Genomic DNA, 72089 nt, shown 5'->3' with positions numbered 1-72089 from the left:
TCGGAATTCGGACTTTTGGTAAATTTCAAATTGTAGCCCTTCAAGTTACCTTTCAAGCCCAACTTGAATCATCTTGATTGGACATCTGAGCCGAAAGTTATGCCCAAAATACTAATTAGTGCGCAAGATGGAATCCTAATCCGAATTGGACTTGGATTTGGTGCAAATTTCTTTTGATTATTTGCTCCAATTGGACTTAAATTTCATTGGGTTGGCCTAATTTGACTTCATTATAGCTCTTGTAAATATAAAGTCCATTGGCCTTCTTCTTTGCACAAATCCCCTCATTTAATTCCATTCTCCTACAAAAGGCAAATTCACGCATTAAAATTCAATTAAGCACAAAATTAATTATTCAACATTATTCCAAAACCAAATATAAGATGTATGAATTAACTCAAAATAAGTATAATAATGCTTTCTAATAATGATATAAATATGCAAAGTAAGCTATTATCAACTCATCTCCTTAAACATGGCTTTCACCTAAGAAGAAATTTGGCATACTAGAAATGAGACCCTTTTTAACAAAAGCACTTCTGATCTCCACCTTTCCATCCTACGCATTCACCACAAGCTCAATGAAGCCTCCCATGTCCTTGTTGAACCCTCACCTCTTGTCTCTTGTGCAACCCAACTTCTTTGGACTCCTCCAAACTGGATTAAAGTGAATGTAGATGTAGCCCTGTCATCCTCAAAAGCCTCTCTAGCTATCATTGTGGGAGACCACAATGGTGTCGTCATCAAAATTTGGGTTGGAATAACTAAGAGACTCACCCCCCCCCTCCAAGCTAAGGTTGAGTCTCTGCTTTGGGTTGTGAAGATCGCAAAAAGAGAGCTCTAGTGTCATGTATCTTCGACGGTGATGCAAAGTGCTACATTGACCCCTTCACGGACAAAAGGATTGCCCCTAACTGGCCCATAAGTGCTACTATCTCCAATATTCTTTCTCTTTCCAAGTGTTAGAAACTAAGAGGAATATAGAAGGACATCCAAAGTGGGTATGTCCCTCTGCATACCTCACAATGAGTAACATTCAGGAATTATGGAGTAATGGCTTGAATTGTTACTCTACCCCACTATGCCCACTATCACACTCAATATTAATGGAGTAGTGTGTATATAAACACTAAGAGTGGTACCCATTGTATGGAGAATGAATCCTGTATTTCTCTCATAGTGTTTATAGAGTGTTGTGAGGCTCTTAGGTTGTGGATTATGTTTGCATCACTCTAGTAGTGTGCAACACCGTCAGAGAAACGTTTTTGATTTGTAGTTTATACAAATTGGAATTCAGAACGTGTTTGAATAGCTGGTCTACGTTGAGGCTGGCTCTGGACAACGTAGAACAATCTCAAAACTCCTGTGTGATCATTGGTTTAGGCCAAGAGAAATATGCCAAAAAACTGATTGTTTATATTCCGCTACAAAGTCTTTGTTTCTTATATTGGTATCAGAGTGTTTATATCAGAGTGTTTCTTACATTGTTCTCGATGTCATATGCATATATGATTAGTTATAAATGTGTTTTATGCTTCTATAATATGCTATGAAATTTTATGCACCTCATATGGCCTTCAATGGCAAATTTTGATTTTGAGCATTTTGTGCCTTAAAATTAATATATGTTGTTTCTACTACATGTATTAATATCTACCTTAAGTTTCGTAGCAAATCTCTAAGTGTGCCGTGAGATATAATTTGATAAAACTTAGAACACCAAAACTTTAAGGACAAAACTGCTCTTATATGATTTCTATTTGCAAATTATGATTTCATATTATGAATCTACATGTTATAAGTTTTAAATCGGTATTTGGTATGTCAAAAACATATTTGAAATGAAAAAGATATAAGCACTTGAAGTTTCCTTTTTAAACTCGTTTTTTGCTAGAGAATTTTGAAGGTTGGAGGTCGAAGACAACCAATTCCAGCAAAACCCACTCTCTCTAGCACATCGTAGGTTTGTCCTCTACATAAAGCACTACATAGAGTCCCACTCACCTAGTACAGTTTACACAGACTGATAGTATTACAGTTAAACACAAAAAGTGCCCGTTTAGGTTGGACGTTTTCCTGCGTTCAGAGTTTGCGTTTTGGGCATGGGACCCATGCTACAGTAAACGTGTCCTTCTTCCACTTTTTTTTTTCCACGCGTTTCAAAGTGATACGGCTACTGTTCATGCACTGTTGCATGAACAGTAACCGTAAATGTTGACTTTCCACTGTGAATAGTGATCCGTACACTGTTCATGGACTCACAAATTCCACTTTTCAGCAACTTTTTCATTAAAAGTTTTTTTTGTTTGTTTGTTTTGGAGTTGCTCTTAAACTTGTAGCATGACACGTGAATAGTGTTTCTAATTTAAATATCATGAAGATTCATTATTCTTAGATTTAAAGGGCTGCTGCAATTGACTAATGATGATGCGGCCCTGTATTGGAGGTGTATATATTTTTAAGAAATATTTAATGATATGGAATTGATTGATTCTTTAAATTATGGTATTAAAAATATTTACACAATGTTAAATATTATATTTAACAGGACAAAGCAATAATTATTTCTTATTGAAATAATGACATACCTATATGATTTGTTCTCATGAGTTTAAATTGTGATAACATGTTTGGCTTAATAGTTAATTGATGAAATTGGTGAATTATTATTCAATGCATATTTTTTGTAAATATGTTTAGAATTGAAATATGGAATAATGGGAACTTGTTTGAGTTGTGTTATCTCCTATACATTATTTTGCACGAATAAATTAAAATCAAGCTTAATAATAAACATTGGTGGCGAAAGAGATGATTAAGAAGCTTAGCGAATTTTTGATCTTGCAACATGTGATGATTATCTAAGTTTATTTTAGATTGAATGTCAAAATTTTTGAAATGCGTGTGTAATATAGTGAAATGGCTTCCAAAGGTATAATTGCTGACCTTAACAAAGAAGAGAAACTGGATGGTGAAAATTATAATATTTGGCACTGCAAAATCAAGTATATGCTAAATGAGCAAGAAGTCTTGGAGACTTTAACTCATTCGTTGAGTAAATCCGATGAGGGAAGCATTGAGCAACACCAACGTGATCTTGCTACCTATGAAAGTTGGCGCAAGAAATATTTGTGTGCGTGCTTTACAATGTTGAGTAGCATGCACAATGATCTGATTGGTGAATTTGAGTAGTATACAACTGCGCAAGTCATGTGGAAAGCTCTTAAGCTAAGATATGGAGGGACATCAGCCACTAGACTGCGTGGCTCAACAATAAAATTTGATTCATATAAGATGCGCTCTAAACATAAAATGAAGCGATATCTTAGGGTGATATCCTCCATGATTCGAGAGCTTAAATTAGCTGGAAACAATCTTACTGATGAACAACAAATCCAAGCAGTGATTTGTTCACTACCAAGTTCATGGGAAACGATGTGTCAAAACTTGACACATAATGAGAACATCAAAACATTTGATGATGTTGTTCGTCACTTGGAACTTGAAGCTGAGCACCTTGAAGCGGCCAAGCCGATTAGTTCTATGCACGTGGTTGAGACTAGCACGCGTAAAGCATCTAGGCCTAATGTGAGAGACCGCGCCCCCAGCCCGTTTTTATGGAATGTTAGGCCAAACCCATGTGAATGGGTGGAGTCGTGTTATTGCCTCTCAAAATGGAGGTTCGATTAGTTATATTTTTCCCTTTAGATTAAGGGTTTTACAATGGAGTCGCCACTTATTTAATTATTAGAATAAATAAGAAAACCAAAATTGAAAAATTCCTCATTTTATTAATTTATAATTGAATTTACATTGATCATAGGAAAATTACATGGTTTTGGTTTTAGATACAATCTAAGATAAAGTACATGGTTTTGTTTCCTAGTTACAATCTAAAAATCGAAAATTATATGGATAAGTATTGGTCTATCAACCCTTGATCTAAGTTCGGAGGCTATATTACAAGGTGGGAAGGTAATAGGCACCCACCTTGTCTAGTGAAACCGGTCTTCTAGACTATGATGGCCAACATTCATATCACATCATCCAATATGTTATCAATCAATTTGCATGTTGAATTTGATGTGTGTGCATGTGATAAACCCTAATTCAATTTATTAAGCATTGCATTTGGATTAAAAAAAATAAATTCTAGTGAATGTGTGTGGATGGTGATAACTTAGATTCAAGGATTTGAAAGAATTATTAAACAAACATGTTTTTCATATTTTTGATGTGGATTTAAGATTAAATCTAGTGATATGCATGAACATGTGATGAACAACTAAGAACATGTGAAGAACACATAAGAACAATTAAAAACATTCAAATATATTCAAGAGAATTATCATGCTTTAATCTTAAATTCTCATCATGGCAACATAAACAAACAGTTAGGGAAGGGGATTATACTTTCATGCAAGATCCATATGGTGGAGTAGGAGACTCTTGATGGAGGTCCTAAGGGTGGAGGAAAAGAAGAGCTAGAAGAAGAAGAGTAAGTCTCACTCAATACCTTGAGTCTCAGGAAGACCAAGATATGACAAGACTACTCAACTTCACTAGAACTCAAGAGAAGAGAAGAGAGAGGGGGTTTTTTGTGTGCTTTGGAATGAATGAGAGTGGGGGTTTATATAGTAGTGGGGGAGGAAATATGAATGGAAGGCCATTTAATGAGGGTTGACAAATGATCATGAACCTAGACTTCATTTTAGCATTTGGGGAAATCTGGTGCATTAAATGTGGAGATTGATGAGAGTGAAGAGCAAGCAAAGTTCGGTTTTCCCGTAGCTGCTGTAATAGCTTGTAGAGCCAACTTTGAAAAATCATATCTGCCTTAATTCTGATCGGAATTGTCTCATTCTTATACTCAAATTGAAGCCCCGGATGTCTAGTTTTTGGGAAAATTAACCTCATTCACAAATTCAAAATATGCTGAGAGATATCGATGAAATGGTGAGCAGAGGTCATTTGTTAGAAAATGGTTTCAGCACAATTAACATTAATAGGTCCCAAATTAGCTCCCAATTAACATTAAATGGATCCAATTACTCCCATTTTAGACTTAATTGATTCCAAATTTACTCTAATTAAAAGATAATTGCACAAATTACTCATTGAATAATTAATATTTAGGGATAATTACAGTAAACCCACCTGAGGTTAGGCCCGATAACACTATGCCTACCCGTGGTTCAAAACTTATCACTTTGCCCACCTGAGGTGCCTTCCGTTAGGACTCTGTTACCCACCTCTCCGTTTGCCGTTAGAAAAACACATTTTTAAAGAAAAACAAACATAACAAAGATCAAAAAGTTAGGACTTTTTATTTCTTAAGAATTTCTTTGAGAACAAAACACAGGAATAGCACAGATCAAATGCTATTCCTGATTAAAAGTGATATCATTGAGCATTTGTTTTTTTATTTTTGTTTTTTTTATAGATCTCTCCAACTTTTATTCAAACCAAACCAAACCCAAAAAAAAAAAAAAAAATTCCAAATCCCAAAAAACACAAGCCACAAATCCAGAAAAAATTCATATCTCACCGGCGCGATCTCGCGACGGCGCGATCTCGCCTTCGCGACATCGCGCCGGATCGAGATCGCGATCGAAGGCGAGATCGCACCGGATCGAGATCGCGATCGACGGCGCGATTGAAGGCGAGATCGCGATCGACGGCGTGATCGAAGGCGAGATCACGATCGACGGTGCGAGATCGCGAAGCGTCGATTGCGATCTCGCGAAGGCGAGATCGCGATCGACGTCGCGATCTCGCGAAGGCGAGATCGCGCCTGCAAGATCGCGACGTTAGGCGAGATCGCGCCGGCGAGATATGATTTTTTTTCTGGATTTGTGGTTTGTGTTTTCTGGGATTTGGAATTTTTTTTTTTTTTTTGGGTTTGGTTTGGTTTGAATAAAAGTTGGAGAGATCTATAAAAAAAAACAAAAATAAAAAAACAAATGCGCAATGATATCACTTTTAATCAGGAATAGCATTTGATCTATGCTATTCCTGTGTTTTGTTCTCAAAGAAGTTCTTAAGGAATAAAAAGTCCTAACTTTTTGATCTTTGTTATGTTTGTTTTTCTTTAAAAATGTGTTTTTCTAACGGCAAACGGAGAGGTGGGTAACAGATCCCTAACGGAAGGCACCTCAGGTGGGCAAAGTGATAAGTTTTGAACCACGGGTAGGCATAGTGTTATCGGGCCTAACCTCAGGTGGGTTTACTGTAATTATCCCTAATATTTAACTATCTAGTTAATTAGGTGTGTGCAACTTTACCATAAAATGTAGTCCTAACCAATCAAATCATGACGCATCATCGATTTCAAACTGATTATACTTATAACCAATTGAAATCAATTGTTCATAATCACATATAGTCGAACTCAATTTGTGATAGTGCATCTCAGCCATTAAAACTTGATTTGATGATAACTTTCAATCTAATGGTCCAATTAGGGCTCATGACCAGTCGATTTGATCGTTACAATATCAAGATCATTTTGGTAAAATGAGATTAAGGATCTAATGACCAGAATCAAGATGCATATTTCCAATGTGAAATTACCTTTTTACCCTCCATGTGAGGTTAAATACGTGTTGCAAAATAGGGTGTCAACACCTAAACGCAAGCAACTTGATTATGCTCTTAGACAAGAGAGACCTACTGGACCACTGCCTAAGAAGACAAAGTTTGTCAAGTGCAATACTAGATGAAAGCACGCAAAGAATGACGAGTCTAAGTTTACTTGTTATAATTGCGGAAAGAAATGACATTTTGCTTGTGATTGCATTGAGCCAAAAAAGGTAATACCTATTCCTCCATTTCACCATGTTTTTGTAACTAGTCATGTCCTTATTGCTAATTTTGCTCCTATGTGGATTGTGGACTGTAGACTTAGCAACAACAGGATATGTAGTGAGAGATAAAGTAGGATTTGTGGAGTATTGCCGAATTCTTGTTGGGAGTAGAGACATCAAGATAGGAAACGGAGCTAGCGTGGAGGTACTTGGAATTGGTACCTACAAGCTAGAGTTGTGAGGTGGTCGCACTTTGTTACTCCACGACATGTTATATGCTCTAGAGATTTGGAAAAACTTACTTTCCGTAATTACTTTGTTAAGACTAGGTTTTTGGTTTATTTTTTAGAAAAAATTATGCTTGATTGCATTTAGGAACAATTTATTATGGCTGTGATTAGGGCTGTCCATGGGTCGGGCGGGTCGGGTTTTTGCCCAACCCGCAACCGACCCGTACAAGATCGGGTGGTCGTTTTTCAACCCGCAACCGACCCATAGCAGTAACGGGTTCGTCGGTTCGGATTGCCGGCGGGTAGTCGTCGGTTTCGGGTGAACCCGATTATCACTGGAATCCTTCGAAACGCGGCGAGCCATCCAAGATTCGGTGAGATCCAGTTGGTTTCGGCGAGATTTCTGCCAAATCGTGATGAGAAATCACTGATTCGGCCAGATCCGATGTTTATTGTGCCAGAAATCGACGGATTTAAGTGAAAACGTTGCCGGAATCTGAAAAAAGTGGTCGAAATCTGGGAAAAAATTGTCGGAATCCGGGAAAAGGTGGTCGGATCTGGAAAAAGTGGTCGGAATCTGGAAATCGAAATCTGGAAAAGTGGTCGGAATCTGGGAAAAATGGTCGGAATCTGGAAAAAGTGGTCGGAATCTGTGAAAAACTGGTCGAAATCTGGGAAAACTGGTCGGAATCTGGAAAAAAATGGCCGGATTTTAATGGACGTCGGGCGGGTCGGGTTTCACGGGTTTTAGAGGAAGAGATCCGACACGCGACCCGCCGGCGTCGGGTTTTTGAAGTCGGGACTCGAGTCCGACCACCGGAGCCGTCGGATCGGGTGATTCCGGGTCGGGTCCGGTCGGGTGGGGCGGGTTGGGCGGGTGGGCGGTTTATTTGGACAGCCCTAGCTGTGATTTTATTTCAAATGGTTTTTTAATTTTGGGTATTGAATATTGTAATAATGATAGTTCAGTTTATTTGACTTTATCTGATAATGCTTCTTATAATTCAATTGTATGGCATGCTAGGCTTGGCCATATAGGGCAAGAGAGGATGACTAGGTTAGCTGGAGAAGGCCTTATGGGCAGTCTCGTTAAGGTCACTTTGTCCACATGTGAACATTATCCAGTGGGAAAATAAAAAAGAAAACCATTTGGAAAAGCCACAAGGGCATCTTTTCCAATGCAACTAATCCACTCTGATATATGTGGCCTAATGAATGTGAGGGGAAGGCATGAAGGTTTCTACTTCATCACATTTATAGATGACTATACATGTTACGGTCATGTCTACTTGATTTCTCACAAGTCTGATGCTTTAGATTGCTTTAGACGATACAAGAGATTGGTTGAGAATCAATTAGACAAGAGCATTAAGGCTCTTAGAACTGATCGTGGGTGTAAGTATCTATCTGAGCAATTTAAGGAGCTCTGTGATGAAAGGGGAATTGCAAGGCAGTTAATGATGCCTTATACACCGCAACAAAATGGTGTGGCAGAAAGGAGAAATCGAACATTGCTAGAGATGGTTAGGTTAATGATAGCACAAGCAAACCTACTAATTTCGTATTGGGGAGATGTACTTTTGACTGCAGCCTATATACTTAACTAAGTGTCCTTTAAATCAGTATCTTCCACATCTTATGAATTATGGACTGGCAAGAAACTTGACTTGAATAACTTGCGGGGGTTCAATAGGTTATGTTCACAATACTTCTCATAAATATGGGAAGTTAAGGCATAAAGGAAAGAAGTGTATCTTTATAAGATATTCTGAGCATTCCAAAGGCTATGTGTTGATAGGTGAATAATCTGATGGAAGTGTGACTGAATTGGAGTCACGTGATGTTGATTTCATTGAAAGTGAATTCCTTAACAAAGGTAAGGTTGAAAAGAATTTGACTCTTTATGAAATGATGGATCAAGAGGGAGGCGCCCCAAGTAAACTAGTAGAGGATAAGAAAGAAATTCCTAAAACTCCTCGAGATAGTAGGAGTAACTCACAACCTAGTGGGAGCACAAGAAGATGATCCACAACAACCTCAACCACGTACAAGCAATTGTCGTCGTCATTTTGAGATTGAGGGGGAAGCTTTTATGATTGCTTCACAAGATGATGATTATCTAAGAACTGTGCAAGAGGCTTTCTCACCTGCTGTTAGTGATGAGTGGATGAAAGTAATGAATGATGAAATGAAGTCTATGAGGACTAATCACGTCTGGGATCTGGTAGACCACTGTTAGGGAGAAAAGTAATTAGGAACAAATGGGTTCTTAAAAATAAATGTAAGGCAAATGAGTCAATAGAGAGGTATAAAGCTTGATTAGTGGCAAAATGATACACTCGAAAGGAGGGTGTTGACTATGAGGAAATATTTTCTCCAGTTGTGAGGTTTGCCTTTATTCAGCTCATTCTGGCCATTGTTACAAACTTGAATTTGGAATTTATAAAGTTGTAATTTACAACTAGTTTATGTTGGCTTTAATTTCGTGTCAAATTTGATTGTAATTTTGTTCAATCTTTTGTACCTTGTATTTTATGTGGGATTTCTTATAAAGGTTGTGAGAGAGAAAGAGTGTGTGAAGACTCAAGGCAATTGAAGACTAAAGCAGTTTTCGCGGGTAGCTCGCGAGTAGGCTTCCTGCGAAGTGAAGCATGTGCCCAGCACATGTCTGGAATGCAAAGAGTCAGGATAGGATGTAGACAGTTGGTTTTCGCGAGTGTCTGGATAAGGTCTTCCTGCAAGATACCTGCGAAACATTCTGTTTTGCTGAATTGTTATATTTGATACACACTTTCTTTACCCACATTATATATACCCACATTACCCACAGATGTTGAGGAGTGCTTCTAAGAGAAAACCCCAGCCACTATCCTTAAGAGTTAGAGATTGTTATACCCACATTTCTCTACACAATCCATTGTGGTTTTTCCTCAACTCCTACCTCTCCTTTTTCATATCCTTGAGAGGTTGATAGCCCAAACACTTACCACACCCTTTCAGAGTGTCAAGTGAGGTTTTGGTACTGTTGGGAAGCATTGGAAGAAGCCAAGTTTTGGTGGATGCAATCGGGCGTATTACAGGATCCGGAGAGCTAGACAAGACATGGTTCTGAGAAGCCTTGTTGGAGTAGGAGCTTGAAGGGCTTAGGTGCGTTGGGTAGATTAGGCTTGGAAGGTCTCTTGCTACTCGTATATCCCAAATGATTGTCTAGTGAATCGATTTACTACTTAGAGGGCAGCGGAGAGGTTTTATGCCGAGTACTTCGATTTCCTCTTCAATAACACATCAGCGTGTTATCTTGTGTTTGCATTCTTCTTCCCTACTCTTTTAGCTTTCATTTTACTGCTGTGTTTTATTGAATATGGTTTGGAGTAGTTATATTGTTTATCTGCTCGCATTTACTCTATTTTACACTTAGTATAAGTTAGAGTAAAATCAATTGAGCCATAATCTTTAATTTGGAGGTCTAAATAGCTCTTGTGTTTTATCACAAATCCGAACTTTCAGAATTATACCAAATGGATGTTAAGACAGCATTTCTCAATGGAGAACTAGATAAGGAAATCTATGTGGATCAACCTATTGGTTTTGTGACCAAAGGTCAAGAGCACAAAGTTTGCAGACTCAAGCGATCCATATATGGTTTAAAGCAATCATCTAGATAGTGGTATTTGAGATTTCATCAAGCTGTTTTATCGAATGGGTTTACGATGATCGAAGAAGATCACTGTGTCTATGTAAAACGATCCAAGGGAAGTTTCATTATTTTGTCACTGTATGTCGATGACATATTATTGGCCGGTAATGTCATAAAGATGATTAGCGCCACAAAAGGGTGGTTGTCCTCTAACTTTGAAATGAAGGACATGGGTGAGGTAGATTATATTATGGGAATTAAAATCCTCAAGGATCACTCAAAGAAACGTTTAGGTTTATCACAACAAACCTACATTAAGAAAGTTATTGAGTGTTTCCAAATGCATAATTGCAAACCCATAAATACTCCAGTTGCCAAAAATGAGAGCTTAAGCCTGGATATATGTCCTAAGACTTGAGATGAAAAAGAAAAAATGGCTCATGTTCCTTATACTAATGCAGTTGGAAGCTTGATGTATGCAAAGATGTGTACTTGGTCTGATATATGTTATGTTGTTCGATTAGTCAACAGATTTCAATCTAATCTAAGACTTGCTCATTGGAAAGCTGTCAAGAGGATATTAAAATATCTTAAATGGACAATGGATTATGTCCTTTATTATCAGGGTTCAAATTTGCGTATGATTGGCTATAGTGATGCTGTTTGGGGTAGTGACCTAGATGAACGCAAATCTACATCTAGATATGTTTTTTTGCTAAATAATGGCGCCATCACTTGGAGTAGTAAGAAACAACCCTATATAGCATTATCAACTATGGAAGTTAAGTTTGTAGCATGTTCAGCAGCTGCTCAGGAAGTAGTTTGGTTGAGGAGGTTCTTTCAAAATCTTGAGGTTGTCAAGGATGCCTCAGATCCCGTTATGGTACATTGTGATAGCATGACAATACTTGCCTATGCTAAAGACTCTGAATATCATGGTAAAACCAAACACATTGATATATGATATCACTACATTTGAGACACAGTTGCTCACAATGAAGTGGTTCTAAAACACATTTCTACAAGTCGCATGATTGTTGATCCTCTAACAAAGCCTATAGGAAGGGATGTCTTTCAGGCTCACGTTAGGAGTTTAGGGCTACGTAGAATTTAATGTTATGTTGTTTTTCGTTACCATTTATTGTGCTCTTTTGGGATATTTGTTTTAATGCATATGGTGTTATTTATTTAATAATATGTACGTTACCCATACATATACCAGATGATGAGTTCTGTGGTATGAAAGGTATGTCAGCAGGCTTAGGTTAGCTCACTCACACAAGCAATCGCCTCTGGCGATTGAGTAGCAAGCAGAGATGAGACATTGGATTAGGAGAGCTTGAAACTTTGTAGCACATGATGTTGCCATATTTGCTTTAGATTCAGGTTTGTCTTGTTTTTTTTTTTTATGAGGATAATCTTCCCCTGGTCCTTTCAGCCATCTGTAAGGTTGATTATCCCCCTTTCCTTTTCTTAGCTTTCAATGAATTTTAGATTATCAACAACAACAAAAAAAGATATGTTGCCGCTTCTGGAGTTGACTCATTTATTAGACATGGACATAGCAAACAATTAATTAAGAAGAACAAATGGAATTTTGTGCAAACTATGAAAATTCAACAGCAATGTCATTTAATGGTTATTGATGCCCACTTTTCACAGAAGGCCCAGTGGCAGAAGAAGCTCAACAATAAAGGAAATGAGAGAAAATGAGGTAGCAGGCCCAGTGGGCTAACATGGTAGGAATGATGGCCAACGAGCCCATAAGAGTGATAAAAAGAGGTAAAGATGTACTAAATGGGCTGAGGAAACCCAAGGAATAAGGCAAAACTCATGTGAGCAATAAGAGGTAAATAAGAAGTAAATGAGCTAATGAAGCACAAATGAGAGAGGTAATAGGCCAATGGGCTGACACGGCAAGAACACCAACCAACAAGCCTACGGAGGTAATAAGAAGAAAAAGCAAGGCAGGGCAGTCATGGAGGCCCAAACAGAGAGCTAGCAAACACAATGAAGTAATGTGGCAGGATTAATGGCTAAAAGATCGACGACCATGAAGAAGAAAGACAAATAACGCTGGTCCAGTGGGCTATAGAGGCAAAGGCCCCTGCTTGGATAATGCCCAGCCCAAGAAGGGATAAAAGGAAGAAAATACAAGCTCAAAAGCCCACGCATCTTTCACGCCACAAAGGATAAGCACAAACCAGTACACGTAGCAAAACCAGACAATGCAAGTGCAACAAAAATGGCATGAAGAGCAGAAGGAGACAAATACAGACGGAGTGGAACTTGTACAAAGGACCAGGTACCACCTACTTGTACCCAGCCAATACATGGGAAGTGGGTCATGGGTCAAGGTATTCAGAATGTGTGGTTTGGCAATGGGAAAAAGGGGGGGTCTATTTTGGGATTCCCTATAGACACTGCATTTTGTACCCCTTACGACTCGAGCCCTCATTCCCCAATGATGCTGAATTCTAAGACTCAATGTTGGTTTAGGGCCCAATCAGAAGTTAAATTGACTTAAGAAGTATTAAAATTAGAAATATAACTTTAATGAGCAAATAAATCAACTTTTGAAAAATAAGGCGAAGGAAACCCTCGCTATGCGTACGCATGAATCAGCCTACGTATGCGGCTTTCTGCATTCGTACATAGGCTTGATCTTGCTCACGCATAGTGATTTCCAAAAAGTTATACAAAGCAAGTTTTTTTGCATTTATGTTGAGGTTTGGAATGAATCTCACATTATTTAGGAATCATTCCAAACCCTTTTTTCACTCTATAAGAAGTCTTATATGGTATATTTTCAAAACATATAGAAATCTCACAGGAAAACACTGAGATTCACTAGAAATAGTGAATCAAAAGAGAGTTTTTCACAAAACAACCTTAAGTAAATTTTCTTTTGATTAAGGTCTTTTCTGGACTTGATCTTTGGGTTTAATATTTACTAATCACTTTTTATTGAATTGTGAATAGATTTGACTGAGGGGAACGGTCAAAAATCAAGCTTAAAGAGCTTTTATTTGACGTATTAGTTTTAAACCTTTCCTTTTCTTTTCTTTCTTTTTTTGCACTTTAATCTTCTGTTTGCTTTATTTTCTTGTTATAATATACTTTAACATGTTTATCTAGCTTAGGTTTATATGTTTGTGTGTTTTAAATGCATGTTAGATTGTTAGAATTTCTGTTTTAAGGTTCTGCCCTGTTTTTGTGTTTTTAGGGTTTTTGGGCAAGAACCTGTGTACGCATAATCTTGCCTGCATACGCAGGCTTGTTCTTGCATGCACAAGCCGCTGCCCAGAAACCTTAATTTTTTTTTTCCAATTTGTTTTCATTTCTACGTTCACATGTTTGTGTGTTTAGCTTCCTTTGTCATGTTTTTATGCTCTTAATGTTTATGTTTCACATATTTAATTGCTTGGTTTGCTATCATATGTTAGAATTAGGGGTTATCTTGTGTTTTATTGCTTTGATGCCGTGATCATGCATTCACATGCTCATATATAATGTCATAGGTGCTCAGTCGTTGCAAGGTAAGTAAAGGTAAGTCATGCATTGGGAATGTTCATGCATTATGATATGTTCTTACTTAGGTTTCATGCTTATGTTGGTGATAGTGATGCCTTGAATGATGATATGCTATGTTTTGCTTTGTTTCTTCTTTTGATCTTTAATGCTTACATGTTTCTACCTTGGTTTGATATACGTGTTGCTGCCTTGAATATGATATGATGCCATGCTAGATGAATGCTAGGATGATGTGATGAGATGTATGTAAGGGTATGCTATGATGTAATGTGATGAAGCATGTTTAGATGTATGGAACTAGGGTTTATGTTAATACTTTGATGCCATGATTAAATTAATGCTAGGGTCTGTGATGAAGTGATAAGCATGATTAGATGTATGGTAGGTTTTGTCTGTAAGCATGATAGATGCATGGTTAAGGATGTTTGATGCCATGTTGGTTGTTAGATGTATGATTAGTGTGTGTGTGAGTTAGATGACAATGTTGAGTATGCCTTTAATAGGGTTAAGACATAAGACACAATGATGGGAAGCCAACCTTAAGGTTGGGCGATTTTGGGAGCCTAGCACCTTCTTAAGACCGTACCTTAACTCTGAACTCATATCTTTGGTAATAAAATCAAAAGGTCCTTCCTCGAAATGACGCTATATATATGGTTCCTAGACCATTGCAAAAAACTAGGTGGCGACTCCATTTCAATCCCTCCTTACATCCACATTCCTGCCAAAACTTCTTTGGCGGAAAGTCTTGCTGGGCTAACATCTCACCCAAAAGAGGTAAGTATGGGCTAGGACCACTTGATGTATGCCATAGGAGTAAGTGTAGAGAAAGCTTCAAAATCCACTGAGGTAAAACAGAAACGAAGAAAGGTAAGAAACAAGACAAGTAATTTTGTCTGGAAATGGAGAGCGGTGCAACCAGCACACTCTGGGCAGAAGTAATGGCTGGATAACCAACAGATTAGTGGGCATTCTTGGAGAGATGCCCACAAGAAGCCAAAAACGGTTGAGGGACAAAATGGGTAAATCTCATAGTGGCAGATGGTATAAAAGGGGGTAGCCATGAATAGTAGGAGGGGAGGAAAAATGAAAGAGAGGTAGAAAAGAATAGGGAGGAGAAAACACGGAAGGGAAAAGAAAAGATAAAAAAGACTAAGTGGTAAGAAGAAAACCAAAGAGAAAGTAATGTGGTAGAAATAGAGGCATGCACCAATAAACCATCTTTTCTTTCCTTCTCGACATTCCCACTCTCTAAAGGTTGTAAATTGAACCTCAAACCATTTAGGCACTTTCTCCAGAACTAGTAACTTTTATAGTAGAAGCCTTTGTTGAGGTTACCCGCGTTGGAGATTGGTTTCCTTCTTGGGTTCATTTATGCTGAATAGCTTAACACATAATCCAGAAAACGAGTTATTTTCATTATACTTACTAGGGCGATTTCTTACTATTTGATTAGAAGCTACCAAGTCATTTACCTTTTCCTATTGTAGTGCTATTTCTACTTGCTGCATTACTTTGCTGTAACTCTATTAATTTTGTTTACGATGTTAACTTTATTTAGCACATTTTATTATTAATAGTTATCCTGTTGTAGTATATTCTTGCTATAATATTTGCAACAGTTACTCCTGCCATGACTACACCTTGTGTCCAGCCCACAACACTCACATGATCACATCAGGATGCATCTACATCAAGTGAGCCTGAATTGTGTACAAGCTGGCCTGAAGCGCAGCCCTAGCAAGGCCAATCCTAACTCTCTTACTCCAAATTAACGGGCCACTATGCAGTAGAAGGGGTTAAGGCCCAACTATACAAAAAGGCCCCCACAATGGTATACTTGTATAAACTTCACAACTTCGAAATTGGAGAAACCAGACATTAAAACCAGTTTTATTAATCTTTTTTCCACCATCAGCATTAGAACCATCAAACCTACTTGTTTGTATTTTCTTTATCCTTTTGTATATTTTATTCCAGCAATCAAATGGTGTGAATCCCCTAAACTGTAATGGTTTGTTTGGATGGAGGGGGAGGGAGAGGAAGTAGAGTAGAATTGGCTGAAAAGGAACTGAGCTTGCAACGAATTGTGATTTAGATCTTATATATGCAAATCTCATTCTCATACCTAAATTACATGCAATACATCTATTGGATTATAATACATTATGTCCAAGATTTATACACACAATCTCATAAAATAAAAAATACCTTTATTGGAAAGATGAAGTATACAATTGGGGGAATTCAGGGCCAAAATCCCACAATCTCCATGGTGACATTCATAGTGTTATATGTTGATGACGTTCCACTCATTGTGAATGATGTGGGGATATCATCAATTAATCAAGATTTGGTTGTCAAACCAATTTGATATGAAGGACATGGAGTGGTAGTAGTCTGGACAAAGAGACTTTCCTCAACTAGCTTGATGTAGGTAATCAAATCAAACCCAAAAAAGATTGAGGATGTGTTCGCGAGATGTCAGCAATGCTATGTTTCCTGAGATGAAAATACACTTAATTAATCACTCGTCTTAAAAAAAAAAATTTCTTTTGACCCATAATTTTCCGAGAGCATCCCCCTGGGCCAATTTCTTCTCCTTAAGCTCATCACATATGAATATGATTTTGATTCATATGAATATGAATACACAATCTCCATGGGCCTAACGTTTTAAAAATTGAGGACCTTTTGAACAATCATCAAGCCTGAGCCTAAAATAGATCATGAGTCATGACATCATCGGGCTCACAACTGCCACCCCATTTTTCTGGATTTATCTTTTTTCTCTTTCATTTTCTTTTTTATTATTTATTTTTCACATTTTTTTTAAAGAAGATAAAGAAAATGATGTTGAGCAAGACACCGTCCCATTTTGGATGGTTGAGATTATTCTCCAGAGGATTTTAGAAGTTTCAGGCTAGGTAAATTTCTGAAAAATGGGCTTGAGCCAATTTAAAAAAATAAATCTCGTAACTTCTTGGGTTGCATAGTATGATTAACTTATAAAAATCATATACCACTTGTTTCTTGTTCAAAATGGAACAAATTGGTACTCATTTTAAAGACCTAGATATCTACTTTCAAATAAATTAATTTTAGTCCAAATTCCTTGTATTCTGTGAGATATAAACCAAAGAATGATGAAATGCCCTTTTTTAGCATCAAAACCCGGGATAGTTTTGAGCAATTTTTGAGTTGTGTCCACTTTTGAATCATAAGGGAGATTATATGTTTCTTCTTGAATCATCATGTTGGGAGATCAAGGATTTCAAATATTTTTCGGTATAAAATGGGATGTCTACACTACTTACCTTGTTCCTATTTTCATCTTTCATACTAGCAACCAAAAAATAATAAAAGTTGCAACTTACAATTTACCTTGATGAGGGGTTTTTAAAGCAACATGAAACCTAAAAACTTTACAACTATAAGTTGTTAATATTTTTTAATTCAATAATAGATTTGTACATATTAGCCATATGACCTAGTATACCAACATTGAAGACACCTCATAAATAGTTTTATAGTATTATAATACATTTCTTATGTTCCTTACTCATAATTTTGAGGAAAAACAGTCAAACATAACTATTATCTAAAAAATAGAAAGAAAATTACAACAAAAATTTAGTCTTATAGCATATAAAAAATAAAGGAAATGACCAAAAATATCGAAGAAGAAAGAAGAGTGCAAAAGGATGTTAAGAAATTGAGTAAGAAATTGATGCATATATGGAGAGCAACTTACACTACATTGGGTCAAATGATGAATGAATGGGTGTCAACAGGGTCCTTGCATACATGACTCTAGAAACTGAATTCTCAAGCTACAAATTTGTGTATACCATATTTGGTGGTCCCATACATGTATTTGTGTATACCATATTTAGTTCCTAGTACATAAAACCAAGTGAAAAATCCTTTATCATGTCATAATCCATGAGGTTAAAGGCTAAAGACAAAATTCTAGGCCAATGTTTGGATGAGTTAAATATAAGTGACTTGGACTTACAAAAAGGCACAGACTTATTGCTCATGCATATGTGCATTAAAGGACAAAGAGAGAGAAAGAGATTTACCAAATCTAAAAGTTCTTATGCCATCTGTAACATACTAGTAAGCAAATTCCATAATTAGAGGGCTTTATTTCTTCTTTGTGGCAATTATGCAGACATAGTTGAGCAGCCTTGTATTCTGGGTCATAAGGATGTACTTGTTCATTCATGCATTGATAAAAACTTTGTAAAACACACTCTCCAAATAACTCCATCTCAAATTTCATTATATGATGTTGGCAATGGCTAACATACTCTGTAAAGCAAATATGAAATGTGTTAAGGTCAGTAGATTGAACTTCAATGACTATAACGATAACCAACATCATCATTCCCACTAACATTTTTCTATTAATTATATATCCATTGATCTATTCCCACCCTGTAAAATTTCTTATTTTTAAGCTAAATTTAGAATGATTATTAATACTTCAACTCTTATCTTTTATATACAATGGAATGATTTGACACATTTGAAAAAAACACTATTTAATCTAAAAACTATAATATATGTGTGTATTGTGTCTAATAATAGTGACCTTTCAGAAGTATGAGCAATTTTATGTTAAGTACCTTTTAGGTGGGGTCATAAGATTTCAAAATAATTAAGGATGTGTATGTTTTTTAAAAGAAGAGTTAGGGACATGTATTTAACTCCTAGTTGAACCTTTACCATACATATAGGTTATTAAAGGGTTGTTATTACAAACTCAGGAAATATGCTCCCTCCTTGGAGCCCACCCCTCTGTAAGAGGGAGGAAGTATACTCCTGGAGTATACAATAATTTTCCATTATCAAATGGGACACCGAACTAAATTAAATTATTAATTTAATCTTACATTCTCTGATTTGATTCATATGATAACTTACGTCAAGGTTTAACAAGGCTAACATTAAGCGCCACTACATATCTTATCTTACTTTAATTAGTCATCATAATAATATAATTAAACAAAACATCAAAGTCTTAGACAAACAACAATATCCAAACAAGATAATAATCACATACGTCCCTAATTTACGACATATGCACCCATAGATTGGAGAAAGTTAGTCAAATAGTTACAATTTAAAGAGTAGACTAAACCATTCATGGTAGGAATCAAAGTAGCATAATCACAAAATCATAGCAATATTCATGTAAAGAACATGTCAATCAAGTATTAGAAGCAATAAAAAATTATAATTGTAGAAGAAAGTGTGAGTGATTACCCATGAAGACCTTAATTAGGAAGAGGGGTGGGATTTATGGAGCATTCTAGATTGTTTGGAATTCTTCTAGTGGACTTTTGGTGCTTAAGGACGAGAGGGAGGAGTGCTGGCCTAGATCAAGTACGGGAGTAGAGTGCCAGGCCCAGGCTTAGTCTGGGCCTAGCGGGTTTTGCTCTTTTCTAGCACATTTCGACACTTTCCAACCTAGATTTGATCCAATTTTTCCAGTTTTGTTGTACCAACTTTATGCACTTTGTTAGAGGCTTTAACAAATTTTGTTTTTGTGTTCTTATTGTTGTTAGAAAGATCTCGTAGTGTACATTCCAATGAATCCGGCCTTGCATTATTTGGAGTTATGTGATGAAAGTAATGAGCTTTTGAAGTTAGCTAGCGTTGAGGTAAAATTTTTCGCACATGCCACATGCCCTACTCCTATTTGATCTTATTTACCAACTGACCAAAAAAATTTTAAAAAAAAAAACCCAAATATCCTTCACAAATTATTTTGGGCCTCTACAATTATTTCTCATCTCATTACCTAATTTCTGCCACAAATATATAAATCATCACAAAAAAGCCCAAAGCCTCAAATTCTAACTAATTTTATATCGCTATTTGGAAAAGTCCAAAATTGGCCCTATGAGCCCAGCACATACACTTCATTTTATTCAAACCCTTGTCCAATGAATCATGACAAAAATATTTACCATTAGCTCACTACCAAAGGATTTTGGGACACGCCTAGTGTCAAAATACCAAGATGATCCATGCTTGGCAATATTAATATAAAAAAACCAAAACAATCCATGCTTGGCAATATTCATATCAAAATACCAGGACTATCCATGCTTGACAAATTATAACAAAGCCCAAGACAACTATTGTTTGGCAAACATTTAATTCAAAGCCGATAACCGAGTGGGTTCCAGTTAGATCAATTGGTAAAGTCTCTGATGGTTGTATAAGAAATCTGGGGTTTGATCCCCGCCTACACCAAAAACTGATTGGTGTCTTGGTCTGATGATAAAGAGCTATCATCATGAGCGGATGCCATAGGTTGAAACTTTCTCTAAAAAAAAAGCCGATAACCGATGATACTTGGCGAGTTACCTCAATCACTATTTACCTCACTATTATTCAAAACCCATGACAATCATTTATTAAAAATAAGACCCATGGGAAATTATATTACTTCACAGTAATTATTTATCTTATGTTACATATTTATCTCACTGACATTTGAAGCCTATGGATATTATCTCTATTAAAAGGGCATAAGAAACTATCTAAAGGTCCAAGCCCAAGTAGGAGAGCCGAGGAAGCAAAGCCCATCCAAAATGTCTAGCTCATTCATTAATCATCTGCGATACAACCAATTCACTTTCCCAGACTTTCTCAACAATACAGCCCACTTGTGACATGACATGCTTATTTATTTTATGACATCCATGTGCATGTATGTGCAATTTGATGTTATCTTCCATGTTTTGTTTAGACAAATGGGATTTAAATGTCCATTTTTTTTTTTTTTTTGCTAAACTGGGATTTAACATGTTTAGGATGATGTATTATTTGATTGATTATTTAGTTTCTTAAGCATCCCCCGTGAGTAGGATCTCATGATTGGGTTTAGGCACATTTGATTACGAGAGCTTTTTTTTTTTTAGAATCAATTACATGAGAGCTAGGGACCTACCTAAGGGGTTTTGTTTGTTTATTTCTTTATGGTAAATGTTAATGGCACCGTAAGGTGCTCTTTAAAGATGAGTTATTAAAGGGTCCAGTTAATATAAAAGTTGTAATAAATTGATGAGAAATACAACTAAAGAGATAAGGGGAACCCAAAAATTGGATCCACTAGCTCCACACCCTATAAAGCCAGTAAAAAAATTGACATAAAAAAAAAAAAAATATATATATATATATATATATGACATAAAACAATTTTTTAACAAGCACCATATAGTGTCTGTTAACACATCCCTTTGTTTATTCATGTCCAAAATCCAATCCAATAGATCTATGAATACCACTCAAGCCTACATCGGTCCCGCTAATGGCTCGCCCATTTGTTGTTTTCTTGGGTGTTTTTGCTAATTGTGTATGCATTCTATGGATAGAGCACACAATAGGCTTCCAAGAGGCAAGCATGACATATGATCTGAACATTTAAGTTTTTCCTTTCCATGAGGTCCACCCTTTATATGAAGCATTTTTCCATTAGAATTCATGCCTACTAGCTTTCTTAATTTGTACATGCTATTATATATACTTGCATGTTTATATGTTTTGTGATGAATGTTAAAATACAAAGGTGAAATTGTGCACTTTTTATGATTGATGTTTGTGATTAAGAGTAAGGACAGAACCAAATTTCAAACTTAAGGGGGCCGAAGTTCTTTGTTCAAAGATTTTAAAAAATTGGAATATCAATACTAAAGGTTGACAACGATGCACTATTAGCATTAATTTTTTTAATTATTTGTATTTCTTATTTTGAAAAAAATCAATAATAACAATTTATAATCAAGAGTTTTGTAAGTTAATTGGCATGTCCTAATATTTTCAAGGTTTGACCAAGGTTAGATTGATTATATTCTATCGTCATTATAAATGAAAAAAAAATTATTCTTTTCACATAATTCTATAACTAATAACTTCATAATGCTATTTAAATAGTTAAAAGATTCTTAAAAAAAAAAACAAAAAACAAAAAACAAAAACTATAGTTAAAGGTTCAAATCCATGTCAAGCATAATATTAATAAAACAGCTAAAATAATGATTAATAAATATCATGCATTAATATTTAGCGAAAGAAAAGGGTGAGGCAATTATTGGTATCCTAGTAAGGTTGAGATATTTTTCCATTGAAAAATTGCAAGTTTGAAAACATAGTAAAAATAAAAAACAAAACAAGAGAGATCTTTTAAACAATCACATTATAATGGATGGTAATTTTTAGTCTATAAGTAAGTAAATAATAAAGTTTTTCCCGCCGTTACATTAATTTAGTTAAGGCACAAAGTTTATTACCAATAGACTAATCATTCACATGTTTTGGTGGTAGTTTAGGTAAGGCACAAAACAATAGATTGTTGTTGTTTCACACTTGCATTACCATTTATGCATGCATGCCAAGTGTGTCACAAAGCTAAAAAAACATTTTAAAAAAAGGAAGAAAATTCTATCATTCAAAAAATAGATTAATTTTTTTTACGGGTTAAGTTAAAGACACCAACTGATCTAAGTCGTTGGTGATTAACTTGTGTGTGGATGGAGCGATCAATAGCATAGGAGTTGTCTTTGTGGCTATGGGGTGGAGTCATTTGAGAGGGGCATAGAGCTCTCAAATGAGAAGGAGAAATTGGGTAAAGGTTATTGGGTTTTTGTGATTTGTTTTACTAGAATTTGTAATTGATTTGTTGTTATTGTTTTTGCTTAAACCGGATTTATGATTTATCCAAATATTTTTCTTATTATCTAGATATTTGCTTTTTAAAAATATATAATAAAAAAATAAAAATAAAATTTCTTGTTATCCATTTTTGAGATTTCATGGGTCAGCTTGTCAATTTTTTGGGGGAGGGGGGGCCAAGTATATAAATTTTAAAGCCAAAAAAATGTTAATATATATATATATATACTATGCCTTTAGATAAGGGTCATTGCAAACCTTTGAACATAAGTTGAATATCAAAGAGGCTACCCTTTGTAAGAAAAGGGAGAACTTTTAGTTGTTGAGCAAAACACTTCATATCTCTTTTTCATTTCTTTCAATCCTTAATTGAGATTTGTAGTCCTTTCATCTCACCTATGCACATACCCTTGTGAGTAGTGAGCGAAGGTTCTTGGAAACTTAAGAAGCTATCATCAAAATCCAATCTATTTGGTGGGTTGTTAGCTGGAGCTTAGAGAGCTCAAGTACACTTAGACTTATGAGCTTGGAGGGTTCATAGTGTTCTATATTGCAACTATCTTGTCTAGTGGTGATTTTCAATGATGTGGTTGGGGGAGAGGTTTTTTGCCCAGGCTTTGGGCTTTCCTCTTCCTAAACATTTATTGGTGTTTAGTAGTGGTTTTCATGCTGTGAGAGACCACCAAAATTAGGGTGCCCTCAAAAAAAAGATTTGGGTGCTTTTAAGGGCATCTCTCTTTTTTGATAAGTGGTATGGAGTCGCCACTTTTTTTTTATACAAAAAAATAAGAAAAAATAAAATACAAAAAATACGTCATTGTCATTGATTGAATAATGATAAATACAATCTTGGTAAATTAAACCTTACAATACTTTGAGTCCTAGTTACAATCTATGTAAAAGAATACAAAACTTTTTGTCCTAATTACAATCTACCCAAAAATAAAAAGAAAGACAAAGCACAGATCTACCTATCCAAAATAACTAAGTTCAGGGCTAGGTTATGGAATAGGAAGGTGTTAGGCACCCATTCTGCCCAAATAGAGTCTGATCTTCTAAACTCTAATGACCAATATACCCTTTTTTGCATGATATGAATGATATGTTGAACGTACATGACAGACATTGACTGAAATTAATTTAGGTATATTTATCTTATGAATGTATCCTTTTTTTTTAGAAACAATTCAGATCTGTTTTTTGTAAAAAAAAAATAAAAAAAATAAAAAACCAGATCTATTTTTGTGTAGATAAAAAAAAATAGTTTTGTAAAGAAAATCATATATGTTTTTATATAAAGAGAGAACAAGGTTTTTGCTTTGGAGCAAAGTTAAAAATGGTGATTTTTATTAAGAAAAATCAAATCTGTTTTGTGAATAAGAAAATCTAGATTTGTAGAGAAAAAAATCAAATATGTTTTTTATGAATAAAATAAGAAAAATACTTTTTTAGAAGAGGAACTGCACTCATGAGATAAATCCATGTTACATGCATCACATATAAAAAAAAAACTACAGCCTAACTTTCAATCCTTTCTTTTAAATTTCAAAATTTGCAACTTTATAAAAAAGAAAACTTTTCCATAAAAAATTTTAGACTAGTTTTATGACCGGAAAAATACAGAGGAAGATACAAATCAGTTTTCGTGTTTGAAAAAAAGTCAAATTTGCATCTAAGAAAGATATGGATCAGTTTTGTGTTTGAAAAAAATTCAAATCTATATCTAAGGAAAATACAGATCTGTTTTGTGTTTAAAAAAATTCAGATCTGTATTTAAAGAAGATAGAGATCTGTTTTGTGTTTGAAAAAAACTCAGATTTGCATCTAAGGAAGATAGAGATTTGTTTTGTATTTGAAAAAAAAAAAATCAAATCTGTATCTAAAGAAGATACTGATCTGTTTTGTGTTTGAAAAAAAAGTCAGATTTATATCTAAGGAAGATACAGATCTGTTTTGTGTCTATTTTGATAGTCATTACAATTTTTGAAGTCAAAGAGAAAGAATTGAAATAAACAATTATCTAAATCATCTAATCATGGCAATCATATATTAAGAACAAGTTATAATAAAACATTTTAATCATTTTCATGCATCAAACATAAAAACATGCTAACTAACGGAAAAAGAAAAGAAAGAAAAACATAATACTCTTGCATAAGCGTGCTCTTCTAATGAATTAATATTTTAGGACTCAAAGAAATTTATTCAATTCTCTTTAAATTTTGCTTACAGAAAAGAAATTCCTAAGGCAAGAGTAAGGGAACAGAGAAGAAGAGCCAGAAAGAGGGGGGTCAAAAAGCGTGAAAAAGTGTGCTGAATTTTGTGAGGCATCCTCTATTTATAGATGTTGGAATACTGAAAAAAATAAGCAAAAAAAGTATGGGGAAAATCCTAAAAAAAAAGGAGATTTGGATAAGAGTAAGTTGATTTTGCAGATCTAAACAAACTTCATTATTTTGATCATATATTTTTACTCAAAATTCGAATTAAGCTGAAATTTTGTTAGATGAAGGGAAATTCGATTCTCTACAACTTTTCCAGAAATAGCCCAGTCCGAATTTTGAGTTATACTATGCCAAAAGTCCCTTGGAACGTGAATCTGAAATTTGCTACTTGCTTAGCACGTTTTTGAAGTGTTTTGACTGTTTTCTAACTCTAAAACTGTATTTGGACGGATTTTAGAGTTATTTTCATAATAAACCTCATTCCAAAGTGATAATTAGGATTTTTTTAAATAATTATTTTGAATATAATTATCCTAAAAGCCTAATTATCTACAGCCTTTAAATATTATCAGCTTCTTTAAGAAAAATACTCCACAAATCACATAAATTCATTTAATTAATTTTAATCATTAACCAATCAAAATTAATTTCAATTAATCACACGTGATTGGCTTCACCCCATACAATGCATGCAGACCCTGAAAACTTGATCTCATGATATCTTTCAATCTGATGGTCTGATTTGGAAATCCGGCATACCGTCATGACCGTTAGAATCTCAATATTATTTTTATGATATGTAATGAATGAATTAATTCATGTAATGCAATCATGAATTTTGGGTATTTGATTGATCATTCTAGTTATCTTCCTTGATTAAATTATGGGTGCAAAATCGAGTGTCTACACATGCTTTTATCTTTTTTCTATATTGATGTCTTTTTTTAAAATATATTTTGTGTAGATTAGTTCTTGCTTTATGGAAATTGGCTAATCACTTAGACTTGGACTACTTCATTAGTTTAACTTAAAAGTAATTTAGCTGTAAAAAAGCATGGTTTAGGATTCTAAAGTTTTCCTAGGGTTGCTTTAGCATCTTTCAAGGTGCTTAGTACCATCCCATCCTTGCACTTTAATTCCAGACCTAGATTCTAGATATAAAAGGCCCTCTGCAAATGGCTTAAGTTTGATTCCTTGACCTAAACCAAATGGTGACTCTCACTAAACCATCCACCTCTAGTCCACTCAACTTAGGTGTATTCCCTAGAGTACAACGACGTGCACAATAGGGGGAATTGAAAACCCACACACGGGCGCTTGCCTCCACATGTATAAATTATTACATTCCTATAAATAGACAATATAAGATTACCATCATTTAATAAGGTAATGAGATTACCATAATTTATGATAATGTGAACTTTTGGTAATCTTATATTATAGTAATGTTATGTTACAAATAATCGAACCTAATACTGTACTATTCACATTACAATAATGTGGTTGCAATGTTCACCACATTTAGAGCATTAGCATCAATATGTGCAAAAGTTTCCTTCTATTTTACCAAAAAAAAAAAAACTCACTTTTTCTATTTTACACGATCAATTTGCAAAAACATCCAATCTGCATCAAATTATCTATAATATACCCTATTTTATTAAAATAATATTTTTTCACATTTTTTTATTATTATTTCCCTTATCCATACACGGCCCCACCACCGTACCTCACTTCTCTGAAACACTCTCTCTCTTTCTTTTTCTCCTTCTTCTTTCTACTTGCTTCTTTCTCCTTCTCCTTCTTTCTTCTTATACGCTTTTCTTCTTCAGCATCTTCTGTCTTTCTTCTTCTTCTTCTTTTTCTTTTGTTATTCTTTCTTTCTTCTTCTTATTTTTCATTTCTTAAAAAAAAAAAAAAAAAAAAAAAAAAAAAACTCTTTCTCCCCAAATCAAATCAGTGCTCTCTTCAAAAAAAAAAAAAAAAAAAAAAAAAAAAAAAAAAAAAAAAAAAAAAAAAAAAAATCTCTCTACCAAGCTTCCATGGCTCAATGCACTCTCACTCTCTCTCTCTCTCTCTCTCATGGCAGCGGCAAGCTTGGGTTTTGGGTTGACTTGTATTTTGCCAAATGGGTTTTCTGTTGTGTTTTATTTTGAGTTGATTTTAAGTTGGGTTTGTGATGATTTTCATTAATTTTGGGTTGATTTTATTTGGATTAAATTGATGTTGTAATGGGTTGGTTGTGGTGGTGGTTGGTTAGTTGTGATGGTCGGCTTCTTCTTCTTCTTCTTGGCCTTGAAGAGTGGGCGAGAGAGAGTCTGACAAGGCAAGGGAGTGGAGAGAGAAAAAAAAATAGATAGAAGAGTTACAGTAACCGTGCATATATACACAGTTACTGTAGCAATTGTATATAAATGCACAATTTTACACCCACTGATGTTGATGTTTTTTTGCTCAAAATGTGTAAAATGAGCAACTTTTTCTATTTTGCAAGACTTTATACATACTGATGCTAATTTTACAATGAATAAAATGTCACCTCAAGGGAATCTTGATCAATGTTAAGTTTACGTAATGCATATGACATGTTTGTCTAAATGCGCCAATCAATTTTGTTGGAAGGGCCCAAATTGTGTACAGGGAATTCAACGAAGGTCACACAAAGATCGAGTGCTTAACTGCATCTACCATCAAACTCACTTGCAAATACAACCTTATATTGAAACCAATTCCTACAATGAGATGGGATCTAAATTTTACAATTAAGTTACAATTACAAGAATAGAATGAAGAGATTCATCACTACCATAGATAAACCACTTCAAATGTGGAACTATGGACCTAGTAACCATCTTTAAAGCTTGATCACAAAGTAAGGCATTGGTAGAAGAAGATACAATGTGAAACTGGGGCTCAATCAATACGTATTCAGGTCAGGTGATGGGTATGTGTGAGTGATTTGGCATCGTGTAATTTTCTTAAAAAAAAAAACACTCAAAAAAGTCAATAGATACACACAAAAAAAAAAAAAAAAAAAGACTCTTGCTAATGTGGTAGATTAATAGTAGTAAGTAAAAATTTGACTTCAATACAAGCTTCTCACATTAACAGGTGTAAACAATGTTGTCAAAACTTTCATGTATGTAACATTGCTCTAAAAACTCAGTTGTCATGTCATTAAAAAAATGTCACCTTATTACTTCATTAGCCATATACACAAAAAAATTAACAAAACTAGATGAAGGGACCAATATTGCTCGTTTTTTAAACTTTAAAAGTGTTGACATCTTATTTTGCAACCCGCATTTAACCTCACATGGAGGGTAAACGGGTAATTTCACTTTAAAAATATGCATATTGATTCTGGTCACTACATCCTTAATCTCATTTCACCAAAGTGATCTTGATGTTGTAACGATCAAATTAACTGGTCATAAGTCCTAATCGGACCATCAGATTAAATGTTATCATCAAATCAAGTTCTAATGGCTGAGATGCACTATCACAAATTGAATCCGACTATATGTTATTATAAACAATTGATTTCAATTGGTTATAAGTATAATCAATTTAAGAACGATGATGTGTCATAATTTGATTGGTTAGGACTACATTTTATGGTAGGGTTGCATACACCTAATTAATTAGATAGTTAAACCTTAATTATTTAATGAGTAATTTGTGCAATTATCTTTTAATTATGGTAAATTTGGAACCAATTAAGTCTGAAATGAGAGTGATTGGAGCCATTTAATGTTAATTGGAAGCTAATTTGGGACTTATTAATGTTAATTGTGTTGAAATCATTTTCTAACAAATGACCTTTACTTACAATTTCATCGATATCTCTCAAATTATTTTGAATATGTGAATGAGGTTAATTTTCTCAGAAACTAGACATATGAGGCTTCAATTTGAGCACAAGAATGAGACAATTCCGTTCAGAATTTAGTCAGATATGATTATTTGAAATTGGCTCTATAGGCTGTTACAGCAGCTACGGGAAAACCGAATTTTGGCTTGCACCTCACTCCCACCAATCTTTCCATTTAATGCATCAGGTTTCCCCCAAGGCTAAAATGAGGTCTAGGTTCATGATTCTTTGTCAACTCTCATTAAATGACCTTCTATTCATATTTCCTCCACCACTACTATATAAACCCTTTCTCTCCTTCATTCTAGAGCACATAAAAAAAAAAAAAAAAAACCCTCTTTTCCCCTCTCTTGAGTTCTAGTGAAAAAAAAAAAAAAAAAAAAAACCCTCTTTTCCCCTCTCTTGAGTTCTAATGAAGTTGAGTAGTCTTATCATATCTTGATCTTCCTGAGACTCAAGGTATTGAGTGAAACTCACTCTTCCTCTCCTAACTCTTCTTTTCCTTCACTCTTAGGACCTCTACCAAGAGTCTCCTCCTCCACCATATGAATTTTGCATGAAAGTATAATTCATTTCCCTAACTTGTTTTTTGTGTTGTCATGATGAAAATTTAGGATTAAAGCATGATAGTAATTATTTAAATTCTCTTGAATATGTTTGAATGTTTTTAAATGTTCTTATGTATTATTCATATGTTCTTGGTTGTCCATCACGTGTTTATGAATAACACTAGCTTCGATCTTAAATCCACATCAGAAAACATGAAAAAGATGTTTGTTTAATAATTCTTTTAAATTCTTGAATCTAGAATATCATCATCCACACACATTCACTAGAATTTATTTTTCAATCCAAATTAAATGCTTAATAAATTGAATTAGAGTTTATCACATGCACACACTTTAAATTCAACATGCAAATTGATTGATAACATATTAGATGATGTGATATGAATGTTGGCCACCATAGTCTAGAAAACCGGTTTCACTAGGTAAGGTGGGTGCCTAACACCTTCCTACCTTGTAACATAGCTTCCAAGCTTAGATCAAGGGTTAGTAGATCAAATGCTTATCCATGTAATTTTCGATTTTTAGATTGTAATTAGGAAATAAAGTCATATACTTTATCTTAGATTATATCTAACACCAAAGCCATATAATTTTCTTATGATCAATGTAAATTTAATTACAAATTAATAAAATGAGGAATTTTTCAATTTTGGTTTTCTTATTTATTCCAATAATTAAATAAGTGACAACTTCATCATAAAACCCTTAATTTAAAGGGAAAAATATAACTAGTCGAATCTCTATTTTGAGAGGTAATAACACGATTCCACCCATTTACGTGGGTTTGGTCCAACATCCTAAAAAAGGGGCCGGGGGTGCGGTCTCTCACAAAAAGTGTTCAATATGTGAACTTTAGGGACTAAAGGTATATTTTGGCCTAAAAAATGTATGTATGATAGAATGACTTATTTATTATATTTTTTTTTTTTTGAGTAAAATACAAAAATCTACTATTGAGATTTGGGTTAATGTCATGGACATCCAAAACTTTTCAAAAATATTCAATTTGCCCACTGAGCATAAACATTTAAAATTCCCCAATCCCTCATACTTCATTATTCATCTTTGCTAGCTATTTTGCTGCCATTGGCTATCTGAATGCTCCCTTGCACATATAAATTATATACTTGGTATGATGTAATTGTGAGACGTGCAGTTAAGACAAACAGTTGAAAGGAAGCATATGACTTCGAGGAGTATGAAACTTTTAAATGGTGTTAAGTGTTTGTTTGAGAATGACTTATTTCCGGTAGCTAGCTTATTTGCATAACATGAGACAAAAGCAATGTAGAATCCAAAAATAGTACATAAAAATAAAACAAGCAAAAAGGCAGCTTCTAATTTAATGTCAAACGCATACTAAAATTCTGTTTAGAAATAACTTATCTATTTTTTTATTTATTTATTGAAAGTATCGTTGATAAAAGCTAAAAGCCAAATAAAATAAGTTTTTTTTTTTTAAAATTTTTTAAATTTTATTTTTTGTGGGAACGAAATAAAAGAAGTTGATTGACGTTTTGCTGAAAGTATAACAAAAAGAAGAAGAAGCTAAAACTAGCTTATAATCTAATCCCCAACAGATCATAAGTATTGTTTGTGCTTAGAATGAGTTTGGATATTTTTGAAAAGTCTTAATAATATCTTGTATTAGCCAAACATGATTTTTAAGTAAAGTAATGCTACAGATACAAACTTTTTTACAACATGTTTACAATCAGCTGATGTGGCTTTAACGTTTTCTAAATAATTATTGGTAAGCAAAAGTGTGATATTAGTATGGGGCCTATATTAGAACTAGTAAGAATTTGCCAAATGAATAATTTGTAAAAATGTTGTAAAATAGTTTGTAACTATAGTATTACTCTTTTAAGTAATGAATCCACAATATTTTTACAATAGATCTAAGATGGCAAGTTATTGTTACTTATTGTAGAGGTGAAATTCCCAAAGTCAACAATGGGCCTGGGGCCCCACACGAAGCCCCACCATGACCCAAAGGGGAATAGGGGCCCAAAAGACTTCTGGCCCAATCCTGTAAAGCCTAGTTTGTTTTAAAAGACGTTCGAGGAGGAATGTCCCCTCGGACACACAAATATGGGCCCAATGTGCGTTCCTTCCACAGTGAAGAACCATCCCAAACGAACGTGGGTAGTAGGATGAGCTTCACACAGCAGGAAAGAGGAAAATGTAAGACGTCAGGAAAAAGCCACAATTGCCACATTAAATGCAAGAAAACTACTGTGGAGAAGACAGGCGAACAGTGTTACATTGACCAGTGCAACTCACAGAAAGATAAGGAAGATGTTCGATGGGACAGGCACTCAAGTGAAGGTCCAGATGGTTAATAAGTGTAAGGTCCTTATCAATTTAAGGAGGCTATATAAGAGAAGGAAATCCCCATGAAGAGGGGATCAGAGAATTGAGTAAAAAGAGAGAAAGATAGAGGTGAAAGAATTCTGTAGTCTGTAACCAGAGCAAGAGGTGCACTTATACGTCTCCTCAGATCGATATTCTATGAACTAAAATGGAATATTCTCACGTTCAATATGTTGCATGACATACATCTAACTGACATTCACTTCGTCTAGCCCTAGTTCTGTAACCCGCTCTCTACAAATTAATTATCTGGAAACTTTTGGGACAGAACCACTTACTTGCTGGGTCTGGGCCCCAAAAACCGCCCCTACACTTATAATTTAGGACAACTGCTGACATCATTTTTTTTATTAACTAATAACAACATGCCGGACTTAGCAATTCTCATGATTTTTATAAATAAATAAATAAATATAAATATATATTTCCGAGAATCTATTTTTATATTTTTAAGTGTTAAAAAAATAGATCAAAAGATTTTTTTAGAATACCTGGTTAAGGAAAAACACAAATTTAGCAATCATAGCTAGGTGTCAAACAGCACATAGTACATGGAGGATTAGACATTGCATATTGCAAGTTGCCAAAATGGGACATCCCTAGTCTGCTACAAGACAGCCTGGAGAGCAAACGTGCGGCAAATATGCCTTTTTAACGTCATTCGTACACGCACCAACTGAAAACCCAGTGCTAAAAGTTACGCTCTCAGCCTTTCAGTAATTAATATCTACAATATTTTCACAATAAATATTAAAGACATATTATTACAAGTTTTTAATTTGAATCTACTACTACTAAAATTACTTTTTTTTTTTCCCACCAATAACAGTCTATAACAACCTATCACTTAAAATTTATTATGAAAATATTGTAAAAATATTATGAATGTAACATTTCTTGTATTTAAAAAGGTTAAAATTCAAGTTTTAACAAAATTCATTTTATCCCTACAATTTTGCTTCTTTTTATTTCAAGTACATGGGTTTTAAGTTTGAGTAATACTAGAAATAAAACTTTTTTTTCTAAAATGCTAATGTGGTAAGTGATTATTGATAAATAAAAAAATGATGTTAATGGTAGGTTTAAATGGAAAACTATTAAGAAGTTGGTCATATTAACAATTTGTAAAAATGTTGTAAAATAGTTTGTGACTGTAATATTACTTTTTAAGTTTTATTCCATTAAGGCTCTTCATCAACTTCCATTAAAAAAAATTCAATCATTGATTGGATTTTTTTAGTGAGTAATGCTAGATTTTTATAAAAAAATGATATTAATAGTAGGTCTAAATGGAAACTAATAAAAAATTAGTCACATCAATAGTTTGTAAAAATGTTGTAAAATAGTTTATAACTGTAGTATTACTTTTTTTTTTTAATTTTAAAAATTGAAAAATAAAGTTAACTAGTATAAACGCATCCTAAGAGTGTGTTTGGGAACAACTTAAACTCTAAATCTTAAATTGAAAACTTTTTACTAAAAGTATCGTGGATAAAGATAAAATATGGTTGAAATAGTATAGTGAAGTTCATAAATAGTATCAAAAAGTGTAATGAACCTATGAATAGTAAAAAAAAAAAAAAAAGAAGCTAATACCTGCATGTTCCAAACCCGGTTGACTTCATCCCCGTTACCAAACACCCCCAATTGTATGTGCCCGAGTCAACGAGAGTCTAAAATAGAGTGTATGTTATTTTGGTTGAAACTTTAAAAACTTTAAAAGCAACCGTAAACCCTAGTAGCTTTAAATACAGCCACCATTGTTTCAATTTGCTGTCTCTCTCCGCATAGCTCAAAAACACACACACACAAGAACACGCATTCTCTCTCTCTCTCTCTCTCTCCCTCTGATTCTAAACCCTAGAGAGAGAAAGAAAGAGATTCATAGCACAAAGGGGTTTATATTCAGATCAATCTCGATCGTCGATTTTCTTTCCTTTGATTCGGAAATGGATCTTCCAAGCCTCGCCGTGATTCTCCAAGCTGCTCTGAGCCCCAATCCCGATGAACGTAAAGCCGCCGAGCAAAGCCTCAATCAGGTTTTTCAATCAATTCGTATTTTCGGAATTTTTCTTTTTTGTTTGATTTCGCTAAAATCAGAATTATGCTTTGTTCTAGTTCGATTATGTGTAATTCAATACCTACGCTTTGGTACTTGCTTGGAAAATTTTAGTTTCTTGGAGATTAAGATTGAGATTAAGATCATTTCTTGTTTGGTTGATTTTTGGTTTGTGTTGTAATTGTAATTGGTAATTGGAATTGAAAAAAAAAGATTGAAGAATGATTGATGGTGTTTGGAAATGGCAGTTTCAATACACGCCTCAGCATTTGGTGAGGCTATTGCAAATCATTGTGGACAATAATTGTGACATGGCGGTGCGCCAAGCCGCTAGCATTCATTTCAAGAACTTCATCGCGAAGAACTGGGCGCCTCACGATCCGGGTATGCGGGATTTTTAAAGAATTAATCTGTTGCTAAATTTTTGATCTCTAATCGTTCAGTTTGGGCTTGATGTAGATGAGCAGCACAAGATTTTGCCGGCTGATAAAGACATGGTGAGGGATCATATTCTAGTGTTTGTAACCCAACTTCCTCCTCTGTTAAGGTAAATTTTTTTTTTTTTTTTTTTGGGAACTATTACTGTTTTATTAGTTGTAGTGGCATATATTTCTAATGGATGGATACTTCTAGTTATGCATCTCTGTGCGTGCTTGCATTGCAAATAACCTCTTGTGATGATTTGGGGAAAAAACCTCTTGCCATTTGTTCTTAACTATACAAAACCTCGCGTGTTTGTCTTTGTTGTTGTTGTTAGTGTGTGTTCATGTGTTTGTAAGACATGCTATGGAGTTTATGATATTCCTGGTAATACGCAAGCGTCATTCTTATTTCTAATGTGAAATAACTTGAAATGTCATGTTGTATAGGGCACAGCTAGGTGAATGCCTCAAGACGCTTATTAATTCTGATTACCCCGAACAGTGGCCACGCCTTCTGGACTGGGTGAAGCATAACTTACAAGATCAACAAGTCCATGGAGCTTTGTACGTGTTGCGGATTCTTGCTAGAAAATACGAGTAAGTTTATATCTCTTATCCTGCTTTTGGTAAAGTTTTTTCCTTGTTCATAATTTAAATTACATAAGTTCAATTGATAGTCGAGATTATGCAAACCAAATAATGTGGTTACTCTCTCACCTTCACGGTTTCAGTCCTAAAGGACCTGCTTTCTGATTCAACCAACCAGGAGTATACTAAAGTGATTTTGCACCGTTATCATCATTTCTTTTTCCCTTACCCTTTCTGTATTAATTAAACTTTAAGTTATCTGATTCAACATCCTTGTACTTAATGCTATTCATGCATCATTAAGCATCCTCTATATGTCCCCATGTATTTATGTCTCTTTGTACCTTCGACATATTAGTGAATGCATTAACACTACTTGGGTGGTGTGAGGCATGGGATCAGTACACTTGAACATTATAAATCTGGGAAAGAACCATAACTTTACCATCCTATACTATATTTTTTTGTGTATTGATGTCTTCAGCAATGCTATTGACTGATACATTTCTGATTGATGGGGTACTCTTATCGCATAATAAATATTTTTTCACGTAGAATCTTTTCCCTTGTTTGCAAGATATGTGCTAACTTTGTTTTCTGAAATGTGTTCCATTCTTTTATATTCTTAGGTTCAAATCTGATGAGGAGAGAACACCGGTTTATCACATTGTTGAGGAGACATTCCCTCATCTGCTTAATATATTCAACAGGCTTGTCCAGATTGTCAACCCACCATTGGATGTAGCAGATCTGATCAAGCTTATTTGTAAAATATTTTGGTCATCCATATATGTACGTGCTTAGATTGAGAGTTTTGCAGTCTACCTTTATACATGGGTTTTTATTCTTGGTGGTTATCAATGTTCCCATTTCATATTAAGCTTAAATTCATTTTGGATAAATTGCAAATATATATCCTGAACTATTATCCAAGTAACTATATGTATATCTTGGAAAGTTTAAAGTTGACATCACTTAAAATTCCAAATAGTCCTCTGCCTTTCAAATTACTGTCAAATTAACGGAAAAAAGAAATAGAAAAATCTGAAGAGAGCTTTAGTCCACCTTTTTGTTTTGGAAAAGTCTTGGAGAAAGAGGAACTTTTTACCTTGTCATATTTTTCTTCCTCTATCATGTCCAAATTGAGCATGGCTGATTTCTTAATTCAGAAGATGACTTGAATATATCATTTGGGTTTGTTGTATGTTCTTTCAGTTGGAGATTCCAAAGCAGCTATTTGATCCAAATGTCTTCAATGCGTGGATGATTCTTTTCTTAAATATGTTGGAGAGTCCCGTTCCCTTGGAAGGGCAGCCTGCTGATCCCGAGCTTAGGAAATCATGGGGATGGTGGAAGGTCAAGAAATGGACGATTCACATTTTAAATAGGCTGTACACACGGTATTTTCCTATATTTGAAACATGTTCAAATAAGTATGAGGCTTGCTGCAAGAGGCATTTTGACTTTTCATTGCCATTTAAAGTCTTATTTTACTCAGGTTTGGAGATTTGAAACTTCAAAACCCAGAAAACAAAGCTTTTGCTCAAATGTTTCAGAAGAACTATGCTGGAAAGATCTTGGAGTGTCACATTAATTTGCTGAATGTGATTCGTGTTGGTGGCTATTTACCTGACAGAGTTATCAACCTTATTCTTCAGTACCTAAGCAACAGGTGATTTTACATTTTTCGCTTTTTCAAGATAAATTTGTCATAGCTCGTCAGGGGTGAATGCTCCTGGATTACCCCGCAGTTGGTTTTGGTAGGTGGAGTCAGTTGCCCATAGGTTTTACTATCTAGAGGCAAGTCAAAAGGGCTCTTCTTTAAAAAGGGTTCCCTGCATTATCCAAAAAAAAAAAAGAGATAAAATTATCATAGATCTAACTACTTTTTTCCCCCCTCTACTTATCTATCCAAAAAAAGAAGATCAAAGTCCTTTTCATCCTTTTCTTTTATGTGTTTTGTGGTTTAATCAATCTACTCACCAGTAGCATCAGCTGTTTAGTTGTGTTTATTGGAAAAAGTGAATATCATTTATTGTTTTCTGATTTTTTAAGAATGATACGATCGTAGATTTGTAAGGCTCATAGAGGACCAGTTCATCTTACACCACACTTCATAGCTAAGAGCAGTGTTACACCTAAACTTAAATAATTATTCATGCAAACTACAAAGGGTTTGCTATTTTGAGATGGATGGAATAAAGAATTGGAAGTATTATATGGAATTTAAATTTAATGAGGTTTAGACCATTTTTACTATTTGGGCCTGGCATCTTCGTCCGTTCTCTCTCTCTCTATATATATATATGCGACTTTTATTTTTCATTCGAGTCTAGTTTTGAAGGTAGAGAAGAAATATCTTAATTGCCTGTGTGTCTTTGGAGTTGTTACCAGTGTATATTTGGATTAAGACCTGGATGCAGAAAGATCTTGGAGAATATGTGGCAAAATAAGGCATACTCAATATTGCTAAGACTAGGTTGTGACTGCAAAAACCCTTAAATGTTGCTGTCAGTATTTTCCAAAAAAAGAAAAAATAATTACATAAGTTTATTGGTGAATTTGTAAAGATTTGACTGAATTACAACATGGTATTATCAAGAGTTGTGTATGTGCTTTATTGAAAGTTCTTTAGTAATTTGAACCCTAAGGGAATAGAGCTGCCAGCATATTTTAAAAAATCAAAACTCAAGTTACATATATAACATATGCATTTTCTTTAAAACTCAATTTTAAGTGTTTATTATGCCAAGAACATTTATAACCCTCTTTTTATTTTATTTTATTATATATGCAGTATCTCAAAGAATACCATGTATACTCTGCTCCAATCCCGACTTGATAGTCTTCTTTTTGAGATAGTGTTCCCCCTTATGTGCTTCAATGACAATGATCAAAAGCTTTGGGATGAAGACCCACATGAGTATGTGAGGAAGGGCTATGGTATGGCGTTTTGTTCTGAATTTATTTCTTTAAAGGCCCTGGACTGGTTTAGGCAATTTAGGACTTCTCTGGGTTTCCTGCAGATATCATTGAAGATTTATACAGTCCGAGGACTGCTGCCATGGATTTTGTTAGTGAGTTGGTTAGAAAGCGTGGAAAAGAAAATCTTCACAAGTTTATTCAATTTATCGTGGGAATTTTTAAGAGGTATATATTGCATATATATATGTGTGTGTGTGTATTTATGTACGTTTGTATCTATATTTTTATCTTATGGCCTGCAATGTGTGTATCACATAATGGGTGCTCTAATGGGCTTGTTTTTGTTTCTTTTATTATTTTCTCTTCCAGTTATGATGAAGCACCAGTAGAGTACAAACCCTACAGACAGAAAGATGGTGCTCTTCTTGCTATTGGAGCTCTTTGTGATAAATTGAAGCAAACTGAACCTTATAAGTCCCAACTTGAGCCTATGTTAGTGCAACATGTTTTCCCTGAGTTCAATAGTCCTGTTGGGCATCTTAGGGCCAAGGTTTGTTGGTCTAAAATTTCTTTTCTGCTTATTTATTATTATCAAATTTGGCTACTCATTGGATTTGATGTTGTAGTATGTTTTGATAGTTTAAAACTCTACTGTTCGCCTCTTTTCTTTTCAAACTCTGATTTTAGGACTTTAGCAAGTGTTGTATCTAAACTTTATTGTACTTTAAAATTTCAAATGATAATTTTTATCTTTAATAAATAGTTATTTTGCTGCCTTTTGCCAGGAGGTTGACAAATTACATCTGATTATTTTGCTATACTAGTCAGATTAGCATGCCGTTTATTTTCAGTAAATTGTTATTTTTCTGCCTTTTGACACTAGCTTATTCTCCTGAATATTCTGGATATTAGGCCGCATGGGTTGCAGGACAGTATGCCCATATAAACTTTGCGGACCAGAACAATTTCCTTAAAGCTTTGCACAGTGTTGTATCTGGGATGCGAGATTCAGAACTTCCCGTTCGTGTTGATTCTGTTTTTGCATTGCGTTCTTTTGTTGAAGCTTGCAGAGGTATATATATGCTACACTGTGTGTGTGTGTGTGTTTTTCTGTGTTTCTTAATGTTTATTTTTCCATTAGCGTAGATGTTGGTTATCTTGACAGTGATTGCATTTTGTTCACAATGCAGATTTGAATGAAATCCGTCCAATTCTTCCTCAACTCCTTGATGGTATGTGCTTTGTGAAACTTTGCAAAATTCTGCTAACTAAGCAAATTATTCAATGAGTTCTATAAATATATATATTTTCTTCCATCCAGAGTTCTTTAAACTTATGAATGAGGTTGAGAATGAGGACCTTGTCTTTACTTTGGAGACTATAGTGGACAAGTTTGGGGAGGAGATGGCACCTTATGCTCTTGGGTTATGCCAGAATTTGGTACTGTTTGCCTCCATTTTTATTTTATTTTACACATATATTCAGAAGTGCTTGACAATTTTTTTAATAATAAATATTCAGGCAGCTGCATTTTGGAGGTGTATGAACACAGCTGAAGCTGAAGATGAAGCTGATGATCCTGGTGCTTTGGCTGCAGTTGGCTGTTTGCGTGCCATTAGCACAATTCTTGAATCAGTGAGCAGGCTTCCTCACCTTTTTGTCCAAGTTGAGCCAACTTTGCTCCCTATAATGCGTAGAATGTTGTCAAGTGATGGCCAAGGTATTTATTCTAACGCTTCAATTTGGCTCATTTTTTTACATTGTTTCTATTCTTTTCTGATCTTTTTGTTTCCTGAAAAAATTTTGCTGCTGAAGAGGATCGGTGGGCCTTGTATATATTGTTATCAATAACTCTCAATGGTATCTAGTTTGATTGTGTATTATGTTTTCTGTTTATGCTAGTCAGTAGGCCTTTTGGAACTTCAGTTGGCTTCATGTTAACATTGGATTCTTTACCTTCTTGAGTGTTCTCGGTTGACAATTGTTTAAAGGATTGGTATTACTGCTATTTTGTATGGGTACGTAAAGGGTTTCAGTATCCTGTCCTTATGCCTTCACATGTAAAATTGAATCCGTATCTTCCAAATGTGGACACAATAATTTTGAAGACATTTTTCCTTGGGTAGCTAGCATCTCTTTCCATAATGAGCTTTTTTTTTTTTTTTTTTTTTTTTTTTTTTTTGTGCGAGCCTATACAAACCTGTTTACAGATATTTTTCACAAGCTCCTTCACCTTCTCATAAGCTTGCATGAGCCTTATTTTGCTAGCCTAGGCAAGTGGAACTTTGTCTTGCTTACATTTGGCTCATTTGTTAAACATGCCTTGTCCTGGACATGCTTGTATTTTTATTACTAATTTTTTTTTTAAGTAACATAACTTCATTTAAGAAATGAAAATCCTAAGTACACAGAAAGTATACAATGGGCACACAATCAAGTTGTCAAAGTACAATGGTCAATCATATCAAGGAGAGAAGTAAAAGAAAAGGTTTCCAAAGCTAGCAACCAATGAAAAAAAGAATTAAAGAGAAACAATTTAAGGTCAAGAATTTTGTTACTAAATTAAACTAGTTTCTATGGTTATAACTTATAAGCCTTAAGCTGCTCATCCTTTGGCCTTTCCTGAAGTTAAATAAACGTTTCTCTATTTTGTACCCATAAAAATCCTAAAATCCTTTGTCTTGAACACTGGAAGGAAAGACAATGCGTTTTCCTTGGAACAACGCGTTTGATGGTGATAAACACAAAAAGCACTTGGGACGCATGCCTTCAATAACCAAAATACGTGAATACCCCTTATCAGAGTCTGGAAAACTAAAGAAGATTAATCCCAAAAGCACCAAAAGATTAACTTGGACTTGATGAAAATAACCCTGAAACAGTTGGTACTCCTAGAAAATTTTAGAAGCCATTCAATTCATATGCTTTGCAGAACACTATGGATCTGCCCTAAATTACAAAATAACCAAAACTTGGTCCAAACTATAAATTGATTTATCATTAGACCACTCATGACTCAACCTATTAAAGCATGTAGGGCTGTCCAGCCCTGACTCAGACCCAATGGAGCTGTCCGATTCTACCAATATGATGGTCTATGGCGGGTCTTTTCCTAGAAAACCCGACCATCTTGGGTTGAGTGGCAGTTCTTGCCTGAAATCCGACTCCAACCAATCTGACTGAAAGTCACTATTCTCTTTCTTCTCTATTCGCTGATTTCTGCCATTTTTCTTCATGTATAGTTGATTTGTTGAAATATCTCGCAGATTTGGCAAGGTTACAAACAATTTTGCAAGATCTTGATTGGAAATCTCAGCTTTGCCTTGTTGATGCCTCCAAGTTTAAGGAGGTTTCGACCAATTTAGCTGTTGTGGCAGTTGATGACCTGTATTCACGTGGTTGTGAACAGGTCATTTGATCCCAGACCCACCATAATCGGGTCGGTTGTCGGTTTGACCCCAAACCCTACACTGCCCACTGGATATTGCTGAGTGCCTGTTTACACCTTACATTTAAGATAGAAGTTGGGTGAAATGAGCAGAGAACAGTGTAGAAAGAGTGTTTGACCAATAAGTCAATAAGTCAGTGTGGACATAAAGTTGACAACAGTGGTCAACAGTGGATGTAGTTGAAGTAAGATGATTGACAGCTTTGCATTGGTAATGTTTATTTTTCTGCAATGTAGTGGTTAAATTACTTAGCAGAATGTTAGCATAGTTCTGGCAGTGAAAGTCCTTGAAGATTCAAGGTATACTTTTTGGAGGTCTCCTGCCTCTCTGAGTTGTTAGGTTTTGTTTCCAGCCAGTCACCGGTAGTTCTTCCTCAGTTTGTGCCTACATACTTTGGTCTGCCTGCCCTTTTGGTTTGTCTATTATTGTTATAAAACATCTACAATATAGTGCACCATGTTCTGCCATTTTTGTCACTTCAAGTGGCCTATTTTGGAGTCACATGAACAGTACATCTATGGTTCTTCTGAGGCTCTTAGCAGTATATGCAGTTCTATTTTGAAGCTTTTGTGCTCATTGAACTCAAAAGAGGATGCAAAATTTACCTGTTTAATGCTTTTATCTTTTTAATTAGTTACTGGTATCAAAGACTTTTAGGTTTAAATCTCTGATCTCTCTCTATACACTGCCTTTAAAAAAAAAAATTTTATTTTAAAGTTCATTGTTGAATTTAACACTCAAATACCCTTTTCTGATGTATCTGTGCAGAGGTTTTTGAAGAAGTTTTGGAAATTGTGTCATATATGACTTTCTTTTCTCCGACAATTTCTATGGACATGTGGAGTCTGTGGCCATTGATGATGGAAGCATTGGCAGACTTTGCTATTGACTACTTTCCAAGTATGCTTTTCTCTACTGATTGTATACTTGGTTAGAAATTGTAGGGAATTTTTTTTTTGCACTATTGTAATCCTTAAATATCTGAAATCAACATTTTATCCACTGCATGACATAAGACTGGGATGAAGTCTATTAATAAAAATTAATGATATAATCGCTATCAATTACTCTCTGTTCCACAATCCACTTTGTTAATCACTTTTGGGGAATATAATTTTTAGTTTTTAAAGGCCTTGAATCAAAACCACCCAACTAAGCCTTGAAAATTAATGGACTTATTTTTTTAGAGCATTTCTAAATTCATCCTCGGTTCACTTTTTAAATGGGGCATCCATTTTGTAACATCTGCAAATGGGGGTTTTTTGGGGGTGGGGGGGGGGGACAGAGGGAGTATTAAGTTGCACCGTATTGTTTAAACTTGGGCATGGAAGTCGGTTTTAAACACAGTAATCAACTTAAGGTGCAAGATATCATCCAGTAATTAATATTGAGTATATTTTGTTAACAAGCTTCACTTGAAGAACCTGTTTTGTAGTGCTTTTCATGTACTTTCCCCATATTTTGATTCTCATTAGTTCTATTTTCATTCAGATATTCTGGTTCCTTTGGATAATTACGTATCCAGAGGAACTGCACATTTCCTCGCTTGTAAAGAGCCAGATTACCAGCAAAGCCTTTGGAGTATGATTTCATCTGTGAGTTCCTATTTAATTAATAAAATTTGTATTGACTACTAGCTGTTCAGTTCTAGCATTTGAAAGTAAATGAAAAAGGCTAAATGATTTTTTGTGGAACTGATTCTTTTAAATTACCTTTATACTCCTTTCCTCCGCCCTGGCTGATAAGGTCTGCGTGTTGTTTCGATTATGCAGATCATGGCAGATAAAAATATGGAGGACAATGATATCGAGCCAGCTCCAAAGCTCATTCAAGTACTCTTCCAAAACTGCAAAGGGCAAGTGGATCAATGGGTTGAGCCATATCTTAGAGCCACGGTTGAGCGGTTGCGTCGGGCTGAGAAGTCATACCTGAAATGTCTTCTTATTCAAGTGGTAGGGAGCAAACACAAACTCCTCTTCATAAGTATTCATATTGTCCTCTAGTGCTTTATTTTCATATGCTTTTTGTTTTTGAGTTGCAATTTTAAACAACTGCCCCCACCCACCCTCTGACCAAAGAAAAAGGGAAAAAAATTCACCTTGCTGCTTTTTCCCCTTTACATGGCATTCCTAGATAGAATGTCATTGACAAGCATGCTTTTATGTTATTATGTGATTTTCTTTCATTGTTTTCTATGACATCTGACATTAAGACTTTCTCGTTTATACTGTTTTTTTTTTTTTTTTTTTTTTTGGGAGGGGGGGGGGGGGTGTGGGTCTTTAACTCTTTTTTTTTTTTTTTTTTTTTGGGCCTTCCAAATTGACCATTTGGTGTGTAGCCTCTCCCTGTATAATAAATAAAAAGGAACATAATTTTTTCTGTTGGGTTCTGCTTTTAGGGCAATTGCAACATTTAATCTTCGTGTAGAAAGAATGGGGTTGGAAGATTTTTTTTTTTTTTTTTGGGGGGGGGGGGATGTTACTTTTATTATGAGTACACTTTTTGGTTTACCAACGTATTTCCTCTCATTATTCACTACCCCAACTGTGGCAAATAGATTGGAAAAGTTGTGGGATTTCTTACTTAAAGAGTTGGCTAGGTGACGAATTTAAATTTCATTTGTTTCATTGGAATTTGATTTGTTTCCATTCTGTCATGGGGTTTTAGCTAGCTAAGTCAATGGTTGTGGAGATCTGGTGAAGAAGGAAATCACTATTGGACACATGTCATTGGGGTAAATATGGTGAATAAGGGTGGATGGATCTTAAATGTTATAAAAGGCTTCATGGGTGTAGCCTTTGTTTTAGTATCAAATGGTGGGTTGGGGGAGGTTTTTGTGATATTTTAAGTTTGCACTAGGGGATGATAGAAGGGTGTATTTTGGCATGATGAATGGTGTGGGGACATTGTTCATAAAGATTTATTTATTATTATTTATTTAATTTTTTTATAAGTAATGGATTTTTATTAATGGCAAGAAGCATTTTTCACAAAGAATTATTTCCTAATTTATTTGAGAGCATTGCCGACTAAGATGCTCGTGTACATCTTGCGTACAAAGATGGTGGGGGGATCAATTCTTGAATCTTATATCTATTCATGCCTTTTACAATTGAAACTTGAGTCGGTGGATTCTTTTTTTAAAATATTATTATATGCCGAAAATGAGGGGCTGATAGGTTACCTTGGAAGCTAAGGCATGGCTCAATTTGATTTCCATTCTTCTTGTTATGTATTAAAAGGTTCTAATTGTATGTAATTCCCTTGGAGTATTTGGAGTTGTAAAGTTCCTAGAAAGGTTGCTTTTTTCGTCTGAACAGCCTGGCAAAAATTCTAATTGTGGATAACTTAATTGAAAAGAATTTCATTCAGTTGAATTGGTGTTGAACGCCTAGCCGTAGTGGGGAGTCTATTGATCATTTGCTACTTCATTTTGTGGTCACTAATGACCTTTAGTCTCTCTTTTCAATATTCGGGGTTAGAATGGATGATGTCTATCAAGGTGATTGATGCGTTTTTTTGTTGACAAGGAATGTTTGGAAGACAAGTGGTGCAATTTGGAGTGAGAAAAAATATACCTTCAACAGCATTGAGTCATCACTCTTTGAGTTGAAATTGTTATTTATACACAATTTGTATGGCTGTTTGGTGCAATTGGCATTGTCTCTTTGCATTGTTTTGGAAGTTTTTTTGTATTGAACCTGTACACTTAGGTTTATCATCTCATTAGTCAAACTTCTATATAACTTAACAACCTGAGGAAAATAAAATATATAAGCCATATTTATGCCATAGCACTCTTGACTAGTTGCCTCATCTCCCTTTAGGGTTGAACAATTGTTGTGTGGTCCTTTGAGATTAATTGATTATGACAATAATGTTTGTGCTGGACTTATCAGCTAGATAACCTACCCAAGCTGAACTCATCTACATTTTTAGTGACTAGTGAACTTGCAGCTTGGGTACTTAGATTGTTTGGAATAGGTTTTTAGGACTTGTCATTTTGTTGGTTTGTCATTGACTAGTAGAAGAGTGTGTTGAGAGCCCTGTCAAGGATAGATTTTCTGTCTTAACTTCTCCCTAAACTAAAAACTTGAATGTTAAATCTATAACATAATGGTTTATGCTTCTGTGGTTAATAAGATGTCATTATGCCACTTCAAAATGAAGTTTTTGCTTAGGGTATTAATAGTTGCAGATTTATTTAATGTTTGCTAGGCTTGTGCTTCAAAATTTCTTGTGATATATGAAAGCGTTTTTTTATTGTGAAATTCTTCTAATATATATTTATATATATCTGTGCAGATTGCGGATGCTCTTTACTACAATGCCTCTTTGACTCTCAGTATATTACAAAAGCTAGGTGTTGCGACTGAAATCTTTAATCTTTGGTTCCAGATGCTGCAACAAGTTAAGAAGAGTGGTTTACGTGCTAATTTTAAAAGGTACAATGACAGTCTTGTTTTGCCAAATTACTGTGCCACAAGTTCCCTCCTGGGGGGAAAGAACAAACCCTTTCATTCCACAACAGCGTGCAAGTTTGTTTAAACTTGACACCACAGCTCATTTACCCTTTGGGAAGATTTGGCTATTTCATGTGAATGATTTTATGTTACAGGGAACACGATAAGAAGGTTTGCTGCTTGGGATTGACATCACTCCTGTTGCTTCCGGCTGATCAATTGCCAGCTGAAGCTTTGGGGCGTGTTTTCAAGGCAGCACTTGATCTCTTAGTTGCGTACAAAGATCAAGTTGCAGGTCTCTCTCTCTCTCTCTCTCTATATATATATATATATATTATTGGTGATTACACAAGGGAGGGCATGCATGACATTCAATGCATAAGCACAGAGCCTGCCAGGCCAGACAATCCTACCACCACTCACATACCTTCACTTACACTAGACCACAACATGACAGGCCACAAGGCTTGCCAAGCATGAGTTAGCATCAAGTGGCACTGAGTCTGCAAGCTTATGCAAAAGGGAGTGACTAATGCATTTAGTGAAAAGTAATTATTTGATTCAAAGAGGTTGAGAAAACTCAAAAAATGTTGGTAGTTGTTAAAAAAGACATGTTAATTAAGGAGGTGACAAGGTGCGAATTTGTTTAGGATAAAACGGTATAGATGAATACATGTGGCCAACCCGATTGATCTGTTGAGGATCCATAACCGACCCTAAGTTTTGGACTGGGACTTTGATGTTGTTGTATTGGTAGTTACACACACACACCTGGTGGGTCTTTAACCCACAATCTGACCCTCCACTTTGCGCTTACAATATATATTGATATAAATGTACATATGTAGTTATAGTTTTGATATGTCTCTTATCATTTGTAAAATAATTTCTAAACTTGTATACTTACTGGGCAGAAGCTGCAAAGGAAGAAGAAGCTGAAGATGATGATGATGGTATGGATGGTTTTCAAACTGATGATGAAGATGATGATGGCGATGGATCTGACAAGGAAATGGGAGTCGATACTGAGGATGGGGATGAAGCTGACAGCGTTAGACTTCAAAAGTTGGCTGAACAGGTGTATTTTTATTTGCTTTTAACATTAATCTTATGGTGTGTATTTTATGAAATTGTAACAACATACACTTTTGTTCCGGACTTTTGATGTCATTTTCCTTAAGAACAATGGCTCTACTCACATCTGAAAGCCAAACCTTAAAAGAAAACCCCAATCTTTTTGTGTTGATTTAAGTTATTATTGACACAAAATATTCTCCAAGGTGAATATCCAAACTATTGACATATTGCATGGCCACAATTCTCTAATTAGCTAAAATAATTATTTTCTTTTTCTTGGTACACATGTACCTTGAACCTACAATCTTACCCTCCGCCTTACTCTTCAGTGGGAGTGCCATTTGAGCTAAAGTCATTGGCATCATATTTTCATCTATGTTATTTGTGCCAATGATATTTGGATCAAATGGCACTCCCTATTAACAAGAGTTAGAGGGGTGATGTCACAAGTTCATTCTTGTATGGATATGTGAATTCTGTTTATGGATTAAAACATTATTTTGTATTTTTTTGTCATGCTATATGCTGGTTGTATTACTTCTTAATATGTTAGTTACATTTTTTATTCATTACCTTTTCTAACTTAAAATTTGGTGAATTCATAGGCGAAGGCTTTCCGGCCGAATGACTCGGATGATGATGACTCGGATGATGACTACAGTGATGATGAAGAATTGCAATCGCCCATTGATGAAGTGGACCCTTTTATTTTCTTTGTGGATTCAATCAAAGGCAAGTGGAAACTGTAACCCTTTACTCCCATTTAAACTGAACTCTTAGTATTGATGTTATTGGCTGATCTGTGCCCCCCTTTTGTTTCTCATTTCAAATCCAGCCTTGCAAGCATCGGATCCATTGAGGTTCCAGAACCTTACGCAGACACTTGACTTTCACTATCAGGCCCTTGCCAATGGTGTTGCCCAGCACGCTGAACAGAGGAGAGTGGAAATTGAAAAGGAAAGAATGGAGAAGGCAGCAGCTACTGTTGCTTCTTAAGATTTTGATGTCTTGCTGGGGCTAAAATTTTGCTTTGCATATTACATTCAAGCGGTAATGGTTTAGAGACAGAGGGTTGTTTGCCACACTCTGGGAGCATTTGGTTGGTTCAATGATCATAGAGGTCGGTGAGCCCCATTGAAGTTTAAAGTTCTTGGAGCTTTGCGTGTCCAAGTTCCCATTGATATACAGAGCATGGGATTAGTGCAATCCGGAACTAGTCCATTGTTCAATCCCAGGTTTGAGTTGTAGTCTGTCTGGTGAGTCTGGCAATTCTATGGCAGAAATATGCCTGTCTTGACCAGCCTTGTTGTCCTTTCCTCCTTTGTCTCATGTTGGTCACCATTTCTTTGAGTTGAAAAATCCTCTTCCAGGATTTATTTGTTTAGAAACCCTAGGATCCGCTCTCTTGGCTTGAGAGCAGTAGGGGTTTCATGCATACAGGTCTGTAATATTTCTTTCAATTTCTTGCGGATGGGCAATTAAGTGGGGTGGTATGAGTATGACCACCAAAAATTTTCCCCTTTTTTTTCCCTCTTGTTAGGTATATAGAGTCCTACGATATTGGTTCAAATATTGGTTTATTTGGGTTTTGGAGTTTGGGTTGATTGCACAGGGCTTCTGAGGGTAGCTTGCTGCTGATTGTAAAACAGTTCACTTTATTCTTTATACAATGTGGATTCATGAGAGGAAATCTGTCATCATCTTGTAACGTCTATTTATTTGTTGTCGATTTTTTTATTTTTTAAAGAATTGGATTTTCCGGAGGAATGCTTTTCTTTCATTGTTCATAGTCATCTAAAACTGAAAATGATTTTAAGTGACTAAAGTTGTACAAAAGTGGGTTCATTGGTAGCTCATGTAACTAAAGTTGTACAAAAGTCCACCCTTACTCTCATAGAATGCCGCATGTAACTTAATTATGTAGGTGTGTATATGCTCCAAGGGTTCGTTGGTAGCGTAAAAATCAGATGCAATACCTAATTCATCTTGAAGTTTTTGCATAGTAGAGACACACCACCCAGGCCGTGTCCTTCGATAGTTTGGGTTGGCGCAGGAGCGGCCCGCCCATGTTGTATACGATGATAGACTGCATAAAATAGGCTTGCATGGGAAGGTGGAAAAGAATTGGAGGGAGAATCATGGACCGTATATCCTTACATGGGATATGAGACAACAATGACTTTGCCATGCACCTCCTCAGACTGGTGAGATGTCATGCAATTATGACTATTACCGTTGGTACCGTCCGGTCACTCAAAAGTATGTCGACTGCAACAACACTAAATTAGATATGATGGTAATGTGTTCTAATTAGATTTTATTGCCTACTTTGTTTTTTCTTTAGTATATGTACGAAAATGTTAATTAACATTAACAAAGGAAATTGCAAAAATGCTCCTCAACTTAGGATTAGTAGAAATGAGTGGGCTTATTTATTGCATTTATAAAAACCTCAAGGGGTGAGGATTATCAAGATAAGTGTTTGTGGAGGTGTTGGAAACAAGGGCGAAGGTTCAAATTTTTAAGAGGAATCTTTACATACATACACACTTACATTAAGTTAAAGTAGAATTTTATCTCAGAGCTAAATAAAAAAAAGGGGCAAATTATAATTTACCTGCCTGTGATTTTGTTGAAATTTAAGTTACCTACATGTGGTTTGAAATTTGATACTTTACCTATCTAAAGTTAGCTTAGTTAGATTTCTATAATCCACATTTGTTAAAAACAGAGCTAAATATGTAATTTTGCTTTACTTTTATGTCTCTCTTCTATAAACACAAAAAAACATAAAAATACTAGATCAAAAACTATCTATCGGAACACTTGAATTATGGAATTTCAAAGTAAACAACTTAAATTTCAGTCAAACCACAAGTGGATAAGTTGTAATTTGCCCTAAAAAAATATAAACTTTAAGGGAAGTTAGTATAATTTATTCATGTAATCTTAATTTGATTGTTAGTGGTTAATTAATCATTAATGATAATACAACACATTTACAACATTTTTTTTTTTCAAACAGTTTGGTGTTTTTATTGGTCTAATATTTTGGAGATTTTGTTAAGAGTCCAAATCTTTTATTGCACTTTTCCTACTCCACTCTATATTCCACAAATAAAAACTTGCATATGTTGACCTAATTAATTAAATACTACCATTATTGACTTATTAATACTACCATTATTAATTAATGGTATTATTTAATTAATTAGGTAAACATATAGCAAGTTTTTATTGGTGTAGTATAAAGTGGAGAAGGAAAAGTGGGATAGAAGATTTCTACTCGTTAGTTAGAGGTGGGAAAAATTGTGAGCACTTATTTTTCATAAAAAAATAATCATAAATTTTTAGAACTTTATGAAGGAAGTGGGGCACTAACCTTAAGCATTGGGTTGGTACTCTGCGGAATTTAAGTCAAAATTACTCTTTTATCTCTTTATTTTTTAGTATTCAATAGTTGGGGAATTTAAGTCAAAATTACTCTTTAAATTTTTTATTTTTTATAATTCAATAGTTAGGAGTGAGAGATTTGAAGTTTGGAATTGTAAACGTCTCCGTTGAAAACTCAAGCAGATTCAAATTAAGCTACAAGACTTTTAGCAATAATAACTCTAACTCAAAATCTCCTCCTCCTCCTCCCACCAAAAAAAAAAAAAAAACTTGAACTTAATGATGCGTACATAGTGTTTTGCTCACTCATATATTTTAGGAGAATTTACCCTTTAAAAATGGTGCAACTTTTGCTAAGTCAATGTGTAACTTGAAAAAACTCCTTGTTATTTCAAATATAACGATAATTTCAAACTGGTAAACAAATCCAAAATCAATTGGCATCTTAAGTTTATAATAAATAACAATCATTTTGAAACTGATGCAATAAATTCAAATTCTGCAATATTTTAGTAGGGAAAAAAAAAAAAAAAAAAACAAAGAGATTTACATTTTAAATCTTAAAGTTTAACGTGTGTAACAAATTGTTGAGGTTGTTTTTTGTGCATAGCCTTGTGTCATCCACGGGAGGGTGGCCTTACTAGACCAATGTTTATTTTTGGGAGTTGATCCCAAAACTAAACAATGGCTTGAAGAAGACCAATAACTATCGTTGCACTTTTAGGCATATAAAATAAATAAAACTCAAAGTCTGAGAAACAAAATAACGTTGGAACTTCATCATTTATTTAGCAATGAATAAAGTATAATGTATTTAGCATAATAGCATTGATTAAGTGATACTTGAAACTTGAAACACAATGATGTACATCGAGTCATAAGTTAATTAGATGATATATGTCCAATATTAGAGAAGAATAAATAAAGTTGCATATGTCCCGTGATGAAGTAAAGAGAAGAATATTATAAGTCTAGTAGTAAGATGTGAATAGAATATTATTAAGTGTCCGTGGGAAGCTAAAAGAGAACAATGACATAAAGCAAAATAATGTGTATCCAATAGTGAATATCAATATTCAATATTCAATAATGAAGTATTAGAAAAGCAATGCGCATCAAATACTAAGATAACACTAAAGTGACTTGCACCTAGCAATATAGTAATAATAAATTAACACACATTGAACAATGTAAAAATTCAGAGATAGGAGAATGGTGACTTATCTTGTATAGCTTATGACTCCAACCATAAAGTACCAATAAAATGGTAGAAGCCTAATAGTAAACAATAACGAGTACAATGGTGAAATGTAGTATGCTATGATGACTCCAGATTTTAGGGGAAAAGTTGAGTGTGATTAAGGGGAGAGATGATATATCTAGCCGTGTGTAGAATAAGTAAGTAAAACTTATCCACTTGTCATGTACTTAGATAATTTTCCCCATAATAAAATTCTTTAATTATTAGTGAAGTATGAATACTATTTCATTCTCTTGTAAGAGTATTGCCTTCTATGAGAAAGACTAGAAGAGAGAGACTTTAGTATGAGAACTTTATGTAAATCCATGAGAAGGGCTTTGGTTTTTGTGGGTATTTGTTCATTATGTTATTTTGTGAGATTATGCTTTGATAAATATTGAATTGTGAATTTTTTGTTTAGATAGTTACGTTTTTTTTTCCTCTCCGTATCAGCCAATTTCCTGAAAATGTTTTTTTGAAATATTTTCAACATGCAATCAAAAAAAAAAAAAAAATCGATAGAGAATATTTTATTGGGAGGAAATGGGCTTTTGCCCTTATTTTTAAAAATATTCAGCCCAATGTCCCTGTTTTGAAACTATTAAGCACTATGGCCCTGTTTTAAAACTCGATATTTAGAATATCGATTTTTACATAAAACTCGAGTTCCAAAGTAACTCGATTTTATGATTATCGAGTTCTAGGTGACATTTTGCCACGGTGGTCCTAGGTGACATTTTGCCACGCTGGAGGACCACCGTGGCTTATCCCAATTTTTTTTACCCATAAAAAACTTGATTGTAGTAAAATCGAGTTACTCAGAAAATTTTTCAAACTGAACTTGATATACCTAAGACCGAGTTGGACGCGAATTAATTTTTTTGTCCTACTCGTAACTCGATTTTAAAAGTATCGAGTTGTATTGTTTTTTTTTAAAAGCGAACTCGATTTTAGGATAATCGAGTTTCAATAATGTTTTATCCAAACTCTGTTGTTCAAATCAGTGTGTCTGGTCTCCTCAACTTCACAGATTCACAACTCCAGAATTAGCGTTTCCTCATAAATCCAAAGCTATACATCCCTGGATTCGGTGTTATATATCATCTTAGGTAAAAAACTCATATCATAATTTGATGCACATAGAAAAATTTCTTACATAGGAGAGGAGTAGTTTTAGATATTGCAAAGGTTTATCAGCCAAGATGTATTTTCATATTAGAGAAGTATTTTCATTTGATATGTTGTATTGTTTGTGCTTAGTTATTTGGTTGAAGGAGCGTTATGTGAGTACATTGGGGTTATATTGGTTGTTTGGTGTTGTAATTTTGAATTACAAAAAATGAAAATTTTTAGATCTGCAAGAAGTAATGAACTAAATCTTATTTGGCTGAGATTTTTTTAAAATTGTTAGCGAAATGAAGGATCTTATTTTGGTAGCGACTCTTGTTATTTACCCCTTTAAGGGACAATGAAAACGTTCCCCCCCCCCCCCCCCCCCCCCCCCTAATGAAGCTGCTACAACTAGTTCATTTAGACAATATTATGACGAATTAGTCTAATATTATGATAAATATTATTTATGTTCACGTAGATGTAATTTAGTATTGTTGAATACTAGAAGACATTTATTAACAAATGGCCTCCTAAAGGCAATAAAAGTGGTCATAGTGAACTCAATTTCACTAAGAAAAAGTATGTAGTTCTCGGTATTTTTTTAATATGCGTCCATAGGTTGTGGGACTCACATATCATTCTTCAATGCATTTCGTACTTCATGTTTAAAAAAAAAATTAAGAAAATGTAAATTTGCATTATGCAATCGAAGGTATTTGTAGTATGCACAAGGTCTTATTTTGCAAAAGTTGAATGCACATAATTATCATTGTCTGACATTAAAAACAACACTTAGACATTAGACACAACATCTAGACATTAATAACAATGTCTAATCTTTGTAGATATAAATTTTTGGAAATCATCATTGCTTGAATCTAAGAAGTCTAAAATATCTTTTTCATCATCTAACGGAGTAATTTCATTAATAGACTTGATGGCTCGCTTTTGTGCCTTCCCCTGTAGATGTTTCCTAGCATTTTGGATTGCATGAAAACGGTCTAGTCACCTTTAAATTTGATTGTTCTTCTTTTGAAGATGAGCAAGTATGCTGGTAAGTCTGTCTCTAGGTAACTTGTCTAAACGTGCCTTGGGAACTTGTATCTCGTGTCATCGACAATAAACCTCCAATTTACATCTCTTCTCATATAGCGTTGACCATGGTGGTTCTGCAGTGGTGAATTCTATTGTGGTGGTATTTGTGCGTAGTTATGTAGGTTTGTCGATCATGATAAGTTTGACACTTCCAAGACTCTCGTACGTGTGTATTGGAACATTAACGAAATTTCTTTTCTTTCCAACCCATTTCCCTCCATAGTGGTCTGTGTATGTCTATAGTTGTTGCTCTATTAGAACTTCTGATGATGCATATGTTGAAGTAAATCCAAACTTGTTTCATACAGTACGATTTGATCTTGAGGCGTTGGAATTCATATCTTAGTCAATCTAAGAAGCTAATGTGTAGAAATAAACCATTCAATATTGTGGTGCATTTGAAACCTCAGTTCATGGTCCAAGAATTATAAAATATGAGTTTTCAGGTCTTGTCATGTCTATACAAGCTGGAAAAACAATACATGAACAAGATTACCCATGTTCCCAATGTTAGAGTGATATTTCAGCATGGTTACAGTGTACTTTTACATAGTTTCAGTGTACTTTTACAGAGTGCTATGCAGTATGCACCAGGATACAATCTGGGGAAAAAAAAAATTATGTTATGCACCACATTTAAGTGTTAGCATTTAATTTCTAGCATGTAATACTGCATAAATTTATGAATACCTTTGTTGTGTACCATCTTATGCAGCTTTACATTATTTACCAACAGTTGATGCATATTGTTAACTTGATCATTTGATGTTATTGCAGACAATGTCAATGTCTTATCATAGCAACCCTTTAATGTATAGACCTTGCAATGTGTTCACCGCGATGGGTTGTTACTGGGTACTGGAAGATGAGTTCAGCTATCCAATCAATCCCAATATGCGAAATAGTGCACGGGTTCACAATATCATGAGACAGGAGTGGGCTTGGTTACTCCATGAACAGGAGATGTTTTATGATGAGTTTGTCAGTTATAAGTTGCCAGTGCCTTGTTGACTTGCATTGCAAATGCCAAAAGACACTATAGATGGACTTCGTAGAGCATTAAACCGCATAAGAGAAGAAAATAATCAAATGAAGATACATCTTAATCAATATTAGACCCAAGTTGAGATTCGAGAATTAGTAGAGTGTAAGTTGTACGAGCATACACGATACATGCAATCACTTCTTGCAGGAGACATTTATTAGTCGGACGTGGAGATGTCAGATGAAAAGTAATTGTGTTGTGACATCATTGCACATTGTTGTATAACTATGTTTCTTAACTATGTTTTAGACGCATGTACGTCACTGTTGTTGTATTAGTACTATGTAGTTTTACTTTTAAGGGACAATGTAAAACTTATTATCGTTGGTACAAACATGCACATTATTTGTAATCTTGAATGACTACATAGGACGAAGAGGTAGACAATATAATTATAAATATTCGCATAACACAAAAGACATAAATATTCTTACACGGGATACCATCAATATGCATCTACTGCATATTGAACACTAACGATATTGACATTAACTTAAACCCAGAGATAATACACACACCACATAAAATGTCTACTAGAAAATGCCTTACATAGGTATTCATTCTGACAGGTAGGGGTCGTAGTTAAGGATATTATTACGTTCTGTTGGTGTGAGTTGCCTATTGGTTGCGGCAGCCAGCTCTTCCGCAAGCAGCAACATGTGATATTTAGACCTATGAAATACAATCAAATTGTTCTCCTTTAGGATTCTTGCCACTGCACACATACATTGGTCCATGTTCCTTCTTGGCTTTGTAAGCGAGATATGGTCCACTAGAGGCGCTCTGAGTAGTATAGGATCGTTGTGCAGAGCGTTGGACTTGTTAACTTGAAACTCCCACTCTCACCTCAGTCCGACATAATTTTTCCTCTCATTGGAATCTCTCTCCCTTTTATAGTTATCAGGAAAATTAGGTAGTAGCTAATTGCGCATTGTTATTGCAAAATGTGACTTCCACTATGGTATATCCATATTTTATGCATATACAACTATATATGAGAGTTATGCATGGGTAATTGTATGATGTGGTAGTGTCGGTGATGTGCAACTTGTTCATTTAGGCTGCGTTTGAATTGACTTCAAACTGATTCCGGAAATGATTTTTTGGAAAATTGGGTGTTTGGTTGTTACTTCAAATTTGGTCAAATTGAAGAGCATTTCCAGTTGATCAAAAATGAGAGTCAAAACAATGGAAAATCATTTCCGTTTTCATTTTCACTTCAAATGATTTCCGGCCTTGGAAAATAGAAGAGAGAGAGAGAGAAAGAGCAAGAAGATCGCATCGGAGCAAGACGATCGCATCAGAGCAAGACGATCGCACCGCTCCGATCGTTCAAACCCACCCTCGTCGAACCCAGTCACCGATCATCGAGATCGTCTCACCATTTCCGGACCACGCGCGAAGAGAGAGACAGAGAGAGTAGAGAGATCGCCGCACTGCGAACCCACTCGCACCGTCAAACCCCGACGAACCCACTCGCACCGATTCGTTCTCGTTCTCGTTTGAAATTTTTGTAATAAAATTTGTTTGTGATTTTGATTTTTTACTTTCTCTCTTTGATTTCTGATTTTGTTGTTGTTGTTGTGGTTGCGTGGGTGGTGGTGTTTTGGTGGTTTTCCTGTTGTGTGGTGGTGGGTTTTGTGGGGGTGGTGGTGGAAAATAGCATTTTCGGAGTGTTACCAAACACATGAAATTATTTTCTAGAAAAATTTTCATAATACAACCAAATACTTGAAAATATTTTCCTTTCCTGAAAGTAGCATTTCCGAAAAATAAATATTTTCCGGAAAATATTTTACATGAACCAAACGCAGCCTTAGTAGTAATTGGTACATGATGTTGACTTGACGAATGATGAATGGTAGACTAAATCGTTATATAATTGAATAATGTGGTAGTGCCAATCATGTGTAGAAATATTTAAAAAACTATGTTCACAAGATGCATGAGGGATTGATGCTTGGTAGAACAAACGTATTCAAAATCCATGTGCAACAAAGTATGTAATAGAATAAAACATTACGAAACTATGCATAGTTGTATAGTACATCCATAATTAATAGGACATGATTTAGCTCAACTCTAACGTTTGTTGGCAAATGTGGTTTGTCGAATGTATTTGATATGACAAAACTTGCTACAACAGTAACAGACTAGTGTATGGTAGTACAAATGTATTCAAAATCCATGTGCAGCAAAGTATGTAATAAGACAAACATTACAAAAATATGCATAGTTGAATAGTACATCCATAATTAATAGGACATGACCTAGTTCAACCCTAATGTTTGTTGGCATATATGGTTTGTCGAATGTGTTTGAAAAGACTAGACTTGTTGCAACAGTAACGGCCAGGTGTGGGTACAAATATACAGCCACCCTCGTGGGCAGATTCAGTGAACGATGAGGGAGATAGCCAGGTGGGTAGTAGGGATTGAGGGCTGGCATGAGTATTGGATGTGTGTTGCTCACTATCATCGGGACGTACATTGCGATGGCAATGTGTCCTCATGGCCAACGGTGTGGGAAGACCCAGCATTAGCGTTAGACTTGTGTTGCAGTGTCTCGACACCATCTACATATAAGTCACAAGCACCCTCATCCTCTGATTCCTCTATAATTGACTCGTCCTCATCCTCATTAGCGTGTTCCGGCTTAGGCGTATGGACACGACCAGCTCAACAACCTCCATGGCGTCCACGCCCTTGACACCCACCACCTCGCCCGCCACAGCTTGTGGCCCGTGTACTCGTCTCACTTGCCACATGTGCGTTCTCCAACGTCACTCGATTAAACTCTTCCACGATCTACAATGTATGCTTAAGGTGATTGTACATATCGGAGTCTTGTTCGTAGGTTAGTAGTAATTTAACATTAGACTCAACTAGTCAAACAAGGGAGTAGTGTTAGTAGAGTGGAAGAGAAAGCATGGGCTTAAGGTGATTGTACATATCGGAGTCTTGTTCGTAGGTTAGTAGTAATTTAACATTAGACTCAACTAGTCAAACAAGGGAGTAGTGTTAGTAGAGTGGAAGAGAAAGCATGGAGCAACACATATATATCATCAAACCATATAAAGAACCACTGAATTATTGTCATACCAACATTTCCCAGTATGCAGACTCTCACATAATAAATCGTCTAGTCATATCAACATACCACTTCATGTAAGCATCAAGGAACATCATGTTTCACCATCCAAGATCGGTGCATCGCGAACACATTGCCCTCAGTTCGACCATTGCTAAATATAAGAAGCATGTTCTACAGCCCAATCCTTGTCATATTTACCTTGTAGTGATATCTTATGAAGGTTTTCTAAAGTATCCATAAAACCCAGTGGCAGTTGGTTCATCCCAAACTAACGGAAGACACGTTCAAGATGATACTCCTCTACTACCCAAAAATAAATCAAAGGCAAGACAAACCTTTATATATGCTGGTCGACAGTGCAATATGTAGGTAGAGAGTGCAACACATCCTTGTGCAACTCTTATACAATCTGAAAAACAAATACAAAACCTTTTTATTTGTCACAAATATTAGACATAACAACCATGTATCTAATACAAATGGTGCAACTAGATTTTTGAAATTTTGTGTGTGATTAACCTATAATAGATATTAAATAAAATGTGATTCGAGAAAAGATTGATTTTTGAAAAATAATTGAGTGATATACCATTTATCCAAATTGCATTAAATGTAACATAAACCAAACCATCTAACAGTAATATATCTCACAAAAATATAATGTCAAGTGCAATAAAATCTTATTACATTCAACATCTGTATGACCAATTTTAAGCAAAGTAACCTATTGTTTATAAATACCAATAGAAAAACAAATATACATGTGAGCAAATTTACAAAGGCAACTATCAATACTTACATAAAGAAGAATCCAATTTTGGGAGGAGAGAATGGAATGGAATGAAATGAATATTTTTAGAATATTCTTCCCTCCCCTTGTTTGAGAGTTTTAACGGAGAGAATGAAAGGTTCATTCCCTCGTTTGGAAGTTTAAGTGAGAGAGAATGGAATGGTTAGGAGAGAACACACATTCCTCCCTTTTCCCTCAAAACCTCAAATTTTTGTTTCCCAAAAATTGGGAGGAATGAGAGGGAATAGATTTAGGTTTAATGAAATTTTTGTTAAAACCCCTAAAATACCCCTTTAATATCAGCCATTTTTTCTCATTTAGCCGTAAAAAATATAGTTATCATTCTTGCACGTTATTGTCTGTTCTCTGCAAAGTGAAGTTGTTGCCATTGGTCTTTCTTTTTCTTGGTCTGCTGTAATTTTCGGTTACTGCTCACAACAAGTATGTCTTTCTTTTTCTTTTTCTTTGTCTGCCAGTCATTTATAGTCTCCAAAGAGTGATAGCAATGAGGTCTTTCAAGTCTTTAGGTGGGTCTTTCAAGTCTAATAAATGATAGTTATGGGATCTACGGATGAAACAATTTCATAAAAATGAATTGTTTGCTAGTCATTCATGTTTTTCAAGTCTTGCAAAAATTGTTTGGTAGTCATTCTTTTTTTTTTTTGATGAATTGTTTGCTAGTCATTCATGAGAGTGATATATAGTATTTTTTTTATATTGTTTTGTATGTAGTCTTTTATATTGGCAGAGTGGTTATTCTGCCATGAGCTTTGTTTGTCTTTTCTTTTTTTGTGTGTAGTATTTTCTTCCTTGCTTTGTTTGCTATCGTGATATGCATAAGACTGCGTGTTATACATATTATTTGATATTCACTTTATGCCACTTTGTCTGCTACCATTAAAATATTTGACATTTTATTTCTTTTGTGAAAGTTTCTTGTTCATATATTTAATTATATGTTAAAATGTAAAATATATATATTTATTTAATTTACAGTTTAAAAGCTATCAAAAACATATTGTGAAGTGTTCAAATTTTATAATGAATAGAACATGTGCTTATAATTTCTTTGACTAGGACTCCGACTAATAACATATCTATTTTTTTTTACTTAGATGGATTTGAATGATGAAGTACTTAAAACCATAAGTTTTTCAGAATATATGCGGAAACTAGCCTTGTTTCATGCTTCATGCTGTTATTTGTGCTACATTATTCATCGAAGGCAACGATTGAAAAGACGTGTTCCCCACATTCCTACACAATCAACAATAGAAAGAAAATTAATTCGTGATGAAATAATGCATTGACTTTGATTTAGTGACAAATGCTATGATATAATACGCATGGGTCCATAAGCTTTTCAAGGTTTGTGTAGCATTTTGCGAAGAGACAGTAATCTTCAAGACACACAACGTGTCACGGTTGAAGAGCAAGTTGTCAAGTTTCTTCACATTCTATCACATAATGTGAAGTCCTGTACAATGTCCTTCTTTTTTTGTCGTTGTGGTGAGACCATTAGTCGTCATTTTCATAATGTGTTAAGATCAATAATTATGTTAGAGGATCAGTTCCTTTGACAACTTGATGGAATCCAAGTGCCAGTTGAAATATTACAGAATAGTAGGTTCAATCCATATTTTAAGGTAAATATATCATGTATATATTATATATTTGATAGTAGCTTAGTATAAGTATATTTTAAGGTAAATGTCTTTGAGAGATATTGTTAATTTCAGGATTGTATTGGGGCACTTGATGGAACACATGTTTGTGTCAAAGTGTCTAACGAGGATGCACTAAGATATCGGGGTAGGAAGGGTTACCCAACACAAAATGTGTTGGTGACATGCTCATTTGATTTGAAATTCACGTATGTATTGTCGAGTTGGGAAGTAACTGCTTCAAATTCAAGAATAATAGAAAGTGTTTTAACTAGAAACGATAATTTGAAAATCTCACAAGGTAAATTGAATTCAAATACATATTAGAATGTATTCTTTGTAATTAAAAAATTTATAGTATATAATTAACAATTGTTATTGTTTATTAGGCAAATATTATTTTGTTGATGCAGGATACATGAATAGAAGTCGTCTAATTGCACCTTACAGGGGAGTATGTTATCATTTAAACGAGTACTCCGTTCATCTTCCTGAAAATGCTAAAGAATTGTCTAATTTGCGACATGCATCATTGTGCAATGCTATTGAAAGAGCATTTGATGTACTTAAAAACAGATTTCCTATCATAGCAAGTACTACAGAGCCTAGTTATTGTGTTAACACACAAAATAAAATCATTTTATCATGTTGCATACTTCATAATTATTTAATGTGTGTCAATCCTGAAGAAAGTCTTATTGCTGAAATTGATGAAGAGGTTTTACATTCTCATCGTGAACGTGTGGCCCCTACTCCAAGAGAAGATGATGAGGATGCTAGGCAAGGAGATATTATAAGAGATTCTATAACATTAGCCATGTGGCAAAACGATATCCAAATGTAATAGCTTTTGGGTTTATTGTTGTCATGTCATTTAAGATTGTTATGTTTCAATTACATAGATCTAAATGTTATGCAAATTTCTCTTTTCATTTTGATATTGCTCTCTATCTTTTGATAATTAATATTAATATTTATACAATATTTTATATGTGTTTTTTGTCCTATTAATTATAGCATGGGTATGATGTCAAAGAAGAATGGTGAAGATCCAAGTAAAGAAGTAGAATGGAGTAGTGTTATGGATGATGCTTTAGTGAATGTTTTTTTATATCAAGTGATCATAGGTGGTAGAGTTAATGGAACTTTTACCTCTAAGGCATACGATGACATAGTGAAAGAGTTGGTTGAAAAATTTCACATGGAGATTGATAGGATAAGGTGAAAAATCGACAAAAGACACTGAAGAAGAATTTTAATGAATTCTATGACATATTTAAAGATGAATTGAGTGGTTTTAGATGGAATGATTCTTTAAATATATGGACAGTTGAACCAAAAGTTTGGGAGCTACTCATAGCGGTAAATTTCCATTTTTTGTGAGTTTAATTTTGTCTTACATAATTTTGTTATATAACCATTTTTCTTGATTTGTAATAGTCTAAACCTACGGCCAAGAAGTGGATGACAACACATATGCCCAACTACTCTAAGATGGCACAACTTTGGGCTAAAGATAGAGTAAAAGGTGATCATGTTGAAACTGCAAAGGAGAAACGTGCTAGGTATGTTGCATCGACCACTATTGATGAGATTGATAATTTGGTATCTCAGAATCAAGTTTCTTTGGAGAACTTTGAAGTGGAAGATGATCAAAGGTCACCATAAATTAATGTTGTACGTTCTCGAGTGTCCTCATAAGATGCAATGTCTTCTAAAAGCAAGAAAAGATGACTGGCAGAAGATGATGAACTTTGGAATGTAATTTCCCAGTCATTTGATAATGTATCAATGGCAATGAATAAGGTGACTGAGGTTATGACAAAGTGCTTTTCAAAGTCATATAGAGCAAAAGTTCACGCAGCTTTGGGCGTATTGGACTTGGATCCAATATCAAAGACTGAGGCCTACATATTTTTGATGGAAAATCCAACATATAAGGAGATGTTCTTTGGTTGCCCAGATCATGAGCGCAAATGTGTCCTATTGACACTGATATCTAGGCCTAAAAATTAAAAATTGTAGGATTTTTGGCCAACTTTAGTTTTGGAATGGATTATGTTATTTTGTTGGCGTAAATGCATTTTTCGTCCCTACATTTTGGTCCCTACGTTTTAATTTCATCACTTTTAGTCCCTAAAACAATTAACACGTGACATTTAAATCCTTGCCGTCAACCAACAAAAGGAAAAAGCATATGACGGTGACAGAGAAATAAAATAATATTATTTTTTTACATGTAGCATGCCCCACTTCGACACGTGGCTTTCCTGCCCCAAACCCAATCACGTGTATGTCATGTGAGGTACTCACCAACCAATTAGACATTAAAAATCCCCAAATCAAACTTGAATCCCTAGAATTACCCTTTCTGTCTCTCCCGAACCATCAGCCTCTCTCTCAAAGCATCTCTGTCACTTGAAGCCACCATCATCATCAACCATCTCTCAAGATCTTCAACCACTTCAAAGTCCCTGATCAGATGGAAGCAAGCTCTTTAACCAGTTCAAGCTTGAGGAAGAGAGCTCCATTGAGGTGCTACTGTGCTAAAAAACCAGTGTTAGTCGTTTTGTGGACAGCAGACAACCCTAGCAAAAGGTTTTATGGTTGTCCAAATTACTGGGTATTTCAATTTTAGTATTTTTTTTTACTAAGGTTCAATTTTTTTGTTTAAATTCTTCTTTGGTGGTGGAAGTTTATTTTTCAACTTTCTTGTGTTTCATTATTAAGTGCTTGGTTTGCATTTCAGGTTGGGTGAAAGTGTAAATTCTTCCAATGGCATGATGATGAGATATGTGAATGTGGTAAGGTGCTTATCCCAGAGCAAAGGCAACGGATTATCAGCCTAGAGGCTGAGGTTGCAAGATGCTACAAGAGAAACAAGTTTTACACTGTGGTTTTGCCATTCTTATTGGTGATATGTGGGATTTGTCTTTGTAATTGTATGTTTGGTTAGACAGGTAGTGGATGTTTAGTTAGGCAGTAAGTGGGAAGTGTGGAAGTGGTTATGTTTGGTTAGGTTGGTGGTGGAAGTGTATGTTTGGTTAACATGTTACATAGATGAAGGAGTTTCAATATCCTGTATAGGGCTTACAGTGTGTAAATTTTTTGGTTAGGTAGCTAGCATGGAAACATCTGCTGGTTTTTTTTTTTTGTTTTTTTTTGTACCATTCCTGGAATGAAATGAAAACCCCTCATTAATTCTGTCATGTACATGGCATCATGATCATCAACAGCCAAATGAAAATCTGCCATTTCTTGGTCGGCTCTAGGCATTTTATACCACAACCTGCTAATAGATGTATACCCAAAGTCCCTACATATACCCTCTATCTCAACGTTGGACCATCTTTCAGGGTCACAATTATCAACTACATCTATTGCAGCTCCCACATATTTTCTAGGATTCCCAGTAAAATGGCCACCATGATGCACAGATATACTAAATACCTCATCCATTCTGCATGCAACATAACCCCAAAATCAATTAAACAATGCTAGTTACAAAACAAAACAATAGTTATTTAAGAAAACAACACTCATTTACCAACACAACACTTATTAAAATGGTTCACTCTGCATGCAACATACCCCCAAAACCAATTAAACAATGCTAGTTATAAAACAAAATATATATTATATTTGACAAAACAACACTCATACCTAATAAAATATTCTATTCTGCATGCAGATAACACAACATTTAATAAAGTATTAGGTGATCACAACACTTAATCAAATATTTAAGTAACAATACAACACTTACTTCAATAGTTTTGTTGTACTAAAAGAAACATATGCATATTTATCAATACTTGAATTACACAAAAAACCCTCATACAATAACTCTCTTCAACAGGAGCACACGAGGAAAATAGGGAACACATGGGCCACAATGTGAACCATAAACAAACACATGCAGACAAGGACCAACAAATAGTCAAAAAGTCCAAATATACAAAAACATTGTGGCCCCTACTATGAAAATTCATTTTAAGCCAACAAGCATATTGTAAAGCTATAAATAAGGACAGAGAGAAGAGAGAGAAGACCTTTTCACAAAGACAGAGGTCTCCCAGCTTTTATTTTCTCCACTATTTGAAAAGTGTGGGTATCAAGTGACAGAGATGGTGGTTTTGAGAGATGGTTGATGATGATGGTGGCTTCAAGTGATAGAGTTGGTTTAAGAGAGAGGTTGATGGTTCGAGAGAAAGGCTGATGGTGGCTTCAAGTTAGGGATTCAAGACTGATTTGGGGATTTTTCAGTGTCTACACGCCGGATTTGGTTGGTGAGTGCCTCATGTGATTGGGTTTGGGGCAGGAAAGCCATGTGTTGAAGTAGGGCATGCCACATGTAAAAAAAATAATATTATTTTATTTCTCCGTCAGCCACATATGTTTTTTCCGTTTGTTGGCTGACAGCAAGAACTTAAATGTCACACGTTAATTGGTTTAGAGACTAAAAGTTGTGAAATTAAAATGTAGAGACCAAAATGAAAAAAAGCCAAAATGTAGGGACTAAAAGTGCATTTACACCTATTCTGTTTTGTTTTGACAAGACTCATTACATGAGTTTTTTTAAAAGATATTTGTTCGCATTTTTAAACTATTTATTTTGTTGAAAATAAATATGTGATGCGTGAATTGCTTTACAGCATAGAAATATACATAACTTGATTTTTAGCTACAATTAAATTTCCTTTTTCCATAAACTAGAATAATTTTTTATGTTCTTTAAAATAAGGGGTACAATAGTAATGTTATTATAAAATAATTTCATTTCATTCCTTCTAATGTCACTTCCAAAACACATGGGCCACAATGTGAACCATAAACAAACACATGCAGACAAGGACCAACAAATAGTCAAAAAGTCCAAATATACAAAAACATTGTGGCCCCTGCTATGAAAATTCATTTTAAGCCAACAAGCATATTGTAAAGCTATAAATAAGGACAGAGAGAAGAGAGAGAAGACCTTTTCACAAAGACAGAGGTCTCCCAGCTTTTATTTTCTCCACTATTTGAAAAGTGTGGGTATCAAGTGACAGAGATGGTGGTTTTGAGAGATGGTTGATGATGATGGTGGCTTCAAGTGATAGAGTTGGTTTAAGAGAGAGGTTGATGGTTCGAGAGAGAGGCTGATGGTGGCTTCAAGTTAGGGATTCAAGACTGATTTAGGGATTTTTCAGTGTCTACACGCCGGATTTGGTTGGTGAGTGCCTCATGTGATTGGGTTTGGGGTAGGAAAGCCATGTGTTGAAGTAGGGCATGCCACATGTAAAAAAATTAATATTATTTTATCTCTCCGTCAGCCACATATGTTTTTTCCGTTTGTTGGCTGACAGCAAGGACTTAAATGTCACACGTTAATTGGTTTAGAGACTAAAAGTTGTGAAATTAAAATGTAGAGACCAAAATGAAAAAAAGCCAAAATGTAGGGATTAAAAGTGCATTTACACCTATTCTGTTTTGTTTTGACAAGACTCATTACATGAGTTTTTTTAAAAGATATTTGTTCGCATTTTTAAACTATTTATTTTGTTGAAAATAAATATGTGATGCGTGAATTGCTTTACAGCATAGAAATATACATAACTTGATTTTTAGCTACAATTAAATTTTCTTTTTCCATAAACTAGAATAATTTTTTATGTTCTTTAAAATAAGGGGTACAATAGTAATGTTATTATAAAATAATTTCATTTCATTCCTTCTAATGTCACTTCCAAACAATGCTACTTACATTTCATTTCATTTCATTCCATTCATTTCCATTCTTTTATTTATAACCCAAACAAGATTTTTAAATTTCATTCCATTCCATTCCATTCCTCTAATGATCATTTCATTCCATTCCATTCCTTTAATGATCATTCCATTTCATTCCCTTATAAACTCTCAAACAGACCCTTAAGGAAGCTTCCAAATTATCCTCAATTTCAATTTTTTTCAAGGGTGAGTTTGGTTCAGCTTTTTGTAAAAATGCATAATGAAAAAGTTAAGTTTTCAAAAAATGCATAATGAAAAAGTACATTTTCAAAAAGTTGAGTGTTTGATAAAAACTGTTAAAAAGTGATTTTTGAAAAAACTGAGTGTTTGGCTGACACTTATAAAAGTGGCTGTTTGAGGGATAAATTACCAAAAGTGACAATGTATATATAAGGGAGTTTATTTCATACTTTTTTTTTTTTTTGGATGTGAGTTTGGTTCATACTTAAATCAACTACTTTATCATACTCAAATCAATTTTTCTGTTTCTAAAAAAATTATTTTTTTCTCACCAATATTAGCTAATAATAACTTACCACTTAAGATTTATTGTGAAAGTATTGTGATAAAAATTTATACTGATTTTAATTTTAACGTGCTATTAAAATAATGTTTTTCTCTTTCTAAATTTTTTTTTTCACCAATATTAGCTAATAATAACCTACCACTTAAGATTTATTGTGAAAGTTTGTGAAAATATTGTGATAAAAATTGATACTGATTTTAATTTTAATGTGCTATTAAAATTATTTTTTTCTCTTTCTAAAAAAACTATTTTTTTTCTCACCAATATTAGCTAATAATAACCTACCACTTAAGATTTATTTTGAAAGTATTGTGAAAATATTGTGATAAAAATTGATACTGATTTTAATTTGAACGTGCTATTAAAATTATTTTTTTCTCTTTCTAAAAAAATTATTTTTTTCTCACCAATATTAGCTAATAATAACCTACCATTTAAAATTTATTGTTAAAGTATTGTGAAAATATTGTGATACCAATTCCTCTTTTCTTTTCTTTTCTTTTTTCCTTTTTTTTTTTTCCCTCTTTTTTTATCCTCCACACACGTACCGCATTTCTTTTTCTTTTTTTCCCCTTTGTTTCTCCTCCACACATGTACCCTTACACTTTTCTTTTTTTACTTCTTTCCTCTTTTGTAACCTACCATTTCCTCCAAACTCCAGAACGTTCCAGCTCTCCTTCTTCCTCTCTTCTTTTTTTTTTTTTCCCCTTTTCTCTTAGCACATCATCTTTTACACCCATGCAAGGGATTGATTTTTTTTTTTCATTAGCTGATTTGAGAATTTGTTATAGATTTTTTTGTGTTTGATTTGGAAATTTGTTATTGAGAGGGCAGAGCAGAGAGATGAGATGAGAGGAATGAGGGACAGCGTGAGAACTGATGATTTAATCAAGGGTAATTTGGTAATTGCCGGAAGAGCCCAACGGATAGCTTCAGAACGCACATGGACTTTTTGTTTATGGACCTCTAGAGCTCCATAATTGGCTTGCGCGTTTTATGCCTCGGCCCAAAATGCAACTTTTACCCAAAAGTTGCGTTAATGTTGAACCAAACGTACGTTTATGTCCAGCTTTCTTTAAAACGTGCGTTTCAAACCCTAAAAGCTAAAACAAACGAGCACTAAGTCTAACTTCATATGAAATCCCAACATAACATCTGCTATATATAGGATTATCATGTCATTATTTTAAACAAGATATACCTTGTCCAACTCAAAGGATTTTCATGCCATTGTGTCAAAGAATAAATACTTACTCCAAAACAAAGAAAACAAAAGAAAGAAAGAAAGAATAAATGAAGCAAGTAGGCAAGTAGGCAAGGCATATGACTGCTTGCCAACTTAGACTTAAATACTCCATAGTAACATTTCCTTTTTCCTTTTTACTTTTTATGTTTTTCTTTTCCTTTTGTGTTTCCCAACATGTCCACACTAGCATTAAATTTTCTCATTCATTTATAAGATTTATTTATGCATCTTGTTCTGGGTTATACATAAATGAAATTTTATCTCTTGTGTTATATTTAAATGATGAATTTTGAGCTGGAATTTACTCAAAATTTAACTTTGGAAATTACTAATACTTATTTATATTGTTTATGTTAACAAGAAATGAAAATTCAGAAGTTCTATAGAATTTTATACATTTTTTATACTCAATACATACGCACACCCCTACATATATATGCACAAATGCGAGGCCATGCCATGCTCACAAGCACACGCAATGATAGTGTAGCTTGAATAAGTGGTGCACCCAACGTGTGCCATATGTATTATGTCATACATAACAACCATAGAATAATATTCTAATCGCATGATTTCCATCTGTGATCAGCCTTTTATTGTGATGATTTCCATACGTTTATTTTTATTGTCTTGACATAAATGTGGTAGAATACCTGATGTGCATGTAATGTTGATAGTGATGCACGATAGGCAGCTAGGACATGCATGGCATGTTGTGTGGTGCACTTTGACTCGTTCCATCTAGCAAATATACAGTTTGGCCAAATGCTCATTAATTATTTATGCAAAATCAATGCGGCTTTAAAACATTACAGGATGCATATTCACCAACAGATAAAGAATTCCGAATTATGGATAAAAATTAACGTACCTACAAGCGAGGGGACTTGCCTACACCATCTGTTGTGGTGGCCTTGTAATTGGGCATATCTGTGGAAATCTTGAATAAGCCCAAAGCTGCACCAACATAAGAGCTCCTCCAATTTGCATCGCCTTCTTGTTCGATGCCTTACATAGGTGCCAGTAAAGCCAACTTATGGCTGCACTACCCCAACTATACTTCTTTGCATCGCTGATTGGGTCGAAGAACTGTAGAGGCGTGATTGAGATCCATTGTACCGACTTGTCCATAAACAATAGGGACCCCAATCGAAGAAGTATATGATAGCGGGCAAATCGCTGCACTACGACGTCCCTAGCATCCGCAGCTAGGAGATCTCTAAATTGTTCAGCAAACTAGTTGATTTTATCCTCTCCCCAGCAAGGACAAACTTGTTTTCATTGGGATGGGGTACCGAGGGTGGAGGAGTAAAACTTAGCAATTCCGTGCACACGTCCTTCCATGTCAAATTAGTCTTCCCAACCATCGACAAACCATCCATGGGAACCCCCAGCATCACCTCAATATCTTGTAAGGTGATACCCATTTCTTTATGAGGTAAGTGGAATGTGTGCATCTCCGGATGCCAATGCTCAACCAAAGCAATGATCAACGCATGATCAACTGCCAAATCTAGGACATGGAAGAGCCCTTCTAAACCCGTCTCTTTGATATAACAGGTGATCCATAGGTCTAACCCGCCCTAGGGTAATGAAACGGATTAACGTCGATACTTTAGTATGCTTGGCACTTGCTGCACACGAAAGAACATTGGGATTGGAAAGTGCACAATAAGATACAACAATATATGATGGAGATACATCAAGATATGATGGAGATAAGCAGTAATAAAACTCCTTAAAAGTGCTAGCGATCTACTATGATGATTGAAAAAGGTAAATCAATCCACCACTGAAAATGCAATATATAAATGGTTTTTCCAACAACATCTGTGGTATTACTGTTTTTATACAAGTCATCATCAATGTTAAAACCAAATGGTGAAGTAGTTCCTTGAACATTACTATTTATAAAAAAACATTTACAGGGGCTAGTGGCTAATGAAAACCATAGGCTAAGTCCCACTACACTAATTGGCAAGTGGTTAGCAACATTCTTTGAAGACTCCTTAATAAACTACTTCATCCATCTGCATCTTTTATGATCAAATTCCTATCTACGTAATTGAACTACATACAAATTCTTTGTTCAATTTTAGGAAATCAAGCAGCCAAGCATAGAGTTTCAAGTGTTAGTTCCAATAAAAAAATACCAGGTTTTCAAGCTCAAGAACAAATTGTCAAAGTAGGCGTAAATAATCAAACAATAGTTCTGACCAAAATGAACACAAACTAGAGGTCTAAAGCTTAGAGAAGCCACTTCAAACTTTCATGATACAAAACTCATAACAACCTTTCAAGTTGGGGTAGACCCAAATTCTAGTTTTGTATAAATTCCCCTCCCATTGAATCTTCTAATTCCCTCCAATTTTTTAATGTAAGATATGTAGCATTTAAAATCAAAGGAAACCTATGTGTTACACTTTCTGCTAGAATGAGAGGGAATTGGAGGATTCAATTGAAGGGGATCATTCACCATCAAAATAATAACCAAATGGAGGAGTTTGGTGCGACTACGTACCTAACCGTTGGTGGGGCTCGCCTATAGCGAAGTGGATCGATGATTAGCTTACCACTTCAAGAGTCTGACATCTTTGGGTCCAGAGTCCACGTCTGACAATGGCTGCATATCTGACACGAATGCAGTGATGTTAATAAACCATTGAGCCCAGCCAGATATTAATAAAATTAACCTGAGTACATCATCCTATCCATTCTTTTTTAACCTAGATGTTATAAAAAGCCAGAAGTAAATAAGAGGTTGAATAAAAACATACAAGTTTAGTTTAATTCTGAATCAGCCTTACCACACAAATTCACTCCCCACTCCAATGTATTTTTGAAATAATTCACCTTGCTTTTCAAAACTTTATTGTAACACAACATTGCAGATTCAGCTCAAATAGGCAAATTAACATTCACAAAGACAAACTAACTAGTACTTACAAGTAGCAAAAATGGCATACAACTTCCAAGGTTTCTAAGTCAATCAAATTCCTGCAACTCCAAATTGCAGATTTTTTTTTTTTTTTTTTTTTGATTTTTGGAAAAAAAATAGATATTGCAATTTCACAAAGGCACGAGGATTTGACGAATACCCTAAACTTATGCATTATTATAACCAAGCTCGGCTTGATAATAAAAATAACATATTCAAACTTGGTTTGAGCTTAAATCAAGTCGACAAACAAAGTTTGAACTTGAGTTCATTAAAAATTCCAAAGCAATCTCAAGCATAAACACAAAATTAATATCAAGGTTAACATTAATCTACTAAGCTTGATATCACATAGAAGCTTAAGCTCTACATACTAATTAATCATACTTCATATCTCACTTTTGATTCTTCTTTAGCCATCATTCAAATTACAACTTTACATTCATTTATCATTTGCACAAATTATAATCTTCACAAAAAGGCAACATGATATTTCAAAAGCAACCATGTTACCATATGCTAAGTAACCATGTTACATATGCTAAGTTTTTTATACTAAAGTCCATATATTCTTCAAAAAATTAGAAATATGTTACGCAAAAAACCTTTAATGTGCACCAAATTACACAACAAACAACTTGCATACAAAACAATCAAAAATAATAAAAATGTATTGGAAACAAAATTAAAAGACAATTGAGAGAATTTGAATAAAAAAGAGAGAAAAATTCCCATGAGCTTCCACAATTAAATAAAAGGGAAGAGATTGACAGCTTTGAATTTGTCACTCATTTAATTTTGACACATATTGATTGCATGTAACCATGTTAGAATTATGACTATATATAGTTGAAAGCGTCCACATCTCTTGTGTTCCGCATATGATAATACTTCACATTTGACAACATTAAAAAAAACAGTCACAAGAAAGGTTTCTTATTTTGATGAACATAATCAATATATTAATGCATATGTAAAACAGATAAACAATTGGAGTATCAAAAAATTTCCTTCTATGGTATGCATGAAAGGTTTCTTATTTTGTTTACCCCACCAAATGTTACTCAACTTTTAGTTTAGTTCCCAACATAGTGAGTTACGTAGATTGAATACATCTATTGTATATGGGATTTTCTTAGCTACACCTTTGATAAGAGTTTCTTTACTTGTTGAAGACAATAATTTCTCATTCCATATTTGGTTATTTTTAACACGTGTAAGAACATGATTTTAATTAAAGTCATACCAC

The 72089-nt window shown here is 34.6% G+C and overlaps 2 protein-coding genes across 3 annotated transcripts; both read left to right on the top strand.

The window, feature by feature from the left end:
- Nucleotides 1–11106: 11106 nt before the first annotated feature.
- LOC115964805 (secreted RxLR effector protein 161-like) lies at nt 11107–11637 on the top strand. Its single transcript, XM_031084052.1, has one exon. The coding sequence runs from the start codon at nt 11107–11109 to the stop codon at nt 11635–11637; it is 531 nt and encodes a 176-aa protein (XP_030939912.1).
- Nucleotides 11638–33670: 22033 nt separating this feature from the next.
- On the top strand, nt 33671–48705 carry LOC115963207 (importin beta-like SAD2). Of its 2 annotated transcripts, none has more exons than XM_031082138.1 (22): nt 33671–33981; nt 34250–34385; nt 34461–34548; nt 34871–35020; nt 35641–35803; nt 36227–36411; nt 36510–36683; nt 37809–37954; nt 38038–38161; nt 38306–38486; nt 38849–39008; nt 39127–39168; nt 39258–39376; nt 39458–39656; nt 42154–42285; nt 42877–42980; nt 43158–43337; nt 45691–45830; nt 46004–46143; nt 46763–46926; nt 47531–47657; nt 47761–48705. In XM_031082138.1, exons 1-22 carry the CDS (start codon nt 33892–33894, stop codon nt 47919–47921), a joined length of 3105 nt encoding a protein of 1034 aa, XP_030937998.1. In that variant the 5' UTR covers nt 33671–33891; the 3' UTR covers nt 47922–48705. The 2 variants fall into 2 exon arrangements, with proteins under 2 accessions (XP_030937998.1, XP_030937997.1); XM_031082137.1 differs by having other exon boundaries at nt 36495–36683; nt 47761–48641.
- The last annotated feature ends 23384 nt before the right edge of the window (nt 48706–72089 follow it).

Source organism: Quercus lobata, chromosome 10 (assembly GCF_001633185.2).
Source record: "Quercus lobata isolate SW786 chromosome 10, ValleyOak3.0 Primary Assembly, whole genome shotgun sequence".
NCBI classification, from domain to species: Eukaryota; Viridiplantae; Streptophyta; class Magnoliopsida; order Fagales; family Fagaceae; genus Quercus; species Quercus lobata.
The sequence above is the reverse complement of the archived record's forward strand: the minus strand, read 5'-3'. Positions and strand labels throughout refer to the sequence as shown.

Excerpts from the sequence above, each read along its gene's own strand:
- LOC115964805 (XM_031084052.1), top strand. The coding sequence starts at position 11,107 with ATGGCTCATGTTCCTTATACTAATGCAGTTGGAAGCTTGATGTATGCA.
- LOC115963207 (XM_031082137.1), top strand. The coding sequence starts at position 33,892 with ATGGATCTTCCAAGCCTCGCCGTGATTCTCCAAGCTGCTCTGAGCCCC. Across the intron at positions 36,412-36,494 it reads TTAAATAGGCTGTACACACG|TCTTATTTTACTCAGGTTTG; the intron begins GTATTTTCCTAT and ends TGCCATTTAAAG. Across the intron at positions 36,684-37,808 it reads CTTCAGTACCTAAGCAACAG|TATCTCAAAGAATACCATGT; the intron begins GTGATTTTACAT and ends TTATATATGCAG.